General features: G+C 48.2%; 2 pseudogenes; one reads left to right on the top strand and one right to left on the bottom strand.

Annotated features, from left to right (window-relative positions):
* Positions 1-37,248: 37,248 nt before the first annotated feature.
* On the bottom strand, positions 37,249-37,923 carry LOC144165131 (uncharacterized; annotated as a pseudogene).
* Positions 37,924-64,163: 26,240 nt separating this feature from the next.
* On the top strand, positions 64,164-65,848 carry LOC144143597 (uncharacterized; annotated as a pseudogene).
* The last annotated feature ends 6,241 nt before the right edge of the window (positions 65,849-72,089 follow it).

Below are 72,089 nucleotides of genomic sequence, written 5' to 3'. Positions count from 1 at the left end.
TGTCATCTGTGTATAAGCATCATCATACCCCGCGCGGTTCCGTCTTTCCGTGGCCTGTGCTCGGCAGCCTAATTAAAAGTGGTCCTTCTGCATCTTGGAACTCTGTCTCTCAATATATATATATACGTAGATATATATATAATAAGGAAATGAGGGGCTCGTTGAGGAAATACAGAAATATAGGTCGGCAGTATACAATGCGAAAGGAGGCATAGGGGTGTCGTTAGGCTCTTTTTTTTACACCGGTTAATGAAGTTAACATTTTTTTTAAATATACAGAAGAAAGAAAGAAGGAAAAACACGGGCCCAGAGTGGGGACCGAGCCCACGCCTTTCGATTAGATCTCGAATGCCTTACCAATTCGGCTATCTGGGCGACTGTGTTCTCCTTCAATTTCTGGGCTATTTATATTTACTAGAAGTGTATCTGACGCTTGAGGGTGGTAGCCAGCGCCACTCTAACTACACGGGGAGAAGGGGACCTTCTTTTCAACACGCGGGGCGTGACTCGAACGTCTACAGCCTGTCATGAGCGGGTAACTGGCGGGAGGCCCTCTTATGCTACCTAGGCATCAAGGCTGCCAGAACCGAGACCCTCGCAAGGCTTTCGCAGTATAATATAGTAAGGAAATGAGGGGCTCGTTGAGGAAATACAGAAATATAGGTCGGCAGTCTACAACGCCAAAGGAGGCATAGGGGTGTAATTAGGCTCTTTTTTTACACCGGTTAATGAAGTTAATATTTTTTTAGACATACGGAAGAAAGAAAAAAGGAAAAACACGCGCCCACAGTGGGGGCCGAACCCACGCCTTTCGATTAGATCTCGAATGCCTTTTAGATCTCGAAAAAGATGTTAACTTCATTAACCGGTGTAAAAAAAAGAGTCTAACCACACCCCTATGCCTCCTTTGCCGTTGTAGACTGCCGACCTATCTTTCTGTATTTCCTCAAGGAGCCCCTCATTTCCTTACTATATTATTCTGCGAAAGCCTAGCGAGGGTCTCGGTTCTGGCAGCCTTGATGCCTAGGTAGCATAAGAGGCCCTCCCGCCAGTTACCCGCTCATGACAGGCTGTAGACGTTCGAGTCACGCCCCGGGTGTTGAAAAGACGGTCCCCTTCTCCCCGTGTAGTCAGAGTGGCGCTGGCTACCACCCTGAAGCGTCAGATGCACTTCTAGTAAATATAAATAGCCCAGAAAGTGAAGGAGGACACAGTCGCCCAGATAGCCGAATTGGTAAGGCATTCGAGATCTAATCGAAAGGCGTGGGTTCGGTCCCCACTCTGGGCGCGTGTTTTTCCTCCTTTCTTTCTTCCGTATATTTAAAAAAAATGTGAACTTCAATAACCGGTGTAAAAAAAAGAGCCTAACTAGACCAATATGCCTCCTTTGGCGCTGTAGACTGCCGCCCTATCTTTATATATATATTTATATATATATGTATATATATGTATGTATATTTAAGGGTGCTTCACCTAACTTTAGCCAGAGTTTAAAAATATCTCCACGCACTCTAAAACCACGCAACCAAATGCATGTTGCTACCTTTTCTATGTAGTTTCTCACGCTATTTTTTGCGTTGCATAATTAGGTCATTAGTCAATTTTAATTAGCCAACTTTCGAACCAACGAAGCTAGGCAAAAAATCTAAATTAGGAAGCTGCTGAGCGGTATTCAAAACGTGAGAATAAACACTTTGTTTTATTATTTTCATGAGGTATTAGTGTTTTTCTCCGTATTAAAGATGCCCGCGAAAAACCAAATAATACCACGTGACATGCCGGCTCGCGCGTCTTGATAACAGTGCTTCCAAACGTTGCGCTCACAAACTACCATAGGCAAGCCGCCGATCAAAAGGCGACAGGCGACCTGAGGAAAAAGAACGCAAGATTTGTGTGGGGAGCTGTTCAACAAGACGCTTTTATAGCTCTCAAACAGCAACTCACCCGTTGCCCAGTGCTAAGCCATTTCAATGAAGACTGGGTCACAGAAGTCCATACCGATGCTAGCCAGGTTGGACTTGGGGCTGTGCTTATACAGCGCGATCCAACCTAAAAAGAGCACGTCGTCGCGTATGCTAGCCGTAAACTCTCGGATACTGAGTGGTATTACCATTCCAATGAGCTAGAGTTCATAGCCGTCGTCTGGAGCGTCGATGACAAATTTTGACATTACTTGTTTGGCCGGGAGTTCAAGGTGGTCACAGACAACGCTGCCATGACGTGGATGTTCGCCGAACGCCATCTGAAGCACAAGTTCGCCCGCTGGGTCACTACGCTCCAAGAGTACACGTAACATGTACGCCATCACCCCTGCGCATTGAACGAGATGGCCGATGCACTCTCTCGGCACCCCACTGGTGACCTCTCACCATCCCGTCGTGGTGACAGTTGGATTTTATTTACAAGGAGATGTGACTAGAGCACAGCGAGATGACCCACACCTCGCCACGGTAATTGATTCTATCCCCAAATCCTCAAGAAATCACAACTTTGCCCTTCGCTATGTAACACTGTACCGCCATGTGTGGCTCAAGTATCGCACCGGAGAACACCTGGTCATCGTAGTCCCAGCGGCCTTAATGTCGGAGATTTCACGCCTTCCACGACTCTCCTTAGGGAGGGCACATTGGGCTGCGCGCAACTCTACGGAAGGTACAAGAGCGCTTTTGGTGGCCGAAGATGCAATGTCAAATTCGCGCATATGTCGCCAGCTGCGAAGTATGCCAAAAATACGAGAGCATTCATGGGAGGCAGCCCGTCTTTCTCAGCCCCATCCCGCCTCCAGACACGGTTTTTCAGACGATCGGCATTGATCACGTGGGGCCTCTACCCACCATGGCCGTGGACAACCTGTCTAAGACGTCGAGGTAGCGGCCGTGCCTTCGCTGGCTGCCAGTCACGTCATCGACTTCCTGAAAGTAAAATTTGAATGGAGCCATGGAATGCCTAAAAAGCTCATATACGACCATGCCACCACGTTCCGCAGTCTCCAGCTACGCTCTTTCCTTCGCCAGACGGGAGTAGAGCACCACTGCTCGTCACCCTACCGCCCACAGGCTAACGGTCTTACGGAGAGAACCAACCAGACTATGCAATCAAGACTGGCACCGTGTGTGAAGACCAACAAGGCCGGAGAAGCCGACAGCAGTCCGCCGACTATTCGGTCAACATATCCGTCAAATGATCGATGGGAACAACATCCTACGAAATCGTTTATGGGCAACTGCCGAAGCTGACCGTCATGGACGGCTTAGATACACCCGTGAACGTCGGACAAGCCGTCGATAGGCAGGAGGCGTGCAGCAATATATGGAGGAAGGCTAGGAACAGCATTAGAGCCGCACAGAAGGTGCAGAAGGCGCACTACGACCGTCGGCATCAACGCGCACCGCAGTACGCTGTTGGTGACGAGGTGTGGGTTAAGCGAGAAATGCAGACAGCAGGCCAGAAGCTACTACAAAAGTTTGAGGGACCATTCCTTATTTCGAAACGATTCGGAGAGAACACCCGGCAAGTCGCTACTGTTCCAAGCAATTTAGGCATCAATAGGCGCAGTCTAAAGCATGCTTTCCACACTGGACAAACGGAGTAGAATCGTGGGCCTGAAAATTAATATTGTCACGTAGCCAAAGACGACACAGCTGTCTTGAAGAAAAAAAAAAAAGATTATTGGAGCGAACTTGTGCTCCCCTAACAACGCAAAGAATACACAGGCGGCGAAACAGCAGTCAACAAAGTGACGTGCGTAGACTGGTGTCGGCGATTAGAATGCCGGGGAATCTGCTCAACGGGAATTTCTCACTCGGCGCGAGGGTTTCTGGAATTGTCGAATTGTATCTAGAACACTGTAGATCAACAAAGATTATTTTAGGCTGTTCACGTTAGTTCGGAACGCTCTCCCTATCAGAAGAGATAACACATGCGGCACAGAAAGAAAGAACCGATCACGCGCCTCCCTTGGCACACAACAGAGCGATAACACAGACCAGCGCAGCCGGGCGGCAAAAACAAAACACAAATAAACAAACCCAATGCATGGTTCGCGGTATTCCCATCTCTAAGAGAGCATCGACCCAATGCTAACACAAGTGACAGTCCGAACTAATAAAAAAAATAGAAGTCCGTCATCGTGCGTAGAAAGATTTTAAGCGAGCCCCGTGGCCGACTTCGGGCCCCCTGCGTCGTCGTGATGTTCCGGAATCACCATCGGGGATCACCTCGTAGGTAAGGTGGCCAACACGTTGTAGAATCCGGTAGGGTCCGAGGTACCGTCGTAGAAGTTTCTCACTGAGCCCACGTCGTCGGATGGGAGTCCAAACCCACACACGATCCCCTGGGCGGCACTCGGCATCTCGGCGTCGGAGGTTGTAGCGTCTCGCATCCGTTAGGGCGAAACAGTCTGCTTATCTGAATGACATAGCCCGTGCGGCATAAAAATAAAGAATGGAACACGCGCTTCGCATGGGACACAGATAACAGAGCCGGGCGCGGCCGGGCATTAAAAACGAACAATAAATAAACAAACCCGTACATGGTTCGCGGCATTACCACCTCTAAGAGTGCATTGACTCGATGCTAAAATAAAACGACAGTCCGAACAAACAGCAACAACAAAACAACAAAAAAAGTCCGTCATCTTGCGAAGTACGGTTTGCGGCGAACCATATGGACGACTTCGGGTCGCGTGCGTCGTCGTGATGGGCCGGAATCACCATTGGGGATCACTTCGTAGGTTAATTGGCCAACACGTCGTAGAATCTGGTAGGGTCCAAAATACCGTCGCAGAAGCTTCTCACTGAGTCCGCGTCGTCGGATGGGAGTCCCAACCCACACACGATCCCCTGGTTGGTACTCGGCGTCTCGGCGTCGGAAGTTGTAGCGGCCGGCTTCCACCAGCTGCTGGTCCGTTATACGAACTCGAGCGAGCTGTCGGGCTTCCTCCGCACACTGAAGCTATCCTTGGACGTCGGCGTGGAGGTCGTCTTCTTCCACGTGGGGAAGCATGGTGTCAAGCATCGTAGTCGGCCGTCTTCCGTAGACAAGCTCGAACGGTGTCATCTCTGTGGTTTCCTGGATAGCCATGTTGTACGCAAACGTGACATACGGAAGGAATTCTTCCGAAGTGTTATGTTCAGCGTCGACGTACATAGACAGCATATCCGCGATTGTCTTGTTCAGGCGTTCCGTTAGTCCGTTCTTTTGGGTGTGGTACGCCGGAGTTCTTCGGTGATCCGTGTTGCTGTAGCGTAAGATTCCTTGCATAAGCTCCGCAGTGAAAGCCTTTCCGCGGTCCCTGATAAGGACTTCAGGGTCTCCATGTCGCATCACAATTTGGTTTATGAAGAACTTGGCGACTTCTTGTGCAGTCCCCCTCGGAAGAGTGGCGGTCTTTGCGTAGCGCGTCATGTAGTCTGTCGCTACGACAATCCACTTGTTCTGTGACCGTGACGTAGGGAACGAGCCTAGAAGGTCCATTCCGATCTGTTGAAATGGCCTCGACGGGACGGCGATCGGTTGCAGTATTCCGGCGGGTCTTGTCGGCGGCGTTTTTCGTCGCTGGCAGTCAAGGCAACTCCGAACATAATGGGTGACGTCGGATGTAAGTCGGGGCCAGAAGTACTTCGCCTTGATTTTTCCAATAGTGTGAGCTGTTCCGAGATGTCCGGAAGACGGGTCGTCGTGGCAGGCTTCCAAAATTTCGTCACGAAGGTCTGCGTGGATCAAAAGTAGATAATTCATTCTCGTTCCGGGGCTGAAATTCTTCTTCATGAGGACGGAGTTTTTGAGGGTGAATGCTGGTAAGTTCCTCTTGAACGCCTTAGGCAGGGCGACATTGCGTCCTACGAGGTAGTCGATCATGACGCGCAGGTCGGGGTGGGCACGCTGCTTGGCGGCTAGGTCACTCTCTGTCACGACTCCGAAGAACGCGCTGTCTTCATCGGTGTCTTGTGGTGGTGGGTCGACGGGGCGCGGGACAGACAGTCGGCGTCGGAGTGTTTCCTGCCAGATTTGTCGACTATTGTAACGTCGAACTCTTGCAGGCACTAGCTCCACCGCCCAAGACGGCCATAGGGGTCCTTCAAATTGGCGAGCGAACACAGCGCGTGGTGGTCTGTCACAACCTTGAACCGTCTGCCATACACGTATGGGCGAAATTTCGAAATGGCCCATATGATAGCCAGGCACTCTTTTTCGGAGGCAGAGTAGTTTTTTTCCTCCTTCGATAGACCCCGGCTTGCATAGGCGATTACATTTTCGCAACCGCTTTGCTTTTGGACGAGGAAGGCACCCAAAGGCAACCTCAATCGCCACAATCACCAATGCGAGCGCATTTCGAACGGCCGCCGAATGCTACTTTCGTTCCCATTAAACTTTTTTTTCTCTTCTTGTTGTTTACACGCGTGCATTGTATATTTATGGAACATGTATTCGGTCTCCCTATCTTTTATACTGATTTCTTTTTGGTAGATGGGTTTATTTTTTCGTGTGTTCGTATGTTCGTTTTGTATTTTCTTCTGCTTGTGTTTTGGTCTCATACGCTGATGTTATTTGATAACTGGTTTTTTTTAAATTGCATTCCATTAGTTCATATGCTCGCTTTGTATTTAATTCATTGTTTGAGCCTGTATATTGCTATTACTTTTGTATAATTTGTGGAAACATATGTAAACCGCATTTATAATAAGTCTAACATGACTAATCTCCCCGTGTACAATTGTTTTGTAAACTTAACCACTCCCTTCTGTAACGCCCTCTGGGCATTGAAGGTATTGAAATAAATAAATAAATAAAAACCTATATCGCTGGCGTCCGTGTGCATTTCCATTTTGGCGTTTTCGTCGAAATGAGCGAGCACGGGCGGGTTTTGCAGGCATTGTTACAGCTCGCAGAATGCTTTTTCTTAGGCGTTTTCCCATGCCGAAAGGGGTGCTATCTTTTGTCAGGCGCGTGAGTGGCTCTGCAATGCGTGCGAAGCTTGTCACGAGAAATCTTCGCACGCAAATTTTGTCTTTCGGTCTTGGGAAGTTCGCTATGGCTGATGTCTTCACCGGGTCAGGCAGGACTCCCGCGCAGTTGACGACGTGTCCCAAAAACTTGAGTTCCTCGTAAGCGAAGCGGCACTTTTCTTGCTTCAGCGTTAAATCCAACGAGCGAATAGCCTCGAGTACAGACTCCAACCTTGCAAGGTGTTCATCGAAAGTCCGGGCGAATACCACAACGTCGTCAAGGTATACGAGGCAGATGAGCCACTTCAGGCCAGCTAGGACAGTGTCCATGACCCTTCGAAACGTTGCCATCGCCGTGCACAGCCCAAACGGCATCACCTTGAACTCGTATAGGCCGTCCGGGGTTACAAATGCAGTCTTCTCTCGGTCTTTCTCGTCCACATCAATTTGCCAGCAGCCGGTCTTCAGATCCATCAATGAGAAGTACTTCGCGTGGCAGAGGCGGTCGAGGGCGTCGTCGATTCGTGGCAGGGGGTACACGTTTTTTTTTGGTGATTTTGTTCAGTCTCCGGTAGTCAACGCAGAACCTTAAAGTGCCGTCTTTTTTCTTCACGAGTACGACCGACGCAGCACACGGACTTTTAGATGGCTGCATCATGTCGCTGAGCATGTCGTCTACTTGAGTCCGGATGGCTTCGCGCTCGTGTGGAGATATGCGGTACGGTGACTGTCGGGTAGGTCGGGCTTCATCTTCGGTTATTATATGGTGCTTCGCCAGAGGTGTCTGACGTAACTTTGAGTTCCACGAAAAACACTCGCTATAGCGATAAAGCAAAGCCAATAACTGGTTCCTTTCTTCTTGCGGGAGCGCTGGATTCATGTCGAACTGATGCGGGAGCTTGAAGGTATCTTCGGGTGCGCGTTCAAAGTCGGCGACTGCGATCACGTCACTTGCTTGTTGCGTTTCATCGAGGAACGCAATTGCAGCGCCCTTGTTTAAATGCTGGTTCACCTCGGTGAAATTGGTGACCAAAACGTGGGATCTGCGTTGCTTAAACCGCACAATGCCTCTTGTCGCAGCCCCTTCACAGTAGACAGTGATCATTAAGCTTGCGCGGGGTGGTAGGGTGACATGATCATCGGCGATCCTTACAGCTGCACGGTGTTCGGGGTTCGGTTCCGGCGTCATGGAGTGATCGGAGGAAAAAGTTTTCGACTTGGTCTGTCTTCGTTGTCCGTCAAAAAGTCCATTCCGAGAATTACGTCACGGGAGCAGTTATGCAAGAGAACGAAAGCGTCAGGGTACGTCGTGCCGTCTACGGTGACGAGGGATGTGCAGGTTCACTTCGCATCACGAGGTGGCCTCCTGATATGCGTATGTGCGGACCGTCTCATCTGGTCATAACTTTCTTCAGCTTAGACGGAAATGGTCCGCTCATTACTGAGTAGTCGGCTCCCGTGTCTACGAGGGCGACTACATCAAAGCCGTCGACGGACACCTTGACGTCGGACTCCACCTTCCTCGAGTTCCGGGTGCGTCGGGGTGTCGCATCTCGGCTTGTGTGTATTGACGGTCGGGCGCTGTGCGTCGTCGTCGTCTTCTCAGCGGCAGGCTCGGTCACGTCGGGTACGCGTCGCGCTGTGTAGCTATCGTCGTGTTCGGGAGTCTCGTGAGAGTTAGGTCGGGTCGTCGGGATGACGGCATGTCGTGAATCACTGTCTTGGCACGTCCTTGCGTCGTTGGAGGGTTTCTGGTTTTTCGCCGTAGAGCAACTTCACCTCCAGAAGTTGCTGCTTTTAGTTTCCCCCGCGTGGGCTGGGGACCTTCCAAGAGCGAAGTCAGCATTGCTACGGTGGTTCGGCGATTGGTACGGGTAGGGCGACGTCGACCGGTTGAAACGGGCTGGGCCACGGCTTGTTTGAGAGAGATACTCGTCGATCTCACGTGGTCGTTAGCAAGGGAGAGGGCGAGGTGCGTCGACGGAGAATTCTCGCAAACCTAGCCTCTTGTAAGGGCAGTGGTGGTAGATGTGGTCGGCTTCTCCACAGTGGTAACACAGCGGGCGATTATCGGGCGTTCGCCACACCTCGGTCTCCCTTGGCGCCTGGTTTCGGGATACAGGGGGTCGGGCGGGCGACATTGGGGGGGCGGTACGGCGGGGCCTCTTGACGACGTGTTGGAACAGGGAGGGGTCGACGAACAGCCGTGGAGTAGGTCATAGCCTTCGGACGGGGTGCTTCGGACGGCATAGAAGTTCCCAAAGCCTGCTGTACTTCTTCCCGGATCACGTCAGTCAGGGAAGCGACTTGAGGTTGCGGCGTCGTCGTCGGCAAACGTTTCCGCAGCTCCTCCCTCACCACTGCACAGATGGTGTCGCGTAGTGATTCAGAGTTATTAGTGCCGGCACCAATCGTCTCCGAAACCAGCGCATTGATTGGGCGGTCGTACTGCCTCGTTCGGATTTCGAGCGTCTTCTCCATCGTGGCGGCCTCAGACGCGAATTCGGACACGGTCTTGGTGGGGGGATTGCCAACAAGGCACGCGAAGAGCTCTTGCTTCAAACCTCGCATCAGAAAACGTAGTTTCTTTTCCTCCGTCATTTCTGGGTCCGCACGCCGAAAAAGTCGCTTGATCTCCTCGACGAAGATCATGGCCCCTTCGTTGGGGTGCTGCGTTCGAGTTTCCAGCAAAAGCGCTGCGCGTTCTTTTCTGACCACGGTAGTAAAGGTCTTCAGGAACTCGCTTTTGAAGTGAGCCCAGTTGGTCAACGAGCTCTCGTGGTTCTCGAACCAAGTGCAAGCTGAATCTTCCAAGTAAAAGAAAACATGCCGGAACGTTTCTGCGTCGTCCCACCTGTTGAAGATCCGGACGCGCTCCAGTTTCTAAAACCATTCTTCTGGATCTTCTGTGGGACTTCCTCGAAAGGATGGCGGTTCCCGTGGCTGGTGCAGGACGATTGTTGATGTTGCTTCTTTCACCATGGTGGTGGTTGCAGTGGTCGTTCTTTTGGGCCCGTCTGGCAGGAGAACAAACTCGGGTGGGAGACCTTGCAGTCGGCTGGCTTGCAGGCAGCAGGAGGCCTTGCAGGCGGCTGCCTCTAGTTGGACGCGCTTGGTGGCTTCCAGAGGTTGTTGGTAGCATAAAGGGTGCGTACCCCGCCCCTCTACCAGATGTCACGTAGCCAAAGACGACACAGCTGTCTTGACTAAAAAACAAGTTTATTGGAGCGAATTGGCGCTCCCCTAACACCAAGAATACACAGGCGGTGAAACAGCCGTCAACAAAGTGACGTGCCTAGACTGCTGTCAACGATTAGAACTCAGACTTCCGGACTCGGACTTCACCCTTGTTTTTTTTTTCTTAATCCACCGAGCCACTCATTTCCCCTTTCTGATTCGCTACGTGCATAGCGCGAGCCTCTGTTCTGGCAGCCTTGGTGCCGAAGGTAGTTTAATAGGGTTCAACGCTGGTCGGCCACTCTCGACATGTCGCACACACTCGAGTCATGGCCCGGGGGTTAAAAAGAAGGTCCCCTTCACCCCGAGTAGTCCGAGTGGCGCTGGCTACACCCCCAAGTGCAGGAAACAAAAATACCTTAACATAAATACCGGAGAAAATGGTGGGGAAACAGCCCTGCCGGTAGCGTAGTGGTCATCCCACCAGACCGGTATTCTGGAGGTCGTGGCTTCCGATCCACCCGGCGGGCATTTTTTCACCACTTTCTTTCTGAAAGGGAAGGGGAGAATGCGGTCGGTGATAGAAACAGATGAAGAATTTTTTGAATTTCGGTTCGATGCTGCGTCAGTTCCTGTGACGCCTGCCAACGACGGAGAAATTTGGGCCTAGATTTTTTAGAGATGAAAGCCATAGATGTTTATGTTTGAAGCACGCGCGTTTCGAGGTGCAAAAAACCGGATGTATAAACAATTAAGAAAACGAGCCGGGGAGCGTGCGCCGAGAAAGGAAAACACCAGTGCCGGTCTGAGGACAGTTGCTGTAAGACATGGTTTTAGGCAAATGCCTTTCGTTTTCGTTGCGCTCCTATCGCCGCCTTTCGATTAAGGAGAGGTTAAGAATGGCTTTAATGGTATTTTTATACGGCCTATAAGTGGCTTTTCTAGCGTTCGTGCCTAGATGTCTATAAATGCCTATAAATTCGTATTTTCAAGATCGGCGCTTATGTGAACACCACTTAGCCTCAAGTTTCGCTTTAAAGCGCAGTTTGAGACCGACCGTCATGTTACCGGGTAGCGTTGACTATGGGGAAATCTCCCGGAAAACAACCGCAAGCAGCTGTGTGAAGGAACCCAGTTGCAAAAGGCCCAATGAAAAATGTGAAAATGGCGGTAGTTCTAATCTTCTTTCCATGAATTTTCACTGTGGTTCCTTCCTTCAAATTCCTTCAATTATGTGCAGTCCCATCCTCGTTTATAGAAGCATACTCAATGACATTCCACTTTCCATGCGACGGTTGAGCATAGAACACACTTTCTTTAGCAGATCATTCTTATATTGAAGAAGTAACCTCGAATCATCACTGCGCAGCCGGATTTCCTCCTGCCTTAAAAATGTCACTGCCGACGGGCTCTAAAATATGCTCTTCCATCAAAAATCTGTTCGGCTGCTAAACACATTTTGAAAAATGTTCTTCGAGTTTGTACAGGCTTGCGCTTAGCAGGGATGAGACGTATTGCCTAAATAATTCGAATAAAATCGTTGTGCATGAGAAAATTGCTGAAAAGTTGCTTAACGATCCTCATGTACTACAATGTCGATTTCTTTATAAGTCATCGTCGCTCTTGTATTTATTGTTTATCGGTTTCAAGTTCAGAGCTCTTTAGGGGCTCGCTTGTCATCGTAGCTCACTCGCTGGCCCAAGTAGAGCCACACAGCGTTCCATCGTAGCGGCTGTAGTCGCTGCGTAACCCAGAGGCTTCGAAAACCACGCGGTTTAAATAGCTATAACCGTTCGAACCTCGTGAACCTCTGGCGCTTCTCATACATCTCCACCTTGTTTAGCGCAAAAAAAACTGCAGGTAAATTTGAGGCAAGATATAGGTAATTAACCGGCACCGCTCGTTGGATTGGTTTTTACGAAAGTTAGAGGGAAAAAACCCGCCCGCATCTTCCCACGGGGGGAACTCGAGTAAATGCGTCGCAGAGTGGTGGGGGTATCGCGTGAATGTTGCGTAATTGGGTGTGGTTTGGGAATGCTTAATTGTTATTATTTCGTCTTTATTATTCTTATTTATTGAATGAAGGAGAAGCGAAGGCGAGGAGTGTAAAGTTAAAGTCTGTCTTTATTGCTTGGTGCCGTCAAGCAAAGCGTCAAGTCAAGCGAAAGCCAAGCAAAGACGCCCTTGACTGAATTCCGAACGCGCGCTCCGCCGCCTATATACACACCGCCCGCGTTCGAGGGAGAGGAGTACGGGGGAGAGACGCGCATGCGCACACTTCCGTACACAAGTGCGCGAACTTTCCACGCACCCACCACGCCGTTATCACGTGTACACGCCCTGCCGCCGTTACTGTTGAGCGCGACGCAGCGCACGGGTAGCTACGACGCATGCGCGCACAGACGTGCTCCCTCCGCACCGCCGCAGCTGTTGTTGAGAGCGACAGAGCGCACGGGGTACACGCGCTCCTCCCGCACCGCCGCACCTGTTGTTGAGAGCGAGGAGGGTACGGGGGAGAGACGCGCACCTGCGCCTCTACGCGACGCGCATGCGCAGTGAGAGTGTGGACGGCGCCGACAACATCGACGAGTGAAATCGCGAGCCTAAGAAATGCTCCTCATTTAAAAGTGGCAGTGCAACGCAGGCCCGTGCGAGAGGAAAATCAAGCACAAAAAGAACGGAACCCCCGCTGGCGCAGTTTCAGGCAGGGGCGCGCGAGCACTACGAAGACGGGAAATTTGATTTGCATTGGTTGGTAGCAGGGAGCGAATGACGGCGCTAAAGCCCATTATGGCGGATCACTGCTCTGAAGTTCCGACAGCTTTCGCATTGAGTGGAACGGCTTTGATTTTTTTGTTGTGTTGTTATTAAATTGTGTAGTGCTCTTGTTAATCAGTATTTTTATCCCTCAAGTATTTTTTTCATGTCCGTTTCTCTATATGCGACGCTCGAGCAAGCGACAGTGGCCATTGAACGTGAATGTAAGAAGTGAGCTTGTTTAAGCCAGTGGATCAAAATTAGTTCAGTTGTTTAATGGAACAATTGAACGGCTATGTTAAACTCTAGGCGCATGTGTGCCAACATAAATAATAACATTTTTTGATCTCCATGTCGTAGCTGCAGGTGGCGCACGTCTTCGTTTGAAATGATTTGCACTTATCCAAAAATTTATCGTGCCCACATTTGCGATGTTAGATGCCAAAACGTTGTCTTGTTCGCCTCTTTTTGGCGACCAAAAGGTCCTCTTTCAATGCCCATAACTCCGCCCTCTAGTTTCAAGGAAGGGTGACGTGCCGAAAAAGAGGAGGGTAAGTCGCCCTGAGAGGCATCGACGGGAGCGGACGGGGGCTCCTGTAGGGCCGGGTCGACAAGCTCTGTGGGTTGCTAATCAAGTTACCCCTGTTAACGACCGTTTAAGGGAACACCAGCCGAATATGCGTAATAAAACTGGATCCCACCTTCCGCACCATTGCATGGCTTGTGAAAGCAAGCCATGCGAGCCAGATTTGACTCAGACAAAGGTGCTGAGCAAAAGCAGAGGAGAGGTGGCAAGGGAATTAATCGAGGCCTTTTTCATCCGAAAGCATGGTGACCAGTGTGCAGGTGAACCATCCATATCATTGTATGGAAATGAATATGAATTTCTAAACCGTTATATCATGTGATAAAGGTGGTGACATGTGTGCGCATGTGCTGGTGTGGGTATATTAGCATGCTCCATTTTTTTTCAATAAACTAGTCGCGAGTCTGCGCCCATCCTGTGCTTTCTTTTCCTTGTCCCGTCCGAATGTGCAGTTTTAAGTATGAATATGAACCAACTAGCCCAACAACATGCTTTGCTGACCCCTGTGCCCCCTGCAGAGAGGCCATGCAAGTGCTCTCTTCCTCTAATGACGTTGTAACTGGTGCTGTCGCAACACTCAACAGAACGTTCAACAGCAGATGAACAGAAGGACGGACTAAGGTTGCGCCTTTACATACTTGTAAAGTTCAGAGCCTCACCCTTAATCTTTTAGGTGCGGAGCACCTTATGACCTCGCAATGTCCGTTCGTTGGCGCCCGTGCGGCCACCGTTATAAACCGAATATGTGTATGTCAAACCACCTAAAAGGTGGCAAAGCGCGGCAAAAAAGCAAAAAACATAACTATCAACTCTAATTCGCGGGAAAAGGGCGAAAGAGAGAGAGAGGAGAGAGAGAGAGACGCACAGCACTGTAAATCGAACCATCTGTGGAAAAAAATTTTCACAAAAGGTTAACAAGGACAAAATAAAAGGTTCACAAAAGGTTAGAGAGAGAGAGAGAGAGAGATTCACAAAAGTTATAGATAGATAGATAGATAGATAGAGAGAGAGAGAGAGAGAGAGAGAGAGAGAGAGAGAGAGAGAGAGAGAGAGAGAGAGAGAGAGAGAGAGAGAGAGAGAGAGTTCAGCAGTTTCGCGTGGGTCCTGGAGCATGCGCGAGGAGCATTGGATTGGATTGGAATAGAATATGCTGTACACACGCGTTGTCACTCATTTACATGCGCGAGTGGGTGGGCGAGTGGGTGATTTACGGTAAGAACGATCCTAGTGCTTCGCCCACTCGTCATGATTCCCTTCGTGGAGATGCGCGAATTTTTTGTTTTATGTTTCCGCACAAGAGCCGACAGAAGCTTTGTACTTGTAGCGGGTGGTGAATGTTTTCACTTACGCAGTGAAGAAGCGGAGCTCTTTGTGGATGACCTTCTTTCCAACTGTAGAAAAAAAAACCGAGGCCCCAAGGAAAGAGGAAAGGGCGTGTGGGGTGTAGGCAGCAGAAAAAGCCGGCACATAGCGGAAATGTGTGGTTACGGCGAGTCTTCTGCGTCGAGCCTCCTCGTTGTGCCCTTCTTGACGTGATTTAACCCAGCCAGCGTCGTGAGCACTCTGGTTACGGGATGCTGCTAGGCTGCATATAGGATGTGCCTTAGGACTGCGGCCGCATTTTGGCACGACACCAGGACAGCAAAAAACAAGAGTAAGGGAACGGCAATTACCGCAAACCGCGTTTCTTCTCGCGCGTGGCGGAAATTTTGGTAGTTCCGGAAAGACTTCATGAGATGAGGGCGAAAAAGAAAAGCTTGGCGAAATGAAAGGAGCCTCAGAGCTGCGGCGTGCGAAGCCACAAAGTGAAACCCTGTCTGGTTGCTTCTTAAAGGAGCCATGAAGAGAAAACACAAGTTTGGTTCATTCGAAAGATTGCCTCGTTAGAACCATAACGACACCACTTATAACGCAAACTTCGCTCAAATAAGCTACATAATTAGGAAAAACGGGAATGGTCATGCGACCCACCAGCTCATTTCCCGCAACAGAACCTATGCCGTCACATGGGCTAAGCTCTGCGATTGGCGGAGGCTGGCAGAAGCAAACGCATGTTAGGCAGGGCTTACAGTTTGCATAGCGAGCTAAATGCCCGTGAAACATACTGCACATTCTTTTTATGACAAAGAACGGTGGAGTAAACGGTTGAAGGTCAGAACGAACTCGCAAGCGTGTGCGCCAATGCGTACGAAACTAGCGCGCCGGCCGAGATCGACATCTCGCCGTCGCGCAGACGAATTTTCGGGTTCGAGGCTCTTCGGGGCCAACGAACCGTTCCAGCACGCACAGCCGCGATTTTGCTTCGTATCGTAATCCCTTCGCAGGAGGTTGTCCGTCATATCGCCAACCAGCAAAGGTAAAAATAGAAACGAGGGGAGTAAGGAACAGCAAGAAGCGACGAGATAGTGCCAGTCGTCGCGTAAGTTTCGAATGGTGTTGGCTTGCTGCTGTCGTTACGAGCTCGTTTCCAGTTTACAACCACTGAAAACTTCAGTTTGTTCAGTTACGGCAGGGACCCTTACGTTAGCTCACTCCTGGGACCTGCTGGCGCTCGTCGCCGACTTCGTCAAATCGCTCTGACCTTGGGGAAAAAAATGCCGTAAACACCGCGCATTGACGCTCGTATCTTTCTGGTCGAAGCAGAGAGCTCGCGCGAACGGCTTTCCATACACGACACCGGCCAACTGGCATAAGTGATACTGCTACTGAAATTGAACTATTATTAACCGTAATCAAAACACGGCACATACGTACCAGTCTATATTCGTCCGTCGCGACGGGGCTGACGAGGCAGCGGTGCCGACGGCTGGGCGTTCGTCTGTTGGCTATCGCGGAATGGTCGCTTTCCCGTCCACCGCGTATCCCACAACTCTTGCCGCTCGTGCACTTAGAAGCATTGAGCGTTTTTGTGGTGTGAGGTTGTTAAATGCAAGCCCGAGCTCCTCGGCGAGAGTTTTGTTCTCCGGATCAGGCGATTCCATGACTAGGGCTGCGGGTGCACTAGGTTTTTCTAGTATTTCTAAAATGGCCGCCGTCTCGATCGACTCCCGCGTGTGGGTGCTATATGGAGTCGACATACTAAGTATCTGTTTCATGGATCGGGTCTATGACGCCATTGTACACGTCACGGAATGTTCAATTTTAGCGGGAGATTTAAAATTTTGGCTTAAATTGCCTTATTTCTCAGTGAATAATGCATCATTTGCTTCCGGGAAAGCGCTTGGGGTACTATGAAACACCTAATCTTTCGAATAAAACAAACTTTTGTTTTCTCTTCATGGCTCCTTTAATGTCAATACAATATGGAAACGGCCCTGCAAGCGGCGTGTGGCGTGCTTTTTATTTCAGGATTGTCACAAACTCGAGCGTACGACGTCTAAACGTACCGTATAAATTTTTCATTTATTGTACAGCGCCTAAATTCTTACACTCGTCCGATTCATTCAGTTCGGTTCCATTCGCCCCTAGACAATATGGAGCTTTCTCGAACGAAGAGACGGTAACACGATCACTCGCCGGCTCGCCGGCGAGAAAACAACAAAAATAAAACATCCGCCGCTCCGGTTTCGTCGAAGCTTCCAGTACTTTCGAGGAGGTGCGCGTGGCCTTGCCAGTTCTAAAGAGCGTCGATCATTCTAGAATGGAGAAGAGGGAAGTTATTCGCTCACGGCGGCGGGCGCGTTGTGTGTTGTGCTCTCCTTCTCCGCGCCGGCGCGCGTATAAAAAGAGAAGCCGCACCTAAACCCACCAGCTACGTTTGGACGTCGTGATTGACAACGGCACCTGCCAGTTTGTACATCACACCATCGGCGACCCGCGCCCTGGAGGACTCCAACGTGCTCCCGGGCCTCGAATGACCGTGATCGTCTCGGACGGCCTGGCCTACAGCGAAGCCACGCTTCCCAGGTAGCCGACTCGCCTCCGACAGCGGTGCATCGTCCGGCCCGGTCGGTGAATATGCTGGGACTCTGTCTCTCATATGCATCGAACTGTTCGTTTCTTTTTTAGTTAACTGCTCCGATTCGTAATATTCATTTGTTAACGTACGCTCCTGTTTGTATCATCTTGTCTAATTGGACTGTTTCTTGTATTCGAATTCCATCTAAGTTGTCAGAAATTATCGATCCGTTACCTTGTGCTTGTATTTGTGATTTGCCTGTGTAAATATAAGTCTGTGTTGTTTTCCGTTCAAGGCTCTTGCTCATTCTTGCCGCTCTAGTCGGCGAAAGCCGCACATCAGACGGCCACCCCCTTTGTCACCTGTGCCCTGTAGATTCGGTGGGGTTTGTTGGCTCTCTGGAGTCGACTCCCCATATCTTCTGACAGTGCACCCTAAATTTAAAGGAAACGGGTGACAAGGATATAACCGCATTTTCGCCTTTGCTGGTTAGTTTATCGAATCGCAACGATTAGTGAATGAACGGGTCAAGCACATCGACCGTCGGCGCCGCTCTTGCCGAGTAGAACGACGAAGGCAGCAAGCTCTACGTGCGCCTTCAATTCCTAAGTTGCGGCTAAACTAATTCAGATGAGATCAGATCAGAAATAGCTTTGTTGTTGCCATGAGCGCGACCGTTTTCAGGCTAAACTAATTTAAAATTAATATAAACGTAAAAATGATTGATTGAGTGATTGATAAATTGATTGATTGATTGTTGGGTTTGATGCACCGACGCAACGCAGGCGATGAGCGCACCGTAGTGAAGGGTTCCGGATTAATTTGGACCACCTGGGGATCTTTAACGTGCGCCGAAATCTCGTACACACGGGCGTTTTTGCTTTTCGCCTCCATGAGAAATGCGATAAACCGAAAAAGCATGATAGCCAAGGATTTATCGAGGGAGATTCGCAGTCAACTTAGGGAAACTACTTTCTCTTTTTTTCTTTTCTATGGTCGTCGGAGACGAAGCAGGTGCAGACGGCGGAAGTAGAATTTATTACGATATTAGATATATTTCGCCCTCAGTGGATACACAAATGACAAAAAAATCAAGCATAATGTTGCTTCGCCATATCCATGGCCGAAGACCGAAACATTGCGCATACCCACCCGAGTGAACGGCGAAAACGCCAAGCTCCGTCCCTTTCCAGGTTTATCTGGTGGGTCGTCAGTCCTAGGCCCATGCCGTCATCACAAATGGGCCAAAAGTGGCTCACTCGCGAGATTTCCCCAAAAATAGGATGGTTGCTACTTGCTGTGATTGCGGATTTCTTTCCTCAATCGCCTGCTCCTGGTTTGCTGACAGGAAGGTTGACTTTTCCATTTCATGCCTCATGCCTTTTACGACTTCATCGCACAATTAGCAAGGGTATGCCTGGCGAAAGTGCTCACAAAGTGAGGGAAAAGGACAGCAGTCAACGCGAAAGGTTTCTTATCATCTCTTTTCCGTTTTGTTATGTCTCAGAGTTGTCTACGAAAATCCACATCCCCAAACATGGCACCTTTGCTCCTCGTGGGGCTCCAACATCGTCGCGTCAATTTGGACCCCTTGCATGCGAGAAAATTGGATCGGGGAACATTCCATTTTGAAGTTTTCATGTCACAAAATCCAAACGGCAAACTACCGCCAGTGTAAAGAGGGCACTGCATGTTATACGGCCACTGAGAGTTTTTTTTTTGTTTGGTCAGTGTCGATGCCCCCGAAGGAATTCGATTGCTACCTGCGTTCTTACGATGTAGGCTATATAAAACACTGACCCGCCAGAAAACTCGGGTCGACTTCCGTAATCCTACACGCATCGCAAAGGCTGCTTTTGAGGTTATCCATGCATAAAAAATTGCGTGTCTTCTGGGTACTTGTAACGGGGTGTTCCATAGCACCATAAATCTTCAGACACGTCCAAAAAACGGACTGGCCAAACTGATGTTCTAGAGGCGGGACTTCTTCCATACTTCTTTTACCGACTTTTTATTTAATAAAACCGGTTTTCTCCGCAGAATCAGGCCACTTAGGGTTTATGCGTGAGAGCATCAGTCTGCATAGAATGGCAACTTTTTTCCTTTTATGACTCTGAAAGTTGGAAATTAGAAGCACGCACAACTGGAAATAAATATTAAATATCCAAAGATTCTTCAAACTTTCAAAAAGAACAAGTTAATATGGGCGCAGTAGAAATTTGTTGCTGTGAATGCTACTGATCTGGCTCAGACCTAGCGCGCACTACTTGACCTATACGGATGAATATTTAACAGTGAGATTACAAAACGAATGCCGAATGTCTACGGTTACAGGATTGGCACAAAGAGCAATCTATCCGAAAGTATGAGTTATTGCCTTTAATGCCGCCGCTAACAAGTTATACGACAGACATGACATTACATTAGAGAGTTTTAGCTGACCGTTTCTGACGGTCCGCTCCACTCCGATAGTAAGCGGGAGCGCCATTGCGCACGCGTGGCGCGGTAGGACCCTAGCGCCGATACCGGATCGGTGCCCCGCTCCGCTAACCGGGCACTCTTAGGGCACCGTCGCGGCAGCTTACGCTAAGCGCGGAATCCCAACATGGCTGCGGCCCGCGAGGCGAGCGCGCTACACCAAATTCCGTTTCGTCAGTCGGAACACGAGCAACGAAATCGCTAAAGCGCTTCCCAATAGGCAAAGGTGGCACACACATCAACGAAGTTCAGAATTTTGGAACGGAAGCGAAAAACGCCGAACAACACAGCGCGGAGCTGCTTCTATGCAGCGCCAAGAAAGACAGCCATGACTTGGCTATACGAAAAGTAATAAAGGTTAAATGAGGCAAAAAACACGGTATTTTGATTTATTTGAGCGACAAAATACAAATTCTTCTGTCTAAGGCGTTGCGCTGGTGAGCACGAGGTCGCGGGTTCGATTCCCGGCAGCGGCGGCCGCTTTTCTGATGGAGGCGAAAAGCAAAAAACGCCCGTGTGTACGAGATTTCAGCGCACGTTAAAGATCCCCAGGTGGTCAAAATTAATCCGGAGCCCTCCACTACGGCGCGCCTCATCGCCTGCGTTGCGTCGGCGCGCTAAACCCTACAATCAATCAATCAATCAATCAATCAAATCCTTCTGTTTCCTTTGGATGAAGGTTTGGTTTACACACGCGCAGGAAAAGACCAGTCGCGCGAATCATTCCTTGTCGAGGGAGATACGTTATCGCTTAGCTAAAAGCCTTTCTGCTGCTGACATTCTTTCTGCTGCTGACAAAAGCCTTTCTGCTGCTGGTTGTGCTAAGCGGGCCGTCGGGAGCATAGCGGAGCGTCAAACACGGTCTGCTAAAACTCTCTATTTGTCACGTAGCGTCCCTACGTTATTCAGAGGTTGGGGTGTTTCCTTACTCGCGTCATTCCTTGTTGCGATAAACATAGCTAGCATGACGTAAGCACCGCACTTTCTGATTGATTGATTGTGGGGTTTAACGCGCCGACGCAACGCAGGCGATGAGGCGCGCCGTAGTGGAGGGCTCCGGGTTAATTTTGACCACCTGGGGATCTTTAACGTGCGCCGAAATCTCGTACACATGGGCGGCACCGCACTTTCGTTGTGATCGTTAGCACTTATGTTCAAAATGAAGGCTGTAAATGTGGTGGTTCTTCTCGCTTCAACGCGTGGGCACCGATGAAAAAAAATAGCAGTGGCTTAGCTCGGGTATGTCAGGATATACGTAGCGTGAGCTAAGGTTCAGCTGGTTATTCTTAGCTTTCCTGGTCGTCTAGGATTAGCTTGAATATCATGCTTACTTCAATGACACACACACGGTATACGCATTGTGTGACACATGTATATTTATCAAGCGGTTCCTGCGCAGCGTCACCAATCGCCCCAGAGCGAAGCTGGTGCCACAGGCGCACGCCAGTGTTGCTGCGACGCACGAGCCATCGATTGCACACCCGACCACCCTCCCACGATCATCAAGTGGACCGGGCCGCCACGTGCCGAACGGAGGTCGGCGAAGACGCTGGGCGCGTGGGGTGTGTCAGAGACGCCGGGCAGCGAGCTACGTTCTGTGCGCCGTGTGACGTCACTGCTCCTCGCGCATGCGCAGCACGGCTCTCCAGAAGCCACGTCAAACTACTCAATCCGGGCAGTGTAGCTCACGCTATAAGAAGCCATGTAATTCACATTACCAGGACCTAAACGAAGAAGTGTAAATCAGCCGAGTATTCCTTACATACGTTTCGATTTTCCCGTTTTCTCCAAACAGCGGCGTTCACTAATTAAAGTATGTAAAACATTCTGAGTAGTTCGCAACAAATCTGGGCCGTTGACCGTGGCGCTTCTGCCGAGACGACAAAACAAGACAAATATGAGAAATCGCTTCGCCTGCATCGGTGGATCAGCGGCTGAGGCGGCTGAACAAGAGTTCGTGGCTTCGATCGCCGGCTGGGGCGGTGTTTGGGGCAAAAGGAAAATAGAAAAGCGTCCCTGTGCCCGATGGTTTGACGCACGTTCAATATCCTTAGGTGGCCTGCAATATTTTGCAGCCATTTGTTACGGCTGGCAAAGTAGCTCAGCTGTATACCGTTGGAGAGAAAAAAAAACACAAATTTAAAGATGTGTTGCGCCCGCATGATGTGCCACGAGAATAGCTGCTGCACTCACGTGATTTGGTATGTTGCTCGTTGCTCGTTGGCATGAACAGCCACGGTGGGGGTAATGATCATAATAAAGAAAAAAAGCAAGGAATTTAAAATGATCGCGTTCCTGTAATATTATTTAAAAATCCTAAGCCATTCCACAGTGTAAAGTTAGATGACCAGCGAAGCTTTTAAGAACACGGCATACAGGTGATACAGAATTCTGTGCGAGGAACTTTTATTTCCCTTGGACGTTGAATGTGGCCGTTCCTAAGAAAGACCCATACATACGCGCACACACCATTATTTTTGTTCTACTGTGGTCCTCTTGATAACTAATATACCCAAAATGCATATCCAAGTGTTTAGACGTAAAAGCTTGAAGTCTAAATCATGTTCGGCGATGGTGTTGAAAATATTGACTTAAAATCAAGATTCATGGCCAAGTGATGACAAGATAAGCTTCAGCTTCAAATCATATTCTGAACGGCGTGCGACTTTGCTAATCACAGCGTACTAATAGCGACGTTCGGTTTCCAACGCGTCGTGTTGTAGAATGCCTCTCACTTCAAAGACACGTGGGACCGCAAGAGTTTTCGCTCGCGGGCATAAGAAATACATGAAACGCAGGCCACATAAACTTCACCTAAAATGAAAAGTGCTGAGTTGTACTGAACAAAGTAAGCAGTTATCGCTATTCAAATCTATCTTCTTAAATTACGTTGATTTTCGTTCACCGAGGCTTTGAATCTACTGCCTGGCAGCTCTCATTGACAACGCGACGCTGCGACTCATTCATTAAAATCCCGCTAGTGTATTCCTTGCGACCCTCATATGGTAGCCGTGTGAACAGGTGGAAATATCAATGTTCTGTGATGTGCGACAAACATCGAAGTATGTGAAACAATGTTAACATATATGCGTCCCTGTCGTAACGAAATTTGGCGATGCCTACAAGGAACCAAGTTGCCGCTTTACAACCTACATTGAATTCTGCTGTAACGTTGTGCAGTTTTGTTGCCACGTGCTGTGTCTTTTTTTTATTGCGCCATTTTGCCACAGGGCATAGGTAACAGGAAAAGAATGTGTTTTTTTTTCTGTCGTGCCACGAGATGTGTCAATTTGCACCGTTTCCAGCTCGCTGGTTGTCTGCCGCATATTCACTCGATTCGATACGTTGTCTGCCTCGTCCCAGCCTATCCTTTTGTCAATGGGCGGCCGTTTGGAATGAGATTTATCAACTGCTTCGGCGACACTATGCCCCGAAATGTGTCCAGGGTCTCACTGCAAGCTTGGCGGAAACTGTGGAGGGGCTGTTCGCTTTCATATTTCGCAAGGAAAGGTATTTTTAATGAGAAGAGGACCGCTGCAGAAGTCTCCTGAAAAGATGTATCATTATATGTACTTCAAATTCTGTGTAACGTGCTCGCAACGAAGTGCCCCCTTCCTACAGTCCTTAAAATGTTGTAATGTTTACAAAGTTTCCAACAGGTGAACTTGCTGATTTTGGACGACTGCTGCCAGTGCGCTTCTTTAATTTCGTAATTGCGGGAACGGGTATACTGTTACTCGTGGCCAGCAAAGTAGGCTTCATAATTTCATACCTGCAAACATTTATTGCACGTTAGTTCTCTTTTAAACATGACCTTCTAAGCAGGCTAACTCAGTGGGTAGGAGGCTTACCGTGGGCGTGCTGACGCAATCTTCCCCAAAGTCTCTAATTCTGTAGGCTTCAATGATTTCTCTCTCTGTTTGATCTTTAGTTCATGCAAGGAATTGGGGACGCACCCGCAGGTTTAAAATGCATAGCCAGATGCCCCTCCTGCGCCCCCCCCCCCCCCCCCTGATTTATTTTTAACAGAAAGATTGTGCTCCCGCGCTCTCTCATTAAAACAACGCCTAGTTTGACATTTTGCAGGTCAAAGGAATTTTGTAGACTACGTTTGAAACGCATTTCGTGTAGCGTTTTTCGTGTCCTTTTTCACACTCTTTTTTTTCTTTTAGACATTAACGGGCACAGTTTTGCTAATTTACACGGGGCTGAAAAAACAATTTTTACATTGTTCCGGCCGGCTGCTTTTTAATGTTGTGCTGTGGATGTAAGGCATGACGTGCGGATTGTTACTTTTATCTTTTTTCTGTTCTTTTGTGGTAGATGCTCGCCTGGTTTTTTTGAAAAAGTGATTCACAGACACTACTGATGAAGAATGAAGGGTAACCTGCTAACTGAAGGCGTGACACTTGGGCTTCGAAGCTTTCAGACTGTGCTGGCATGACTTAGAAACAGCAGTGCAACAACAATTCAAAACAATGCCCCTTTTGACCAGCTTTGAGTGTGCATCCACAGAATGTCGCACAACATTAAAAAGTAGCCAGCCGGTACAATGTAAAAATTGGTTTTGTCAACTCCGTGTAAATGAGCAAAACTGTGCCCTTTAATGTCTAAAAGAAAAAAGAGTGTGTGAAAAAAGACACAAAAAACGCTACACGAAATGCGTTTTAAACGTAGTCTACAAATATCCTTTGACCTGCAAAAGGTCAAACTGGGCGCTGTTTTAATGAGAGAGCGCGGGGGCACAATCTTTCTGTTAAAAATCAATCGGGGGGGGGGGGGGGGGGAATCTGGCTATGCATTCTAAAACCTGCGGGTGCGTCCCCAATTCCTTGCACGAGCTAAAGATCAAACAGAGAGAGAAATCATTGAAGCCTACAGAATTAGAGACTTTGGGGAAGACTGCGTCAGCACGCCCTCGGTAAGCCTCCTACCCATTGAGTTGGCCTTCTTAGAAGGTCATGTTTAAAAGATTTCGATATTTGTAGTCACTTTTAGGCTTTGTTAACGGTTGCAACGCGCACTCTGTGTTGGCCACCACTTCCTTCTCCCATCCCACCCATGTTACTATTCTATTTTAAGCGTTTTCATGCCTTTTGGCTCAGATTTTATGCTTTTATTCTTTTATTCGTGGTTTTAGGGTTGACACATGCTAAAAAGCTTGTTTAGGCTCGAAGTTTGATTCGTTTCAGGTTCCCATAAGTCCCTGAAACGCGCTGTGTGGTTCTTAACTTCGATTCTTATACACGTGTTATCATGTTATCATTTTATTCTTAGTGGTTTTATGTCCTTTTGGCTCTGATTTTATTCGTTCATGTTTGATTTCAAGTGCGACACGTGTAGTTTGCGGAAGACGTACAAAGTCTAAGTAGTATCTGGTGTCTGGTGCATACGGTTTTGTTACCCCGTTTTATCGAATTGTCTTGCTTTGTTTGTTGTATTTGACGTGTTATTCTTGTTACGCGTTATCGGGTGGTGCAACTGGTGATAGGAAAGAGGGTAACACCGGTGGGAGGTATATACAGTCGAACACGGATATATCGAACTCCAAGGGGATCGCGAAATAGTTCGATATATCAAAAATTCGATATAAAAATATGGGCTCTGAGACCTCACCTATGGCGGACGATCACTTACCGACCGTCGCATTCAAGACTGACAACTAATTCCGCACTCACGACGCAACACGACGCTTTATTTCTGTGAAAAAAAAAATCGCTGATCTTGGCCTGCTTCTTCGTCCTGGAAATGAAATTAAAGACGCTGGTCTCGATCTTCTCGAGGCTGCACAACTAGAAAATTCCAGCAGTACGCTGCGCCTTCGCACACTATTCACAACACGCACGCAAAAGAAGAACAGCGCACACGTACCACAAGAACTTTGAAGGTAACAATTCCAAGGCTCTCTGAACGGACTCCAACAAAGCGCTCGCGATGGTCATCTCCGAGAGAAACAGTGATCCCCGAAAGGTGCGGGACAACTCGCCAAACAGCAGCAACAGCAGCAAAATGCAAAAGAAGGAGGATGCCGTCAGCGCCTTCGTTCCCTCTTCCCTTTCCCGAGACGACATCGGGGAAAGACAGACCCAGAGAGAGAGAGAAAAAAAAACTCTTTTTCGGCAAGCCGGGAACGTACGCAGCCTAAAAAAAAAAAAAAAAAGGACGTGCGCAGTCGGGGCATCTCTACCTCGCACTGTCACATTTTCTGAGCGTTCGGGCTTGTGTGCCTAGAGAGATTTAGCATACCGGGCTCCGTCCGCTAACGCTACGGCGCCCGGTAGCGGGGCCCGACTGGGCAAGCGCAAATTCGTTCCGGTAGGGGGGATTAGTTCCGCGAGCCAGTCTTCGCCATGCCCGCGCATTCCTCCACATCCTCCTCAACCTCAATCTGGGGTGCAGCGACCGCCGAAGAGCACCTTCCAGCTCGCGCGGCGTTCGATATACCCAATCTCGGGAAAAATACAGTTCGATATAAACGTACGAATTCCTATACTTTTACACAGAATTTTCAAGGGGATAATTTACGAGTTCGATATAGACAATAATTCGATATACCCGTGTTCGATATATCCGTGTTCGACTGTATGTGTGTTGCTATTTCATGCAAAATAAAGTTGGGAGTGGCGCTCGTCTCGTCCTCTCGTCTCCTCGTCCTCGTCTTTTGCGCTGCTAACTTATTCCTTCGTACCTGTTACTCATTATGGGACCATGGGCTGGGGAAATGTTCCTGGTAAATGGGACACGGAAACATGAGAAGGGAGCCATTTGTACTGCCGTTGGAGGCTATACAAGGGCGAACGGTGTGTGACGGAGGCAATACAATTCCGAAAGAGGTAGACAAATCATTTTTTTTACACTTAACTGAATTATGTATGCTAAGCGAGGGGGCATGCAATCGGGTGAACAAAAGTTACTTTTTATTCGGGCCCCACTTGCGAATACCGAAACATTAAGTGGATTAATGAGCGAAAGAACCGATATCCGCAAAACGCGAGCCCTAAATTCGTATTTTCTCCGACAGCGCAAGCCCTAACCATAAAAGAAAAACGCGCAGCTAAGGCAAGCGCAGATCGCTGTAGCGGTTAGAAAAGGGCGGCTTGAGCCTGCGCGGCACGTGCCCGCAGCAGTCGCCAGTCACCTCGTGTGGCGCACCGCCACAGCGAGCTTGCGTGAATTATTTTAGGCAAACGTTTAAGTAGGGAACAGCGCAACACGACAAGCGCAAGAAGCAGCAAGTGACAACTCCCCTCTTTGTGCCCAAGCCATTGCAAGCTTTAAGCGAATGTTTTGGCGCTTCCGTCACTTGTGGCGGCGTGACTGCAGCGCGTGGGCGCTCACCTTTCCCCTAGCTGTATAGCAAAGGTTGCCTGCCGCCAAAAAGCTAGTTCTCGCTCACAGCCTCGAAGGAATCGGTTTGCATGCGATGCGTGATGCCATTTGTCTTGACACAGGTCAACATTCTTCTTTGCATTAAGCGCCGTTACAACATTCTTCTAGGCTAAATCTATTGTGCAGAATTCAGTGGTGAGTGATCGGCGCTGGTTAGGCCTCTTTCACGGGCTGCTGCATGGAATCCTTTTCAGAGAAGAACACGGCTCAATTGAATCGTTTCCCGGCCGCGGCGGCCGCTTTTCCGATGGAGGCGAAAAACAAAAATGCCCCCGTGTACTTGCGATTGCGGCGGACGTCAAAGATGCCCAGGTGGTCAAAATGAATCCGGAGCCCTCCACTACAGCGTGTCTCATCGCCTGCGTTGCGTCGGCGCGTTAAGCCCTACAATGAATCAATCAACCAATAAATGAACACAAGACGTGCAATCACCATCCGCCCATAGGCATTTCTCCGGCTGCATGTTGTAACGCGGGTAGAGTACTGCAGTGATAAAACGGGCATTTTAGGAAGCAAAAGACCGGGACACGATGAAGCGAAACCCTAGCGAAGCGAGAAGCGTGCGTTGAACCCAGCGTGACAGGCCCCACATGAGCCAACGGGCGGTGACTCGGCGCCAGCGCTGCATCGTGAGCAACGGCAAATTCAGGGTAGCCGCAGTCGTGAGCATTCCCGCTACGGCCAGCGTAGCTGCGCGCAGTGAGCGTGTGTCTCCGGCGGCTTGGCTGCCGCCAGCGCAGATAACGTTTCTTCTCGATTTGCTGCTTTCTTTAAAAAACCTTTGCGGCATGAGGCGACCACCCGTGGATGTAGCAAAGCCTGGAATCGCCCTGTGCTTCGTATCGTGCGGAAATTGTTCCCTTCTGCGCCCAGAGAAGGAATCAGCGCTCACAAAACGTCAGTTGAGCGCGCCAGGATCGGCAGAATGGGGCGGAAGTTGTAACTTTCCAACGTGTCTGGACACTAGCAAACCACTTTGGTGGGATAAGATGGTTTTCACTGCTAGTGATGTGATTCACCCGCCGCGGTGGCTCAGTGGGCGTTATGCTGCTGAGCCCGGGGACGCGTGTTTGATTCCAGGCCGTGGCGGCCGCTTTTCCGATGGAGGCGGAAAGCGAAAACGCCCCCCGTGTATTTTAGAAGCAATAGTAGAAACACCAAAATGCGAATTGTCGGATAAATGCCAATGACGCTCCTATGACACGCCGGCGTCACTACTGTATACAAATATATTTGTGGTAGAACATTTTTCTAACGGCAGTAAAAGCACTACTATGTCTAAGTACGAAGGCCACAAGCCCATTCTTTGAATATTTGCAAGACTCCATGTATTACTACCTAGTGAAAAGCACCTAGCTTCGTTAAAGTCGGCTTTACTGCTACGTACAGCTTCATAGGTAAAAAGACATCATTTAGAAGCATTTTAGGTGGTCTCAAATGGTAATACTTATTTGTTTATTTACAGATACCGCAAAGATTCCAATGGGTGGGGTTTTACATGATGCGTATGGCCTTTCAATATCAGCATTTTCTTGCGCGGCGGAAGTGTGATAGATTTGGCGTTACAGACGGGCAGACAAGTGTCCTCTTTGAGCTCCTATAGAAATGCGGATACATTTAAATGTGTTTAACAGGAGGCACAGGGACCGAACGTCAGAGGTAATGACACGGGGCAGTCACGGGGCCGGGCTGATGTGCTCTTGAAATTCCAGATAGGCCGCACTTAAAGGTGCAACTCTGGTGGACCGATTCTTGTGGGTCGAATGCGGGCTACACAAAGGGGAGAAATACGGCTTGGCCAGGGGAAATCACCCTAATGAAACATGCATGCCCCGGAATAGCTCCGCCTGGGGCTCATAACGGAGTGCAGAATTGAGCTCCAGCGAATCTTCCTAGTAGCGTTTGCATCTACTAAATTTAGCCCCGGTTGGATACTATGATTTTTTTAAGATCACGCCTGCCAGCACACGTAGCCTGAACGTTTGCCATCGGCACTTGGCTTTCTCCAAAGAGTGTCCGTCAGTGCTGCTTATCCCGGATAGTAACGGGATTACCACACCATAGGCCGCTTGCCTTCACACTAACGTTTGAGGCGCTGCTTATCCTCAGGGTTCGTGCCCCTCCGAGGCATGGGTGACGTCCTGAACGGCGATGTCTTCAATTGCGGTTAAACAAACAGCCTATCTTCGTTGGCACAAAGAAGATGGATCGCCTCAAGGCGATAATGTTGAAATTCTGGTGAAACATGTGCAAGATGTTTGCCATCTTGCCGGATGCTTATTTTCATCACGTGGCTGAGCATGCTGCACTCAAATCCCTTTCAGTGGCAGCCCCAGCATCGAAGCATTGAAGAAAAGAAGAAGGCACCTGACTTTGCCAGTAGAGGCCACAAACTCCGTCACAAGAGAAACCTTCAGTTACCAGGGAAGGAAGCGCCCAACCTCATCAAAACCTTTGCGCACTATTACCGGGGAGCGTTGGTTTCGCCAACTACAGCTTTTTGTATGCTGCAGAGGATACGTGAAGCTCGTTAGTGCTCCTCACGCACAGCCTCACGCCATATTTGCTTTCGCAGTCTTGGTTGGCACCGAGACAACGGAGACGTCAATGTGACGGCGCTCATACCGATACTGGTGTTTGTTGACGGAGGGGAAACACGCACGGCACCTAGACACTCTGCCTGGCCTCGCAGGTGCCGCCTGAAAGCGACGAAATTCTCCCGTCTCTGCCGCAGAGACTGCGCCGCCCTCGGGGTGACAAGAGGCGAGGACGGATCCATTGGAATTGCGCAAACACGCTACACGCCACACGTCCTCTTCTCACGTGCCCCTTGCGGTGATTAAAAGGTGATGCTCAGCCATGCAACTTGCTGCAAACCTGCAAACATTTCCTAGTAAGAGCGCGTGGAGTCCGACTGATTAAAGGCAAAGAACGTGGAGCAAGGGCCATTATTGTCCTGAAAGTAACGGAAATACAGCTAATCTAGCCGTCATCATCTGCATCATCGTCATCATAAGCCTAGTGGTACCCGCCGTAGCCTTCTCACCAAAGGCTCTCAAAAGGCTCTCGCGGCTGTCGCACCGCTCTCCAAGGGCTCCCTATCGATGGTCGCTTGAAAGAACTCTGCTCTTTTCCTGAAATCAGTTTCTAATTGCTAGGGGTCTTGCCAGTTCAGCCTGGCTGGCGGATGAAGCCCCACCAGTCAGATGACATTGCCTTCCTTAAAAAACTCGGCAGTCTTTGTTGTCGTGTGAATCAACTTGCAAGCATGACTGAAAAACGCAGGCACCGAGCAGCGCCGCACTGATGATCAGCAGCGCCAACGGTCCCATTCATTCCGTCCCCTTATACGGTGTATAATATCTTGCGCGTTATGCGTCCTTCTGATACGATAGTGCGGCGAGGGTACGCCCCAATCCTTGTTTCACTCGGTATATAAACACTTCTACAATAAAGATGCGGCCTTCTTCCCATCGCACCCCTGCGTCATGCCTCGTTCGATCGCGCTAGCGATACATGGTGACAGAAGTGGCTAGTCAAACCCACGACTTCACCGTAGGACTACGACTACGGGAACAGCGATGGACTTCCTCAAGCCACCGGACCCGCTGCGCATGTCAGGAGACGCAGGCAAGAACTGGAAGCTGTTCATTCCGAGGTCTGAATTTTTCGCGACCGCATCCGATCCACGTGAAAAACCTCGATCGGCGAAGACGAAGGCAGCTTTACTCCTGAGTGTCGCCGGCGAAGAAGCGCTCCAAGTTTTCAACACCTTCACGTTCGCCGACAGCGAGAGCAGAGAGGACTACGCAACGGTTGTGGCGAAGGTCGAGGAATGCTGCGCCACCCAGTACAGCGAAGTACACGAGCGCTACGTCTTTCGGAGCATGAGTCAAGTCCCAGGTGAGCCCCTGGAACACTTCCTGCGAGATTTGAAAAAACAGGCTCGTGAGTGCAACTTTGCTTCACTAACAGATTCCATGATCCGGGATGAACTCGTTTTTGGAATAGCCGATGATAAAGCCCGGGAAAAGCTGCTCAGTGACAACAATTTGACCTTAGATAAGGCAGAACAAGTTTGCAAGGTAGCGGAGGCAACAGCGGCTCACCGAGGCGTATGGGACAGCCAGCAAAATAAGGGAAATGCTGTGGGGAATTCAAAGCAGAGCCAAGGCGAAAATCGACAAGGCAACCGTAACGGGCAAGGCCCAAAATAACAAATATAGGCGTGTACCTCAAGGTTCTATTCTCGGCCCTCTTCTTTTCATAATTTACATAAAGGACCTACCGAACTGCCTTAATACTTCAGATTGCATACTTTATGAAGATGCCACAATTGTTAACACTGATAAATGCCTCCAATCGCTTACAGAAAAACTAAACAATGGCCTGGCAAGCTTGGCAGCTTGGTGCTCTCATAATAAATTACAGATTAATCCTAGTAAAACCAGGTTCTTTGTTTTTCACTCACACCAACGTGCAATAAATTATATCCCACGAATATTTCTGAATCCATTTGCAATTAAAGCAGAAGAAGAGGCTGTTTTTTTAGGGGTTCAGTTGAACCGTCACTTGAAATTTCACTCTCACGTTTCTCATCTGAGAAGGAAGATAGCGTACGGCATACGTGTTTTGATTAGGGCCCGTGATGTATTATCTCACCTTACATTACTTTCGTTATACTACGCTTTTGTTCATTCCCATAGTAATTACTGTATTTAATCTTTGGGCAACACCTACAGCACCCACATTTACTTCCCTTTAAACTATGCAAAACCAATGTATTAGAATACTTACCCACAGTCCTTGCCGCAGTGACGCCAAAGCACTCCTTCTTGAGAACAACATTCTAAATATTGAAAACAGTTTCAAGTACAAGCTAGGTAACTTATTGTTTAAACAAATCAACAATCAGCTTCCTGTGTTTATAATCCCCGAATCCAACCTATTAAATATTAACTTCACAAGGTTTGCACGTAATCACAATTTCATTTTACCTCTAGTTCTTTCCAACTACGGCAAACAAACCGCTCTTTTCACCGGTATCCGGCTATGGACCACCATACCACCGGAAATAAAAATTCCCCAATCAATTGGAAAATTCAAAAAAGAACTTAAAACATTCCTCACGTCCATGCCACAATCACCATAATTTTAAATAGTTTTTACTTTTCTTCGAGTTCTTTACCTTTCTACTTTCTGTCCCTCTCTTTTTCATGGCAACCTTTCCACAACCTTCTGCCGATGAATCACCTCATTGGTGGTTGTTGTATATCGCTGCGAATAAATGTGGTTTCTTTTTGCGCTATCAGTTTTGCTATTTTCCAACTTGCGTCACTCTCACAATTAGGAATGTTGAATTACTCTTGTTTTTTTGCTGAATAATTTTTTTTGCTTTTTTTCTGTTCTGTTGTGTGTGTCGATCTCACAATTAGGAATGTTGAATTACCCCTGTGTTTTTTTCCTGTATAATTCTTGATTTTTTGCTTTTTTTTGCTGTTCTGTTGTGGAATATCTTGCGTTGCCTGCGATGTATTTTATTTGTTTTTTGCTACTACTGTTGCTGATTCAAATATATTTTTATGTTCACTAATATAGGAAATCCCGTTTCAGTCCCTGACTATGGGACCTCCTTGAGTATACAAAAAGTTTGTAATCTATCCATTGCCTAATAAAATCCTTTTTTTGAATGTGATTCTCATTCTGATTCTGAAATGCCAGAAGTGCGTGCGCACGCACGCTATAGGAAACTGTCCTGAATACGGACGGACATGCCGAAGATGCCAATGAAAAAAAAATTACACCATCTGCCCACGTGGGAAACCTGAGGGGATGCAAAGCCGTGGAGTAGTAGCGTGTTAATTGGTAGTTAGAGTAAAGACACGTGTAGTAGCGTATTAAATGTCTTCTTTATTTATCGAGCAGTGGGGAACGTTTTGCGGCTTCTCGTTCTCGAAGCGAGGAATCCGCTGTTCGACGCTGGCGTTTCGAAGCGTTGTCACGTTGCCGAACGCCATCTGGATCAGCTACTCGCCGCTGGGGTTTCAAAGGGGCTTCTCGTTCTCGAAGCGAGGAATGCGCTCCTCGACACTGCCGTTTACGTTCGGCGTCGCGAGCTCTCCTCTGTGCAGCCTTGTCTTCGGAGGTGCTCGCGGTTCTGACAGTGTGCTGGCTGGCGCTAGTTGGAGGTGTGCCAGCCAGTTCGCTGACGGAATCGTTGGCGTCCATTTGCAGTCATCGGAAGGCGCAGTACCGAAGAAGCAACTGAGCGGAGCGCGGACGGGTTTATTTGCAGAGTAGATGGAGTGGAGGGGAGGAGCAGCGCGCATGCGCGTGATTGGACAGCTGGTGTGCAGAGGGGAGAGGAGGAGCAGCGCGCGCTAGCGCGCAGGTGCTGTGGAGAGGAGGAGGGGAGAGAGAGCGGTGTTATCACAGCTGTTGTGGATAGGAGGAGAGGTGCGGACGCCGGATGACGGAGGGTCGACTAAGAGATGCTTTGCATCTAAAAACCGCTTCGCCATATGTTGCAGAAACGCATCGCAAGTTGACGAGGTAGGAAGACATGAAGATGACTTCGAAGTGATCGACGTGTCGATAAGAAGAGTGACAAGTCAACGTGATTGGGTCGTTAAGGCACAAGTACAAAACATCCAAGTCACGCTGAAGATTGACACAGGATCACAGGCAAATTGACTGCCCTTAGGAGTCTTCAGCAGGATGCATCCGAGGCCAGCACTGAAGCCCAGCTGCGCAGTGCTTCGCTCATACGGTGGCGGTGTAATCAAACATGCAGGGATGACGCGAATGGAGATGACTCTGGATGACCACACCGCTGCACTCGGCTTTTTCGTGGTGCACCAGGGTCAGGCAATCTTAGGCTTGCAGGCGAGCGAGCAACTTGGATTGATGCCGCACGTACACGCCGTGTCTCGTACAAGCTCTGAAGAAATCGTCGATGAATTTCGCCACTTGTTCGCCGGTACGGGTTGTGTCAGACGCGTCTACAAGATGGTCCTCAACAATGGAACGGTGCCGGTGGTCCAACCAACTCGGCGCGCACCCCTGACTCTCCAGAAGCCCCTCAAAGAAGAACTCGAGCGCAGGTAATGGGGCCACATCATCGCAAAAGTCGACGAACCGACGAACTGGCTGAGCCTACTTGTCGACTTGCCCGGAAAAAAGACGGGAAGCTGTGCATTTGCATAGACCCAAGAAAAATAAATCAATGCCTGAAACGAGAACACTACGAGATGCCTAGGCGAGATGACATAGAAGCTGAGTTGCCTGGCACGACGCTGTTCTCTCGACTAGGTACAAACTAAGGGTTCCATCAAATACCGCTCGATGAAGAAACTTCTAAAATTTGCACGTTCTCCACGCTCTTCGGCCAGTACAGCTTTTTGAGATTACCGTTTGGTATATCATCGGCATCTCAGGTTTTTCAGAAAATCTAAGCAGAAATTTTTGATGACCCGCCGTGGTGACTCAGTGGCTAAGGCGTTGTGCTGCTGAGCACGAGGTCGCGGGTTCGATTCCCGGCCGCGGCGGCCGCTTTTCTGATGGAGGCGAAAAGCAAAAACGCCCGTGTGTACGAGATTTCGGCGCACGTTAAAGATCCACAGGTGGTCAAAATTAATCCGGAGCCCTTCACTACGGCGCGCCTCATTGCCTGCGTTGCGTCGGTGCGTTAAACCCCCACAATCAATCAATCAGAAATTTTTGATGGCCTTCCGGGTGTCGGGGTGTACGTTGATGTTCTTATCTGGAGCACAACTCGGCAAGAGCATGACGCGCGCCTGAGCTCGGCACTACGAGTAGCCCAAAAAGCTGGCTTAACGTTTAACCCAGTCAAATGCACTATCGGCGTACAGGAGATAGACTATCTCGGTGACGTCATCAGCAAGGACGGCATCAGCCCGAGCCCCTCCTTGATAAAATGCATGCTCCAGACGCCGGCGCCGGAGGACAAATCGGCTGTCCAAAGAATGCTAGGAGTCGCCAGCTATTTCGGCAAATACCTCCCATCACTAGCCGAAAGCCTGCTGAAGCGAGATACAATCTTTGAATGGAGTGCAAACCACGCGCTCGAGTGGGAGAAACTTTGCGCTGACCTCAGCAGGCAGCCTGTACTTTCAGTGTTCGACGCCACGAAAGCCACGAAAGTATCGTGCGATGCATCGCAGAACGGTATCGGAGCGGCACTGCTTCAGTGCAACAATGACACACGGAACCCGGTCGCCTATGCCTCCCGTGTGCTAACTCAAGCAGAGCAGCGTTATTCGCAAATTGAGAAGGAAGCGATGGCTTGCGCTTACGGCTGCGAACGCTTTCACCACTTCGTGTATGGCCGAAAGGTTATCATAGAGACCGACCATCACCCTTTGCTCGCTATCGCCCAGAAACCCATTGGTGATATGCCGCCCCGCCTGCAACGACTTTAAGTGTGAATACACTTTATAAGCGACCCCAAACCATCCACCGCCGGCGGCGGCGTCGGCGTCCGCAGTGCTCCTCTATAAAGAAACAGCATCCGGCGCCAGGTTTCGATCCGCGGACTTTGCGGCCGCAGCGCGACACTCTACTGATCAAGCCACGGACGCGACGGTGATATCAGTGTTGACGCGCCTTATATCTTTAACGCATTCAAACTACGTCGTCAGCGGCGTGCGTTGGCGACTCAGCGGCGTTATAGCGGCTTGATAACTGCGTGGTGTACACGTGATACTACAAACCCGATGGAAGAGATGGAAGAGAAGGCGGCGAGGCGGTGGGCTGCGGGGGCCGAGCGCAAGCGCCGCAAGCGGGCCGACAACCGTGCATTCGCACTTTCACATTCTCCCCCTCGGGGAAATGCGGGGGAATTTTTTTTTCCTGCGATTGATGCGCATGACACAGAAATGCGATTCGTTCCAGGAAAGCAGCTTCTACTGGCTGACATGCTGTCACGGGCGCCCACCTCAAGTTATGCCAGTGATGTCGGGAGCGATGATGTGGAAGTGCACGCCAAAAGTGTCGTTTCATCTCTTGTCAGTGATGACACATGGAAACAACTGGAAAGGAAAGTTTGACATCCACCTAAAGGCAGCCATACGGCTACAAAGGAAAGCCGTACAGCTTTCTCGGAAACTTCGCAGTTGAAGAAAAATTCGTCCTGGTGCAGGATTCGTACCCGGGACCACTGCTTAACCGGAGCAGTCGCTCTACCAACTGAGCTAACCAGGACTCACTAACCAGAACTTTCCTTGTTAGCTCAGTTGTTAGAGCGACTGCTCCGGTTAAGCAGTGGTCCCGGGTTCGAATACTGGACCAGGACGAATTTTTCTTCAACTGCAAAGTTTCCGAGAAAGCTGTTAGCTTTCCTTTGTAGCCGTATGGCTGCATTTAGGTGGATGTCAAACTTTCCTTTACAGAATCTTACTGCACCTTGGGGATTTCCCCTAAATCTGGTCGATGGAAACAACTAGCAGCAAAAACGAGTCGGGACTCGTATCTTAAGGTGCTGCACAGTTTAGAACACGGGCTACGCATAGAGGGACAGCTGAGGCCATTTTCTACAGAGCTGACGCAGGTGAAAGGTGTCCTTTTGAAAGGATGTAAAGGGGTAATTCCCAAGAGTTTGAGGAAGGACACCTTAGAAAGAATTCACCAAGGACACATGGGCATCAACAAATGCAAAGAAATGGCAAGGCGACTTGTATTTTGGCCTGGCATTAACGGCGACATTGATGCATTCGTGCAGAAATGTGCAGTGTGCAAGAAGTACGCGTATACGCAGCCGCAAGAACCTTTAATGATGCGCCCGGTGCCCAAGATGCCGTGGCAAAAAGTTGGCATTGATATCTTTGAGTACAGTGGACGGTCGTACCTCAGCGTATACGACGCGCTGTCAAATTTTCCGGAAGTGGAGCAGTTGCGTGACACATCGGCGAGCTCTGTCACTCAGGCAATCCGCGCCATATTTCTAGGTACGGCATACCACACTAAGTGCTGAGCGATAATGGCCCACAATTTTCGTGTCATGAGTTCAGGTCCTTTTCAAGGGTATACGACTTTAGACACATCACATCCAGTCCAGGATATCCGCAATCGAATGGTTTGGCTGAGAAAGGCGTCCAGGTTATCAAGAGAATCCTGAAGAAAAAACGCATGAAGCAAAGCAAGATTTCTGGCGCGGTCTTCTTGCTTACAGGACAACGCCACTAGAGTGCGGCATGGCCCCAGCGGAGATATTGCAAGGCAGAAGACTGCGTAACACCCTGCCGGACATGGAGACCCGACCGCACCACTTCATCGTGAAGCGCTCCCAGACCAACCGCCCTGGAAGACTGCTGGCGCCGCTCGAAACAAGGGCCACGGCTCGTCTGCGTTCCAAAGGAGCCTGGGCGAAGAAAGCTGAAGTCCTGAGTCCTTCTGGGCATCCAAGGTCCTACAACGTCACGACAGAAGAAGGGTGGCAGCTGCGACGGAATCGTCGACATTTGCTGCTAACCAGCGAGGACTTCAGCCCAGACCTTCCCGAAAGCGGTGAGAACGAAGCGCCGTCTGCTACGGCGCATGATCTTTCAGTCGCGTTGCCGGGGTTCATGCCGGCGGCCCGGATCCCGGGAACAACAGCTTCACAAGTTCCAAGAAGATCGCAGCGACAACGCAAAGCGCCGAGACGGCTTGCTTACAACGAGAACTTTGTTCAGATGTCGTGAATGAGTGCTTAATATTTTGTGAGCATTTCATTTGTGTTCACGTGTCAATTGTTTTATACACCAAGGAGGACGTATCATATCTTGTGCAGTATGCGCCTCGTGTCAAACCCGCCCCCTTTTAATACGATAGCGCGGCGAGGGTACGTACTCTTTCTTGTCTCGCTCGGTATATAAACACTGCTACAATAAAGATGCGGCCTTCTTCGCATCGCACCCCTGCGTCATGATGCCTCGTTCGATCGCGCTAGCGATACATACGGCAAAAAAGTGTTGCAGCATGTAGCCAGTGACTCAGCAGAGGAACAACGCTCAAAAATGCACAAAGGGATGCAGGAGTAGGAACCGTAGGGTTTAACGGGGGCAAGAAGTCCGGTCGACATCTTGGATTTTTATCAAAGTTTTATATATAGCTCCTTGTGCACAATGAAAACGTATGTAAAGTTATTTTGAGGAAAAAAGTTTTCCTTTCCTAAAAAAAAAAAAAAATTCCCAAGTCCGGGTCGGGTCACTGGCGCGTTGAGCGGCTGGCGGAAAATCTGAAACTTCTACCACTGTAAAACGAAAACATCTGCAGCTATTGGCCTATTTATTTATACGAAAAGAGGTAGCATACTCTTAAATGATTTAAGGTACTCGTGTTTGGCTTGCAAAGTGAATTAATTGTAACAAAAATCCCCAAATTGGAAACTTTTTTGAAAATTTCCCAAATGTGGGGCCTTTTTTTTCTCTGAATTTAAACAAGCTAGGTAGTTCAAGTATTTTTGTGTCATTCTTCCATCCTTTGATAATCGTAGTGCCAATTTTAATTTAAGTGGTCAGGACGGTTCAATTTGAAAACAAAAAGCACTGTACTGCAGCTGGGTAACGCATTTTGGCATACGTTGAAAGCCAATGAAACAAAAAGGCCATCTTCGATTTTTTCAAACTATAGCAAATAAAGCCGAGGTTGATATCGATCACCTACATAAAAAACATGCTGCACTGTTTTTCTTGTTTTGCAGCTACAAAGCGCCCAAAATGGCCTTATTAGCATTATTGCGGTGACATAAGAAGCTTATGACCGCAATGTAGGGCGAGAAACGGCCGTTAAAAAGAGATGGTTGGTTGGTTGGTTGAACTGTATTTGAGGCCACAGAGGGGTCACCAACAAGGCGGCCGATGGGGCGGTCCCCTATTCTCGGGTCCCGTATGCTTCCAGCACCTCCAGGCCCCGAGCCACGGGGGCTATGTGGGTCGACACGGTAGGGCTGGACCGCAAGATCTCCCATCGCTTTACAAAGAGAAAATCATTAAAGAAACAATTCAGTGAGCATGGTTTGTTGAAAGTAGGCGTGAACAAAGCACCCGGCGGCATTTTAATAAGTTGTAGAAAAGCCCCCCAAGTTCAAGCTAGCGCACTCGGTCTTCCAGATGCATCTCTTCCTGCACTCCTCACTGTTTTTGTGAGCTCGCTGAGTAGGCCCACTCTCGACTGGCTTGGGGCCACTCGCAGAGTTGGTAAGATGAGATCCGGACCTTTCGAGAGCTACAGGCTATGCTCGAGCTGAGTCTAACTTGCAGCGTCCGGTGAAGCGTTCCGGCGGAAATAAATAAATGCTGAAGGATGGCGGCTGAATTTCCCGCTTAGTTTCAGTAATATATGATCTCGGGCTTTCCAGCAAAACTAAAAGTAGCAAACAAAAAATTTACACCATCTTCCCGCGAGGGGAATCATGGGGTAGATGCGACGCATCGGGGGTTTCCGTTGCGTTTCCGTTATGTTAACGATGTCAGCGTGTGGATTGCTGTTGTTGTGCATCCTATTTACGCAGCATGTTCACCCCCGATGCGTCGCATCTACCCCATGGTTCCCCTCGCATGAAGGTGGTGTAAATTTTTAACCGAGCGCAAGCTGCGCGCTAACGCACAGTTGGCACGGCGACGGGAGCGAGCGCAGCCGAGCGCAAGCTGCGCGCTGACCGCGCTGACGCACAGATGGCGCTGCGGTGAGAGTGGCGGAGCGCGCAGCTGCGGCGGCAAGGAGAATGGGGGAGGGATGCGGACTACGCCGCGACAACGACGCGGGAAAAGGCGAGTTAAAGAGATGCGTTACATCTAAGACATAATCATGACCTTAGCCGCCGTGTGCGATAACACGATGCGGCTTTAAAAAACCGCCCCAGCTGGGAACAGTTTCTTCCTGGTCCATGCACGGGGGACTTAATGGCGCAACGGCTGTAGTGGGCAGCGCCTGCTTTGTGCCGGTCATTTAAGAGGGCATCGGAAGGAACTTCCGTGGCGCGATAGATCTGGGCACTGGAACAGAATACCCCGTTCAACCGACTAACCAGCACGCACATCCTGGCCTGTATTTAAGGTCACTAGACGGCCGCTACCCTGGGGTTCTTAGCATCTAAAACGCTCTGCTTGCCTCTAACCTCCTACTGACCTCAATATAGTTCATCTCACAACCTAGCTGCAGCACTGTGGAGGCTACATTGTTATCAATAGTGCGCCCACTGAGGGCGCCTAATCCGCCGTGAAGGGGGTCCTGAAAGGACACTCCCTTCTCCCCTCTCGGCAAGTGGCACCCCACGGCCCCGGCGCCTTTTGTCGCTTCCTTCGCGGTGAGTTAGGCGCCCTGAGCGGGACAACAATGTAGCCTCCACAGTGCTGCAGCTAGGTTGTGAGATGAACTATAGATCATCCTCACTGCCCTCCTGCTTCATGCTCAAACGAACGACAGTGACGAAGACGTACGGCCTCGTCGGTGCTAAGTGCTGTGCAGTGGCATATGGTGCCACAGAGATCCTCTGAAACCAGTTCATGTGGACACGAAAAGCCCAGGTCTCGAATTCCGCGGTTGACACGCGACCAGTCGACATATACGCACGACCAAGCGTGGGCTGGGAAGCCGGAGCTTCAACATGAGATTTTGGTGAAATGTGCTATAGTCTATACACGCCCAATTTCAACAAATCATATTCACCGCACTGTTTCTTTAATTTTCTCTTTGTAACGGGCATTGTTTGCCTTACATTCCGGTCATAAGCTTCTTACAAGCCACTTGTGTATGTTCCCGCGATACTGCTAACAAAGCCATATTTGGCGCTTTGCAGCTGCATGTTTTTGATGTACGTGCTAGATAGAAACCTTGGCTTTCATTTGCGAAAGTTTGAAGACATCTAAAATGGCCTCTTTTAATACAGTGAACTCCCGTTCAGACGAACTCGAAGGGACCGTGATGGCTTGTTCATCTTACGAAAAGTTCGTTTCATCAAAAGTCCCCCCTTCCACCACCTAAAAAAAATCGGCGACATGCCCAGGTGCGTGCAAATACCTTGCTTCAAGGCGATGAATGACGTAGACCCACAACTGAGGAAAAAAAAACTTCCGCCTCCCCTCGCGGGAACCCCTGTGTAGATGCGACGCATAGGGGGTTCACGTTGCAGCGTTGGACAGCGGAGGAACGGCGCTGGAACGATGGAGCGGAGCGGCGCAGGCACCGCGTTTTATAGCGCGCATAACGGTGAGGGGACGCGCCGGCGCCAGTGCGTCTGCCGCGGCTATGACGCAACACAATCCAATCCAATCCAATCCAATCCAATCCAATCCAATCCAAGCCAAGCCAAGCCAAGCCAAGCCAAGCCAATCCATTCGAATCTAATCCAATGCCCCTCGCGAGAGAGTGTTCGCTATCGGAGAGGAGAGGGGTTGAGCGGAGGAGAGCGCAGCTCGCACGGCGAGAAGAATGGGGGAGGGGCGGACGCCGACGACGACGACGCCCGATGCAGGGACAAGGCGAGTGAATGAGATGCAGTCGCATCTAAAATCATTTATCTGAGTGCGCAACTTCATAGAACACTGTCTTCAAGTGCTCCTGTCTGGTCTTATCCAGTCCAAGCAGCGATGAGCGTGCACCCGCTACCCCAAGCGAAAACGCAGCAGAGACAGAGAGGGACCTGCTCGCTTTCGCGGCGGTGACGTGGTCGGACTCGCGGCGCTAACCGGCGCGAACTCCCGTGCTCCCGCTGAGAAACGCCATTGGTCACGAGAGCAGCTACGTTCACGAAAAGGAAGTCTCCGTCGTAGCTTTTTTTACGTTTTGCGCCTCCCTCCTCCAGAGCAGAATTCCCTTAAAACTCACCCTCACTCTTTTTTTCTTTGCTTTGCCGTTGGCTGCTCGGGTTGAAGGGTGGGAGAAGTGCTAGCTTTATTCGCGCGTCTTTTTTTCTCGCTCCCTCCCTTCCTCCGCGGCGCGAATTGGCTTCGCGCTGTGATTTTCCTTGTACTTTTCTCTCCCTCTGGTCGCGTGAATGCCCCGCCGCACCTCACCAAGACTACCATGTTCGCCATCCAGAATCACCAGCAGTGGTGGTCACCCCGAAAGTTGGTCGCCTTAACCGAAGAGTACCAGCAAGGCTGTTCGTGTTAACAATTTTTTTTTTGCATTGGGTCTATGGAAAAACAAACAAACGTTCCCACATTGTTCGGATTAGGCGAGAATTCGTCTTAACCGAGTTTTTCCCAATGTGAGTTCACGGTATACGAAAGTACGTTCCCTAGCTGCAGTACCGTGTTTTTTTTTCTTCAAAATAGAGCGTCTTGATTAAATAAACTCAAATTGGCACAAAGATTGAACAATAGTAGAAGCATAACACTAAAACCATTGAAATACCTAGCTTTTCTAGATGAAAAAAAAAGGCCCCACATTTTTGCAATTTAAACAAAAATCCAATTTGGAAATTTTTACTAAAAGATATTCGCTCTGCAAGCCAAAGCGTTAAACCGTTGAACGTTAAACCATGTAAAGCCTTTACATAAGAAGAGCTGGGGAGATAGCTCGAGTAGTTTTTGTTTTACAGTGGTAGAAGTTTCAAATTTTCCGCGAGCCGATCAAGCGCCCGTCACACGAGCCGGATTTGGGAATTTTTTTGAGGAAGGGAAAATTTTGTTACCACAAAATGACCTCACATACGTTTTCCCGAGTGCACAAGGAGCTATAAATAATATTGTCGTCAAAATTACGGATGTCGACCCGACACCCGTCCCTCGTGAAAGCACACCCTGTTGTCTCATGCAGATCACTTGCCAGAAGAGATTGCGGGCACGTAGCCTGTGGACAGTGCTACAGAGTTTGCAGCCTGCAGGACTCGGCCCACCGCGTGCAGTTTTAATTCGACGAAATTGTACGTTCGTAAAGAATTCAATCCAAAGCATAGAATTCAATTTTTAAGATCAGTTTAGAACGTATTCGCGTCGTATTGATAAGGCCGGTAAACCTTCTCTCGAAGAACTGCCCATAGGCATCTTAGTTTCATAACATGACAACTGGGAGAAAAGCCAGTATATAGTGGTACATTTAGTCGCTGAGCACAATAGCCTACTGGGCTGCTGTGTCGACGTAAAAGAGAAACTTCTTCACCCCGCCCAATGTACATTGCACCTTCAACTCACAAATGCTGAAGGTGCAATGGACGGTTAGGGCGCGCTGCTGTTCCAGAATTTTGCAGGCTTCGCTGTTGGCGTTTTCAGAGCAACCAAAATTTTGTTTATCCTCCTCATTCTTGCCTTAGGCACAAAACTGCTGTCAAACAAGGGCCAATATTTTCGCTCATGCCTGGCCCCCATCCTCGGCGCTACTGATCTTGCTGCCCCTGACTGCGCTTCAGCGGCTTATCTCGAACGTCCTGGGAGCCCATCGTTTCTTACTGCTCCATTACTGTTTACCTCAAAATGTTGCTACACACGTGTGTATTTTTTAATCAGCTTTTAATAAGCAAAACGTAATTTCTTGTGTCCGCAGTTAAAAATACCGAGAATTGCCGAACGCCCGCACGTGAGCGCGGGCCTCGCGGCCACCTTTGGGCAGTAAACAAAACCAAGCAAATTCGTAGTGCTGATGCGTGCGTGCCTCGCGACTACAGCTCAGCGTTCCCTACGCACGTTTGTCAAGCCAAGTATACCCACTAAGAGAGATTGACCAAGATTGCCCCCCCCCCCCCCCCCCTCAAAAAAAGCTGCAGCGTTCTCCGCAATCGTGTCAACACTTGCTCTGAACGAGAAAGCCTCCAGCGTTCATCGTAATCTGCAACACTTGCTCGTAACGAGAAAGGGACGCGTACGTCCCTCCAAGGTGATTACCAATCATTATCATTTCCAAAAAATGAAGGAAGCTGATACTTATCGCAACAACAACGGAGTAAAGGTCGTCGGGGCAGCGAAGACGAAGCCAATCAGCTGCAATCGTGGACTTGAACCACCGTGACGGTCGTGATGGTTTCGCACAGCTTCGCTATCTTCATGTCTTACGCGTTAGTGTGAGCTTCCTTCATTTTTAAATGCGCCCAAAAGCGTGTGTGAGCCGCTTGAACTATTGAGATTTAAGTCCAGACAAAAAACCAAGTCAAACACCACCACTTGTTGGTCCAAAGATATGTGCGAGAAACCATTGTTTCATGTCATTCGGCTCATTTGAAACTTGTAAAAAGAGCAATTGTAGCGCTGTGCTTTTTTCAAACGCATAAAAATCTCGTGCTCCTTCTCGGCACGACAGTTTCAACCCCCGCGTCGCCCTGCTCAAGTGTCCGTCAATGGGAAGAGGCCATCGCTGCACGGTGGTTACTCAACAAGCTAGGTGGAAAGACCGTACCAGAGTCCTCCAACAGCATTCAAGAACTCTGCCCGTACACACATGCATTTTCCCACAGAAGGCTCGATCATGTCGGTTTTTCCGCCCCTAACCGACATGGCAGTCGTTGTTGTAACTAGGCCCGTGAGCGCAACATAAATTGCGCGCAGAAGCAGGCGCGGTAGGCCAACTGCGCCAACGGCCGCCTTCCTTAAAATACCTTTGTCTGCGGTCCTGTGTAGTTCTTCGGCCACCTCTGTTTTTCGCTACTAAAATGCAGCCACCTTCCAATTGACTAATTTCTGGCTAGATATTAATAATCACTATTTCCCAAGTGTTGATTCAGAATGCATTACCAGTTTTTTAATTTAGCGTCTGAAACTTCTATTGCGATCATAAGTTGCTTATATGAGAATCTGACATGGCAATAACGCGAGTCACTGCGCTGCCCCACTTATCCCTTCTATCCCGCCGCTGTTCAGATGACGCACTGCCAACACGTCCAAGCCGTTTCGACGTTGTGTTTTCCTATCTCTAATTTACTTATAATGAACCACAATACGAAACACAACCCCGGATTGTTACCAAGATAATTAAATAATGATGAATATCATACAACCATAGCGACTTGTTATTTATTTAGCCAACATATCAGCAGTCTGGCCATCGAGTGAAAATTCACGACCCGGTTTACATAGTTAATGCTGGTTTTTTTAACCCCAACTTACACGGAGAACCTCACACCCATCACACAAGAGCCATACATTCTCTCACGCCCCCATTTTTTCCCATTAGCCCCACTTAATACTGAAGCACCGCCGCCCGTATCGAGAGCCGCACGTAACCAATGAATATCTGCACACTCCATAACAATGGGGAAGCCATTACACGATAATATAGCATCATGTACCGACCAGAAAGCTTTCGCGAAAAGGTAAATACGATCAATCCCCACCTACTCACTCTTATGTTTAACGATCACAAAACAACATTGAAAGTGTTTCATCTATGTCATAGCGCTGCCTTTTCTTTTTTGTGTGAATCGCGTATACTTGGATCTGAGCTTGCATCACACCAATATTTATGGTTCTTTTGTTTTTCTCTATTAATTTTCATTGTTTCTTGCTGCTTGTACGCAATATGCACCTTGATAAAGCTCCACTTATACAAATCCCTCGGGCACGGGGTAATGACTGAACTGAAACAAAGCTACGCAAGAATGAGGCCTTTAGCTGGTGCTAGTCTCCCTTTCGCGCTCTCCCTTTCTTCCCGTGACCATAATTTCCCAGCTGGTGAGGTTAAAAATCTTTCATGCCGTCCCATCATTCCGCGGTAATTTTGCAAAACTTTGACTTCAGGAAACAGTCCCCAACCATGTTGCTCCAGAAATATGTCCTAAACGGGAAAATTTTGTCCACTCGGTCTCTCATCAGAACCAGCCAAGGCTGTCACTGGCTTTGCTCGAAAGTGCGCCAGTAGCTCGAATGCAGCGTCACTAATTATGCCCCAGTGATAACTATACACGACCTTACGCCACCATTACGTTGTCGTTGGTGGCGCAACCCGTTACCCACAAATTACTAGGGTCCAGCAGGGACCCACTATTGACCTGCCCATTGATCCCCCGTCGCCCACGGCTGGGTTACGTTGCAAAAGGGACAGGAAGGGGACGAGGGGAGGAGTTAGCTGATAAGAAGAAGAGGTAGAGAAGGGATGGGAAGAGGGGAGTGAAGGGCATCAAAGTGAGAATCGGATGGAGGAAGGAAGGAGGTCCGAGCGAGAGGGGGAAATTGAAGGAGTATGGCACGCTGGGGGAAAGGTCTGTCGATACTTGCAGCGAGGCAAGCCGAGTAATCTGAATCAAAGAAACCAGCTTGCGCATTGGATGACAGCTGCCAAAAGACGATTCGAGCTACGCGCTTCACTCGGTCGGACTTTTCCGTGCCGCTTGGGAAATACGGGCAACGTTCCGCAGAACGGAATGAAAGACGGGAGCGGAGCGCCTACGTACCACGGAGAGTATGCACACACTACGTCATTGCACGCTCGCGCACGGTGATTCGTACCAGGACGAGGGAACGGTGCAAATGTGCTTGTCGCAAGGCTAGCACAGCAGAAATGTCTGCTACGCGCTCTCCTTTACCTGTCATCGGGCATTTACAATTAGATGAGAAGAAATAAAATACTAAAGTAAAAAAAATACCACCAAATAATCCTAAATGCTTTTCGTGGAAAGGAGAAATGTTTTCGTGTCTGCCCTGGTAATCAATTTGCAGGAATAGTCGCCAGTTCATTTGGGATGAGTGGTGTAGGGCTACAGTAATATACACCCGAATTTTTACGGGCGCCGCAACCCCGTGCACACGCAAGTTTCTCGGTTTCATTTCAATTCAGTTAAATTTATTTCAATTCAGTTTTATTTTTACCCGTGGTTCCTGAGAGCGCCTTCTGGGCGAAAAGTGCGCAGCTTGAAGGGGCCCCACAAGACAGCAATGTAGGAGGCGTGCATGACGACCACATGCAGGAGCAACGGAACTACGCACCCGAACCTTACTGAACGAGCTTCGAAAGCAGGATGCCGTACACGCATAATGTAAAGAAAACTTTCTAAAAACAAATTTAGGATATAAGCACTACTGGCTGCTAATAAAAAGAAAAAGAAACACATCACGCGAAAATGTATCCGTAAAAAAACATGATACGGAAGCTAAAAACGCAAGCAACATCAACTTACAGGTTCACGCAATTTTGTCCAGTTTCTTTGAATGCCGAGCTGACTGATTGATTCATTGATGCTTTCTGGGCTTTGACGCGCGGAAGCTGCACCTGCACTTATTGGGGGACCCCGGATTATTTTTGACAACCTTGGAATCCTAAACGTCCGCCGAAATCTCGATAAACGGGTGTTTATCGAGCGTTTATTGTTTACCGGAACAAAAGCTTGAAAAAATCGAAAGGCAACGGATTCCTTGAGGCCTCGCTTCTTGGTGGCAACTCGCCTGATCATGTGTATGATTTTATTGATGCTGTGTTTGACGCACTGCAAGGATACGTCACTCTTGGTGTTGGCCTGGAGATGTAGGCCCAGGATCTTTATGCTGGGGCTTGGAGTGATGGCCTGGCCATCAAGGAGTATTTGAATGTGTTCCTTGATGTGTCGTTTGGCGTGAGGGCGGACGACAAGGAGCTGTGATTTTTTACGTGAACACTGGAGGCCACAGGCTTCAGCACGTTGGCGTACTTGAAGTGAGATGCCATGCATTGGTATGAGCTTCCATTAATTTTTGTAACTCTTAGCACATGCGCAAGGCGCGCACAGGGCTGCTAGGGGGGCCGTGGGCGGCCCGCACAGCGGTTCGACAGGTCACGTGACGCTTTCACGTGGCATTGAGCGGCAGTGCAGGGGGTAAACCCGTGGATTTACTTGGTTAGTACACCACCTGTCTTCCCCGTCTTCGCGTGGGCTCTTAGCTAAATCGGTAAGACAACGGGCTCTCGCTTTGTTAGTCTGTTAGTTACAGGTTGGATTCCCGGCGGTAGCAGTAAATTATTTTATTTGTTCGCTGGAGTTTCCTGTTGACACCAAGGGTCGCGAAAGAACCCTTGGGGGGTAGAGGTAAAAAGCTTTGTTTTAAAACTTGACAACCGAGAGAAACTTAAAAACACGCTTGATGGAAAACATGCGCTCGTCTCCTAAAAAGTATGATGGGTGAAACGGGATGTGTTGTCTGTATAGTTGTGGGAAGTGTTTGCGTCGTGTGATGTCGAGTGCCTTGCATTGAATGAGTATATGAACTACGCATAGGGCTTCTCCGCACCTGCTGCACTAGGGCCTTGAAGATCCTGTGAGCAGATACGAGTGCGTTGCATGGGTGTGCCCCACCCATAGCCTAGCCAAGGCGACTTCCGTGTGTCTATTACGTGAGTCAGTTTTGTACCGTCCCAAGTGTGGTTTTACTACGTGTATTTTGTTATCTGTCTGTACATTCCATTGTTTTGAATGATGGATGGATTGCAGGATTTAACGCGCCGACCCGCCACAATGCAGGCGATGAGGCATGCGGTAGTAGAGGGCTACGGATTAATTTTGAGCACCTGGGGATCTTTCACGTGCGCCGAAATCTCGCACACACGGGCGGTTTTGCTTTTCGCCTCCATTAGGAAAGCGGCCGCCGCGGCCGGGAATCAAACCCGCGACCTGGTGCTCAGCAGCGCAACGCCTTAGCCACAGAGCTAACGCGGCGGGTTTCATTTCATTGTGCTTGCCGTTTGCTACGAAGGTGTTGTCGAATTTGTGGCGCTTTTCTGAAGCTCAAAGAGCCGTTCAGAGTGTGTTTTGTTGCACAAGCCCCAGACCACGTGACAATACGTCAGGTGAGAATTCGCAAAGGAGAAGTGTAGTCATTTCTTTGCGTGTACTGGTAGAAGGGTCCCAAGACTATATATGAGGCGTACAGATTGGGAGATTTTCATGCGGGCAGTAGTAACGTGTTCGACCCAGCTTGAAATGGGTCGAACTAGCTTGAACTCCCACCTGAAATCCCAGCTTGAATTCGGACCTGAAATGAACACCGAGGAATTTACAAGAGCTCACTGAAATCAATTTGGTGTCTCTAATATGCAGTGTTGCATCGAAGTGTAGACGTATTTTTAGGACGAACAATTTTGTTTTGTTTACATTAAGTATATCCGGTTAATATCAAGCCGGGTCTGCAAGTTACCTAGCCAGGCATTGAATACTCGCTGAATACACGATCGGGGCCGGAGAAAAACACGGTAGTATGGTCTGCGTACAGGACTATGTTCGGAGTTAATGGAATCTTTACAATGTCGTTTGTTTACAAAAAGTAGCGCTCAGAGAATTGACTCTTGACCATACCTGATGTTACTTATCCCGGATCGGTTGCCAATAAGGTGGGCATGCTTTCTTTTCTCAGATAAGATTTGAAGTTGAAGTTCTTTATTCCCGGAATTCCACATAACTGGTTCTTTTAGTGGTAGCAGCGCTGATTCTCTAGGCCTTCCGGCATGAAATCCTAACTGGGAATAAGTTAGAATCTGATTTATAGGTGAAATGTTGAAAAGCCAGGTCCAAATAATTTCTTGAATTCCTTTTGAAAAAAAAAGGAATGACCGAGTTTGGTTGGTAGTTTGCCACAAAATTCTTGCCTCCATTCTTGTTCAATACAGACACCCCAGATTTCTTCGCCGCAGAGGCGTACACACGACGCAAACATTAAACTAAAAAATACATGTAAGAAAGTATTGGAGCAATGAAATTACAACATGTTTTATTGGCTTACCCAGTAAATTGTCAACTTCAAGCGTCTCGGTCTAATTTAGACTAAAAAAAAAGTTCGAACGATTTCAAATTCATTAGCGGGATCAAAAATGACGGTCAACAGGCCCAGAGCATGACAAGCCTACTGTAGTTGAGGTATTATCAGCATATGCAACTTTGAAAAAATCCGGATAGAAATAATGTGCCAACGATCTTCAAGTCAGTAGCTTGTTGTTATGTTATATCTTCTGTGTTCAGATTTTCATCTCTGCGGCAAGAACGGCATTTAAAATTTTCCAGGCCTCATGTGTGCGGTGTTAAGCAAGGTTAGAAAACAGTCCTTGGAACGCAACCCTTGGCAGTTAGAAAACAGTCCTCACATGGCCTATGGCATACGACGTCCGATTGCTTGAAACCTGCATATTATGACGCCTATGGTTCGGCCACTTTGTCAGAGATTTCAGCTTTCACGGCGCAAATTCCAAACGCAGCTCCGAACTCTGTGGCACATTTAAACCCCTTATAAAGCAGAGAGGTAAATGAAATCTTGATGCGATAGCAATGAAACGGTCGTAGAGCAGAAAAGCCGGCGTACGACGTCTACAACAGCGAAATGGCTCCTACAATTGTGGATCGCGGCGAGTAAGTATCAGCTGAAAACCAAATAAAAGCGAGCTATCGGACTGAAAACAGAATGAGAAAAACCAAAGTCTAGATCGGAATCGGAGCCTGGCACGCCGTAATACGAGTTTAGAATGTATCCCCGGTGTGAGTTAACCTGCATGGCTAGAGCGAACCTGGTGAATTAGTTGCGCTCTACGAGTTAGAAAGCGCGGACAATCAGTACACGCAACTCTAGGTACAATGTGTTTGACGTTGGTTGTCATATCCCTAGCGTCAACCCGATTAAGCGGACAACCCGGCAACCCGACAACCCGACGGTGACAACCCGATTAAGCGGAATATAGGCATGTGAACGTACCCACACAGGTAGATTGGCAGTGACGACCACAGCTACCGTTAAAAACGCACGGCCGTTTAACCAATTTCCCATTGGCTACGATGTCCACATTCCCACACACGATTGTCCCATACGCACTCAAGAAGACTGGCCAACGCAGACGATTACACTTGCGTCAAAAGCGCATGCCTGATTCACACATTCTAATTTGGCACCCACATCAACTTTCTAGGTTCCCACATGGGACTGCCCAGTGAGCATGACAGCAACCGTCAGAGGCTTGCGCCAAATGTCTTCATTCCAATTGGTTGCAATGTCAACACTCAGCGGAGCTCAATGCATGCGGCGTTGTGTTGGACTCTAACACTTTCCCAGTCACCACAGATGCGAAGCGTCCAAGTTTCGTCGGACTGTTTCACCCCAGTTGCATTGGGAACTAGAGTTGCATGCGTTTTCCGCAAGCACACGGTATATTTCCAACCAGGGCTGCATTAAACTTCAGGAAAGCAGAGAGAAAATCACAGCTATATAACTACACGTAAAGTGAGTTAACACCAGATTCCATCTGAGATTCCATCTGCAATTTTAAAAAGTTTGCAGATGTCAACAGCGGCAGAGGGTCTTGTCCTTATTAGGACAAATTTTGTGAAATATATTCCTAGGGTATAGCTGCATCTGTGGCGATTTCGAAATTACGAAGTTCATGCTTGAGAAAAAAAAGATGCCAAAAAAGTAAAAAAAGCCCGCATTGAATAAAAAAAGTAGCTCGCTCACATGCCTTGCTCGTTCAAATGAAAGTAAATGAAGGGAAATATTTTGGTCTCGCAGGATGAAACTCAAACAATCTGGTTTTTGATGAAAAAATGCGAACCCATATACTCTCAAATATGTAAAGGTAACTCACCTTGTGTGATTGTCAATCAAGTCAATCAATTTATTTCCCAATAATACATCTGGACGGGTCCACAAGGTAAAAACCGACTTAAACGCTTGACTGGGTCCATAAACACTTACATGGCAGTGGCAGTGCGACACTAGGAAATTTCACACAAACTCTAACATTTCAAATCAAAGATCAGGATAGCAACCTGCCTTTTATACAATGTAACAAAAAGGAAGTAACTCTTTCAGTACATAATTTCGCCAATATGCAATTTCGCAAATACAAACAAAATGCAAGTATCCAATTTCATAAGGTTTTGAAGTACATAAACAATAAAATGTATAAAATGTATAAATTGCACTAAAATACATAAAGAGAATCTATAAATGGGACTGGGAAGGGAATGTATAAAAGGGGAAGAAGTAACTAAGGAAAAATTGGGTATCAGCAAAACCATTTGCGCTGCAAGTGGTAACATTAATTTACGTTTTTCAATCCAAAATCGGTTGTTTTCAGTTTACTCTTTACTGGAAAAAAACAATTTCACCTCCCCTAAAGGAAAATTCGCTAGAAAAACGTATCTATTTGGAATTAATGGCACGTTGTGCTCTAGTGATTGCAACTTGTAGCTATTACGAAATTTTCACTAGTGCCAGTTGTCTGTGTTACGGATATTTATAGGAAGAGTTCTGGCCTGGAGTGATGCCGAATGTGTCAGAAAGTTTTTTGTTGGCAACGAAGAAAAGTAGAAGCAGGGGAGAATTCGGAAGTCGTACATGTAATTTGCCTTGATTATGGTGTAACGTGGGAAGAGACTCTTAGTGGAAGAAGAATAACCCAGGTTTCCAAAATGGCGAACGGTTATATTTTGTAAGATGAGTATTTTATTGGTGTTTTGTTTAGTTGTAGTTGTCCACACTAAGCTGCAGTAATTTATATACGAGGCAAATACGGCAGTGTAAATGTTCAGTTTACATTTTTTTCTGGAAAGAACAGTCGTGTGCGCGCTATCACGCCAGCTAAAGAACAGAGTTTCTTACAGGTGGTATCAACAAATCCGGCATGAGAGAGTAACGCCGAGGATCTTGGGATCATTTACTAATTCTAAAGCGTGATTGGCATACTTTAGCGTTCAGCTGTTCTGTTTTTAGCTCGCAATAGAATTGCTTTTGTTTTCGTCGGATTAACCTTAAGCCGATTTGAACTTTACCAATGTAATAACATATCCACAACAGCGTTAGATTTGAGCATTAGACTATTTTCGTGAGGACCAGAAAGAAGTATAGTACTGTCATCAGCATATATTACAAATGTTGCATTTAGGTCAATGTGGGTAATGTCATTAGAATATAAATCCAAAAAGCAGGGGACCTAGCACGCTGCCTTGAAGAACGCCATTTCGGTAGAAAGGTAGACTATTTACTAGAAATATGCACTGATTGCACTCTGTTTTCTAGATCCGATTTAATCAGTGTTAAGAGCTTCCCACGAATTCTCGAGTGCGATCATTTTTCAGCTAAAATACTATGGTTTAGACAGTCGAAGGCCTTACTAAAATCAATAAAAAGGGCCAAAGTAAACTTATTGTTTTCTAAATTTGTCAATATGTTCTCTTCAAAGGAGCCTTGAAGACAAAATACAAGTTCGGTTTATTAGAAAGACTGCTTAGTACCGGTAACACTGATACCAATATCATTGCAATTTTCGAACAAATAACGGAGATATTAAAGAAAACGTGTGAAGCAGTCGCGACCCCCTAGCCAATTTCACGCAACTTTTCTATGACGTCACGGAACCTTGTTTGCGTGATTGGCGGCCGCCTAACTGACCTGTCCCGACGACACATGACTGGACGTCTGTAATGGCGCCTCTAGTTCCATTTGACCGCATCACTTGAATGATAACGTGCAGTTAACGCACTGAAAATTATGTTTTATTGTTGGCCCGTATGACGTCATTCTTGCGCATAACACGTCACTATGGCGCAAAATTTGAAAGTTTTAACATACTTCTCGCTTTTTTCCGTTAAAAAAACATCTTTTGTGGCTGTAATGGACCTGAGTGGGATACTAAATCCTAGTTCTTTCAAATTAAACGAAGTTGTATTTTCTCTTCACGGCTCCTTTAATAGTTAGCAAGGCTGTTTCACTAGACCTTCTATTGCGAAAACCAAATTGTGCATTCGTAATGATATTTTTTGCTTGAAGATAACTAGAGTAGGATTGTCAATTTTGCTTGTGTAAAGTGAGCCGGCCGGTGGGAGGAACTCTTTTACGCGGTGGTCATCGAGCGCCCACCATGCGCACGTCTAGAAAATGTCGCTGTTCACTTGGCGCTATTGAACAGATGTTACACACATTTTCCACCACCGTACGCCACACGTCCTCATCTCGGCAAAATGTTCCTGAATTCGGTCTCAAAGTTTAATAAATGTCTTACCTATTCAATACTACAGCTCATAGAGTAAATAGGTACTGATATCTCATTGTCCCTTCGAAATTATCCCCAATAAATTGTTTCGGTAGGCATTTCGCGCGAGAAGCTCCGGAAAACAGAACTGCAATACTTCGTCACAAGTAAACAACTTTGGTGAAATAAACATGATTGTTAGGCAAACAATTGCCAGCAAACGTTGAAATAACATGTTTTGCTCACATCGGCTATGTAGATGTATCAAAATGTGCAGTAAACGTTGCCCAGGTCTTTTTTTTTAATTTAAGACTGATGGCATGAAGCAAGAACTAAAGTTGACCTAATTCGTGTCCTTACCCCAGCAATAACCAAGAAAATGGGCCTTTACCAACATGAAACGCTGGTTCAATTAATTGAATTTGCCTTTTGACGCCATTATCCTGGACCAGGACTAATTTTTCTTCAACTGCGAAGTTTATGAGAAAGCTGTATAGCGTTCCTTTGTAGCCGTATGGCTGCATTTAGGTGGATGTCAAACTTTCCTCCACATTGACACCATTCTGTACAGGACATACCGTTGTAGTCTGTGACTATGGAAGCACCTTCTTTGTCCATGTGTCATTTTCAGCTCCGGGTCTCATTTTCACGAGCCAATATTTTTGATTTATTTATTCGTTGGTTGAGTGCGTCATTGATTGATTGGATAATGAAAACGATCGAGAAAATAGTCTGGCGCTCATCAAATGTGCTTCGCATAAAAGTGATATGGATACTCGTGGCAGCTGCGATTGGAGTTAGGCAACAGAATACCAATTTTATGTCAGGGAAGCTCCTATAAGGCACACGCACGAAGGCAAAAGGGAAATAACGCACAGCCCATGTGGTTAGGTACTACAGCTAAAATGGACCCCATGTGATCACCGAGTCGAGCAGATGAAATTGCTCCGACGGTCTCTATGGACAGCGCAGACGTGACGCAGAGGTTGCGGGACGCAGAAATTGGGCCTCATTGCCAGCAGTCCTTTCAGGAGCGTGTGGTCGGCTGGATGTTATAGCGCGCCTGCGTTTTCCGCACGTGTGAGCACCCTCCCTTCACACACACACACGCAAGGACTTGGTGGGATGCGCCTTTTCTCGTAACAGCAGGTGACTGGCAAGCTTCGTCGAATCCATGGCGTACCACAGGGCGCCAACTTCACGTACGCCCTCGCTTCAAACGTGCATATTATGACGCCGATCGTGCGGCGGCCAGCTCGTCGTCTTGCACTTACCAATCAAGGTCTGTCACGGATACATCCTTTTAAGAATTACGCGACGAAACCTTATCGTCTCATGCTTGTATATATTAGATGTCGTATTTATTACTTTCCTCTAACCGGAGCTTTTATTGCTTTGTGTTTTTTATTGACCACTGTCTTTGCGGAGGATTTCCTTCTTCTTCTACCGCCCTCGTGTAATGCTCCGTCAGGGGCTGAAGGGTAAATAAATAACGATGAATGAAGGCAAACTCATCATCCCATTCCTACACGTCGTGTGCTGCGCATGCGTACGCTGCACTAAATCAAATTTCATCCTCGTTGTCTCCTTCCCAAGTCATTGAGACTAAGGGTGTGACGGAGCGGAGAAATTCCCCCACCTGAATGTACAGCTCGTGGGCCTAATGGCCCATCCAGTCTTGCCTAGCCCCCTCCAGGTGACCAAGGGATTTTTGTGGAGTGGATATCTTCTAGCTCACACGAAAGTCAGGGTTTTATAAGCCGCGGTAACCACAAGAAAGTTCTGAATAAATTCACGGAAATAATTGTAATTTGGCCCAAACCTTTCGCAAATCTGAAAGCCGGCGTCGTGCAGGCTCTAACCGTGACACCACCGTACGCATGCAAACAGCTGCGACGGTTCCATTGCGCGATTTAAAAACCACTTAAAGGAATAGGAAGACTGCATTTTATCCATGTTTTTGCTTGGGCAAGTTTTTAAATGCCTCTTTTCCTCTAACGTACAGTTAAAAGTATGTTTCCGCGTGGCTCACTGTCACTATTCCCAGAATTCTTTTTGGGGGCATCATAGGTACGCAGGCTCACTCACGAGTGCACTGACACACACACCCCACTCACCATTCACTAGTGAGTGGTGAGTGAACCTCGCAATCGCTTTGGACTGACGAGTGCGAGTGAGTGCGAGCCTAACTCACCACTCGCGTGTGCCAGAGCTACTCGCTGGGAACCCCGCTAAGTGACACTCGCGAGTGCGAGTGTCACTCACCGTGAGCCCCGCTCACCACTCGCATGAGCCCCACTCGCAACTCACGACTGCTGAGCCCCGCACACCACTCACGAGTGCAATCGCGCGATTTGCAGGGTTTACCGTGGTGAGCGCCACTATTTCGCTGGATTTCGCGCCACCATTTGTAATCGCTGTTGGCTATTCTTCGCAGGATCCGCTCGCTGTGATGGTTGTTAATTGGGTAAATACTTTTAGCTTCGGAAATATGTTGTCACTGAACTCCTGCTATGAGATATTGTAGAATTAACTCTCTGGTGGCGTGTTGATTTAGGAATATTGATTGATTGATTGATTGATTGATTGATTGATTGATTGATTGATTGATTGATTTATTGATTGATTGATTGATTGATTGATTGATTGATTATGGGGTTTAACGTGCCGTGAGGGGCGCCAAGGTGGAGGGCTGAGGAATAATTTCACCACCCGGGGATCCTTAACGTGCGCCGAAATATCAAACACATGGGTGTTTTAGCTTTTCGTCTCCACTAGAAAAATGGCCGCCGCGGCCAGGTATTGAACCTGCTTCCCTGGGCTCAGAGGATTTAGGAATATGATTTGGGTGGATTTCTGACGCCGTAATGCACTGATACTGTTCCGTTTCATGACTCATGGAGCGTCTCTTCCGCACACTCGCGTGTGAGAGGCGACGATGAATGAGGAACGCGAGTGCGAGTCGTGACGGTGAGGGGTGAGCGTGAGTGAGTACGAGTTGTAAATGTGAGCGCCTGTGATTGCGCGTGTTCAGAAGCAGTCGTCGGCTTGAACACGAGTGAATACGAATGGCGACGGCGAGAGGTGAGTGCGAGCCCAAGTGGGTGCGAGTGGTGCGGGCGACTTCTGAGGGTGAGTGCGATTGAGTACGTGAGGAAAAGTATATTTTTCTGCGTGAGTGTGAGTGAGCGGCGTCCAGTTTTGCGGATGTATGGGGAGCATTATTAAGGCTGGTAGATCTAAAAAAATTGGTTTCAACGTTCTCGGTCCTTGTCCGAAAAAGTGCATCGCTTAGAGGCGTCTTAAGTGGTGCCGTTTCATTTGAGATATAGAGTCTATAGGCCACAAAAATTGTTGTCCGTCCGTTGAAAATATATAGTCCGAAGAAAAATGCCAGAAAAATGGCAGAATTTTTGCATTGATGTCTTAAGGGAACGGGCACCCTAAGCAACGATTTTTTTCCGCGTTCGCTAACCTGGGGTATATCCACGGCCAAGTTCTTGCAGTGCGCCGTGCGAGAGCGTCGACAGCAGTTTTAGTATACGGACCCGAACACGGAGTTTGCCTTGAGACACTAGCGCCATTTTTTGCGGCAGCGTCGGAAAGCGGAAGTTGTGGGCGGGTGATTGATAATCTCACCTATTGCTGGCGGCGCGTTTTCTTTGCGCGTGCACGGAAATCCGGGATGCGGTGGCTGTCGTGCGACGTTTTCTGAGACAGGCGTACCGCTGAATCGACGCTTTATTGGCTCGCGCGGTGACAAACACTTCGTATTTATATTTTCCCTTCGTCTGTCGCCGCGACAAAACGGGCTTCGGCTGAGGGCAGAAAAAAATCACAGTAAAAAGGAGACGGCGAAAACCCGGTCACTCGCTCTCATCCTTTCCTCTCAACATCTAACACCACCTAACACCCTACCCTTGCATCTGTGAAATGAGCCTCGGTTCTTGCCTGTTTTTAGAGCCGAAGGGTGCGTCCATGTTGGCGGAGAGGGGAGACGATGTTCGACCTACCAGCACTACGACTGTTGCCGACAGAGCTCTGTGGGCTCGGCCGTTAGAGAAGAGGGGAGAAAGTTTTTTTACGAGGCTGCGTTTAGCTGAGGTTCATTCAGTGTCTGCCGCGTGTGCTGGCAGTTGTCTCGAGGCCATGCCGCGAACACGCACCTCCTAGGGCAGCTCCGCCTGTCTCAAACAACCGTAAAGAATTCGGTTCGGGAGAAGGTGATTAGGCCCTCGTTGGGATTCAGTTCTCCACAGGGCGCTGCCGCTTCCTGTGTTTCAAAGTAGCCGTCTGGTGGCAGCATATTCTGAGCTCGTCACTGCTTGCATTTTTGGGATTCTTACTGGAATTTTCCGGTTGCTCAAAGCTAAAATGGGATGCTTTTGTGTAGCTTTACAATTTTGGCTGTGTATGCAAGCTTTATCCTTTTACTCCTGAGGGTCGACGTTGTGTTTAATGTTCTTTTCGCATGTATACAAATGCTTTATATTGGAGATTTGGTTGAGTTGTTCTTTTTACTCGTGCACTGTGTGTATGAAACGTCGTGCAGCGTGCGGTCAAGATTTAGTGGCCGTCCAATGCTGAACAAATTTGTCATGAGACCGCGGTTACACTTATTCGCTCTCCAAGCCGCAACAAGGTACGTCTGTTTTTGTGTGCATTGCTGATGCCACAATAAAAGCAATAAAAAGTGTTTGTACGTGCCGTACCATTGCACAAGGAGCGTTTTTAAAGAAAAGCTTCTTACCTCTACCTCCAAAGGGTTTTTTCGCGACCGTTGGTGTCAACAGAAAACTCCAGCGAAGAAATCAAAGAATTTTTTGGCACCGCCAACAATCGAACCTGGAACTAATAGAGTAACAAAGCCATAGCCAATTGTCTTACCGATTTAGCTACGAGCCCACGCGGAGATGGAAAAGACAAGTGGTGCACTCACCAAGCACATCTATGGGTGCATTCTCGCACTTTCTGCATTCTCGCTGAATGCCACGCGATAGCGATTAACGGAAGCTCACACCAAGCCATGTCATCTCACTTCTAGTACGCCACTGTGCTGAAGCGTGGAGCTTCTAGTGTTCACGCAAAAAACATCAGCTCTTTGTCGTCCGCCCTCACGCCAAACGACACCTCAAGGAACATATTCAAATACACCGTGATGGCCTGGCCATCACTCCAAGCCCCAGCATCATGATCCCGGGCCTACATCCTCAGGACAACACAAAAAGTGACGTATCCTTGCAGCGCCTCAAACACAACATCATCAAAATCATACACATCATCAGGCGAGTTTCCACCAAGAAGCGAGGCCTCAAGGAATCCGACATATTTCGATTTTTTCAAGCTTTTGTCCTCTCTAGAATCACTTACGTGAACCCCCTGTCTTCTTCTCGGCAAGGAGGACATAAGGGTGCTTTATATAATGATTAGAAAGGCGGTTGAGCAAGCCATTCGTCTTCCCATGAGTGCGTCCACAGAGAGGCTGCTTAGCATGGGGCTCTACCACACGGTGTAAGAGCTGATAGAGGGCCATCTTTGTATCCATCAGAACTGCGGTGGGTTGCCAGATTTACTTCACCAGATTTTCTGGGCAGCACAGAATGTCACTCCGCTTGATGTGCTACTGGACTTTTGGCGACAAGAACTAAATATGCTCCCTTTGCTTAGAAATATGAACCCCCCACATGACGAGGGTCGCCGACAAGCACGGGCTCAAGAGCTCAACACCACCCTTGGTGGGGATCATGCAGTTATCTACACAGACGCCTCCCAACATCGAGGGCAGCATTACACCATCATCGTGGCTACCTCCAGAACCAACCTCCTTGCTTGTGCCTCGCTCAAGACCGAAGACATGACGGCAGCAGAAGAGGCAGCCATCGCCTTGGCTATCACTCAACCAGGGGCTCGAAAGGTAGACTTTCTCTCTGTCCCCCCAAATGGTTTCATTCAGCTCATCTGGACACCCGCACACGCTTCCATGGAGGGCAACGAATGCGCCCACCAAGCCTGCACTTTTACCCGCCGTGCTATGGAGGTGCACGAAGACAGTCACCCGCTTGTCTCGTTCAGGGACATAACCCATCATTATCACCTTTTGAGACAGACCCTACCTTCGCCTTACCCTGACCTTTCCACAGAAGAACAAACTACTCCACGGCTCATACAATCCGACTCCTTCCCACAGCCGACGCGTCTTCACTTAATGCACCCGAATCGCCACGACGCTGAATATGAATTTTGCTCAGAAGTAGGGACACTCTGCCACATATTAGGGGTGTGCGACTCTTCCTGAGCAGCCTCCTCTCTTTCCGTCAACTACCGAAGGTGGTCGCTTAGTGATAAACGCATGCCACTGGCTGCGTTTTCAATGCAAGCGCTGCCCTTTCCCCTGTGGGTCGGGGCTATCTCGACCACTGCCTTCTCCTTACGCCGAGATCTAGCGAAATAGGCACATTGTTAACAGCGGAGATCTGTGTAGACCACCAGCCGCTCTCGCTGGCCGTCTGCCTAGCCGAAAAAATCTTCCACTCCCCTTTTTCCCGAACGCTCTCTAGCAGCACTCAATCTGATGTAGGTATCTTAAAAAGAAATGATGCTGAAATTGGCCATTAAGACAACGCAAAGACGACGCTATAAGACGACGCCCAGTTTCATTTACTGGGTATAATTAGATCGCAGGAAGTTTCCAGCGTTACGCAATTACCGTCTGCTATCACTACACGACCGTCTTCGGAGGGAGTATGATTACAGACAGCGGATGCAACTCTTGTTTTATTGAAACTATCCCAAAACAAGCTGCCCAACAATTAGCCGCTAAAATGAGTCTGAAGTTATGGCGATTTTCGCATACTTTACATGATTACTTACCGGAACCCGCCGCGGTGGCTCAGTGGCCATGGCATTGGGCTGCTGAGCAAGGGGACGGGGGTTCGTATCCTGGCTGCGGCGGCTGGTTTTCTGATGGAGGTGAAAAGTGAAAACGCCCGTGTGTACGAGATTTCGGCGCACGTTAAAGATCCCCAGGTGGTCAGAATTATTCCGGAGCCCTCCACTACGGCGCGCCTCATCGCCCGCGTTGCGTCGGCGCGTTAAACCCTACGATCAATCAGTTCGCAGTGGAGTTGTACATATTGTGCAACTCCTGTCTGCTCTCAATACCACAAACTGTCGTGATTGGAACCCCGTGCCAGACTCATTAGTAATTATTACTCGCTGTAAATGCTTTCGGGGAGCACTGAAAAATTTTATGTGTTGATTTGCTCAACCAACTTTTTTTTGGTGCCTGTTCATATTATTGTTCCCTTGTGCTAGTGTAGTTTTATGCCGATTTCTTATGTAACACCATGTTTTCAGTGTGGTGGCAACTATGGCATTGTTGTTTCGGTACTTATTTGCTTCTTTCTTTCTTGTATTCTTTCAAAATATGCGAGAACTGTGGTTTGTATGCGGTTCTTCCCGTGTAGTATGCATGTACTAAATTTTGTTTAATTGCAATGAGAGTGATTACATTTATTCTGGTTTCCGCAAAAGCACTCCCCTGTATAATGTTGTATGCCAGAAGGTACAATAAACAAATAAATAAATACATAAATAAACAAAGTGGTTTCTACAAGAGAGAAACCAACATGCCCATCCCCTCGAATGAAGCTCTAGCCACAGCTTCGCCGCTCGCCGTTCTTCACGGAGCGGAAGGGCTGTTTCGTAGCGTGCGTTGGAATCCATTGCCGAAGTGAAATTCTAGCGTTCTGCGCATAGGCAGTCGTTCCCTAACCTCTAGCATGTGCTTACGTCTAGCCCTGGCGCAAGGCCTATTGCAATGTCTCATCGCGGGGGAAAACTTCGCACTATATATGGCGGAAAACGTTATGCTAATAGTCTAGTTTTGTTGACAAGCTTGCAACAGCAGGTCTTGTTCATGGCAGTAGTTTAGGAAGGGTGCCAACTCGCTTAAGGAACGTATTTGAGGTAGACAAGATGGTATGCAGGACTACTAGAGGCTGCAGACGAGTAAAAATAAGAAGCAGTCGTATTGCTGGCACGTTAGTAGCTGCCGAAGTCGCTGTAGTATTTTGGTGAAAGGAACGAAAGCAAGTCCCCGGTTTGTACTGTCGGCTGCAGTGCACGGAAGAAAGCCCTGTTTCTGCTTGCCCGTGGCGGGGTTGGTGCGAGTACGTGGTTTTGTGGAAGTTGCTCGGAATAAAAAGGACGTTTCTTTTACTACGATCCCACGAAAAACCTTGCCGCAGCCGCCCACAAGAACACGAGAGGTGCCATGACGTAAGAACAGTGTGCAAAAACAGATGCGACCTCTTCTTCACACTCGCTATGCGTGGCCACAGTTTCCTCATGCCGAGCAAAATGGTCGACGGCTCACCGAAGACGCAGTGGGTAAGGACACGAAAAGGCCCATTTCGACCTCTTTGAAAGGCGTGGGAGACCAAGGAAGCGACTGTAGAAGCCCGCCCGGAGCGATGTAGGCCGTTCGCGGAGCTCGCAAAAGAAACCCGAAGCAATACCACGGGCTACACCGGTGGAAGGGACAGGCAAGAAGAAACGACCGCCGATGGGAACCGTAAGTGTCCTTCCTGCTGCGGCATCTTTCCGAGCTGCTTCTTTATCTGCGCGCTGAGTTAGCCGGGCGAGATGGGAACCCTCTTGGGGGCTGTCATGGTTAATGCTCAAATTGGTTCGGCTGTCGAGGGAAGTTGCTGATAGGTGATTGAGTATAGCACATAAGAAGACAATTTATGGCACGAGAATAAGTCTCTGCTCGTTCAAGAAGAACCCACTGAGCGTGATTGTCAAGGCTAGTGCAGTCGACCGCTGCCTCAAAGAGTACCGGGTCAGGCCAGTAGCGTGATAGAATCACCAGCTGTAGGCGACTCTCGCTCCAAACGTATAACCGCCGCTATGCGAGTTAAAGAGATGTGATGGGCTCTCAGGCGAAGGGCTCATTATATCTGGCGCCCTGTACATTGTCCAGAAACTGGAAAGAGCACTGAGTGTGGTCGCGTGCCACAACCTGAAATAGATGGCCGTAAAGGCATGTGCAAACATTTTTAGAGCGCAAATCACATCGCGGCATTAATGCTGCTTGGTTGTATTGTTCCTCCCTGCTTAGCTGAGAGATCGACTCACGTAGGAAACAATCCGCTCTTGATAATCGTTGTCGGGCTGCAGGAGAATAGCCCTCGTGCCAATCTCGCTCCAGTCTCTACGCAGGGGAAAGACCTGCATTCATCAGGAAGTTACAATGCTGCTCCGGAAGTACCGGTGCCCTTGACGGGCTGAAAATCACTCTTCCAGTCGCTTACCTAACGAGAAAATTGGCTCCAATTCACGATGCTACGGTGGTTGGAAGGCAAAGCTGTAAATGACACCTGGAATAATTAATTGGCCATGCGACTTCACTTGAATTCAAACACGTGGCTCTAGAAGCATGTGTTGGATCCTGCTTGCGGCGCTCTCGAGAGAGACGGTACTGTTCTTTTCGTCGAGCTGTGTATTCCCCCTCTTCTTCTGCAGTTTTCACTTTGCGTGGTCTCCCCATGGCAGCCTGCGATAAACTAAAGGCGTCGCTAGAGGGGTTCCGCTTTAGCCGTTACATGGGATCCGTGGGAGCGGCGTCCCGAACGCAGCAGCGTTGGCCATGGCCGGAATACAGCGGCGAACGCCGCCGCTGTAACGCGCCGTGCGTCGGAAGAAAGAAAACGGAGAGGAGTGTCTTTCGAAGGGTGCGCAAGAGGGCGGCACGCGCCGCTACACTACCTCCCCGTAACTCTTGTTTCATGGGTCGCCTCCAAAGCGCCCTTCCCCTGGCCAGCCACTCAATCAAAACCACCGTCTGTTTGTTATAAATGAATGGGCAGGATCGTTCGGAGAGTTGTGAGCCGTGATACTGTTTCCAAACAAACACATGCATTATATTGAAGCGGCAATCCAACGGTCAGGAACGGAAAGCGTGCGAAGACAATGTACATGACAAAGAGAGGCCTAACGAGACATGGGTCCTACTTCAGCCGGTTGCGGCTGGTACGATGGGTGAACAGTTCAGCAGGGACGGGCTGGTGGCTTCGGTGAGTCCATGGCCGGTGAGGGTCAGTTCGAAGAGTTGCTGAGCTCGGTCCACGGAGAAGCTCACACTGGCGTGATGTCCCACGGCGAGGAATGTGGTGGTGGCCGATGGCTAGCGGCGGGAGTAACCAGCATAGGCCTGCTTGGACACGAGGCCTCGCTGCCCGCGCTGTGGGCCACTGACACACCGCTCACTCACCGGGCGGACACGGCTTCCCCGTGCGGTGTAAAGGATGGTCGTCGGGCCCCTGCATACACCGGGACCCGCGGTGACTAGGGCAGCAGCGTCGGCGACGGTCTTCGGGCCTGCCCCACGAGGGCACCGTCTTGCTGCCGTATTGGCCGACCGCTTCCAAACTTCTTCTTCCTTCCCTTCATCTTCGGTGCCCCTTTTATCCATGCGCAAACGTTGCCCCGCCGGTTCGGCAGATTGGCCACTGCGCTGCCATCCGCTACTCTGTCTCCCCGTCTCCACGCGTTGGCGCAGCCCAGCCGCTAAGACGACGGGCTCTCGCTCAGCTTCTCCCCGGCGGTGCCGGTCGTTTCATTTGACCTGGTTGGGAGTCTCTTGTGGCGTGCGCCACGACAGAACCGTTGGCTGGTAGAGGATGGAAGCTTTGCTTGAAAATAGTTCCGTAGTGTAGCAGCTCGTTTTGAAGCGAGGGAGATTGTAGCAGTTTCGCACAAAATGCTGCAGTGAAGATGTCAGCCAAATAAAAGTTGCAGACTATTTTCTTCCGCGGTAGCTGCCATGGGAAGTGGACTACAGCAACAGTTCATTACTGGTCGTGCCGGATTCTGCCAGTGATGATTGATTACTTGTCCTGAGAGTGGGACGCTTGTAGTGACAGGACTTTCTTCGGGTCGAGCCTAAGGCCCACAGTGGTCGAAATGTGTAAAGTTCTCTTTACCACTCCTCCTTCCTAATTGTTTTTACCAGTTCAGGTGGCAAAGACATTTTCAATAGGAGCAATGCCTCACTACGCAATACACCGGCAAAGTTTTTATTTCAAGTTTTGAAGAACCATGCCGGTCATAAAATCAATCCTGAAATCCTGGCGGGCTCGCCATTTCTATTCCCTGCAGAGAAACGGTTGAGAGCATTGACGACGCGATACAATACTTGAGTTAGCAATACGACGAAATACTTAGAAAAACGGAGCACAATGAGCATGACGTCAAAGACCTTAAGCGTAGATTGGAAAAGGTAGAGATGCGGGACCGAGAAGTAGCTGAACTACAGGCAGAAGTAGATAATCTTGAGTGGAAGAGCCGCAGACTCAACCTAGAATTCCACGGTATAGAGGAAACGTAAGACGAAAACTTCCTAGAAGAGATCAATGCAATGGCAGCTAAACACCAGCTTCCGCTACTCGCAGAAAACTATGTGGTCGCCATTAATCAGCTTCCGCCCAAAAAAGATAAGACGCCGGTCGTTATCTGTCGTTTTGCGAAGCAAGCCGACCGAGACTTTTGGTGGAAAAACAGAAACTGCGCAGCCTAGATACGGACTTTTTCTTGACGAAAAACCTGACGAAAAGAACGCGTGCGCTGTTGTTTGATGTAAAGAACTGGGCTAAAGAAGCGAATTTCAAGTATGCATGGCACTCAAATGCGAACGTTCTAGTGCGCAAAGCTGATGGGGAGAAAGCCATACGCATCGCGAATGCTGCTGATCTGAACAAACTAAGTTAAAGACAGAGGAAATGATCGGCTCAACATGGCTAGCGTAGGAAACGATTCTTACGTGCTTCCGCAAGCGTTTTCGCGAAGTTTAGGAACTCGTTTAAATGTTTTCACTTAAGTACAATCGGTAAATAATAAACAGTCCGATTTTAGACTTTTTTTTGAACAGCTGAATCACGTATTCGACGTCATAATGTTAACTGAAACATGGTCGACAGATGAAGCCAGCGTGTTTCGCCTGTCTTCGTACAATACATTCTACCTTAATCGAAATTCCGGTCGTGGCGGGGGTGTATGTATTACAGTGAAAAAGATCTTTGACTGTGACATAATTCAAAACTTCACCACGTTTTGCAATGACTTCGAGTTTCTATGAGTTAAACTACAAAATGTGGTTCTTGCCGTTTGTTATAGACCACCAAACGGCGAAACGGCATCCTTTTTGGATTACCTGGACACGTTTTTTGCGTTCGCTAATACAAATCGCTTTGACGTTGCGTGTGGCGGTGACATGAACATAAATATGCCCAAACAGGAAGTTGTAGTACAAAAACTTGATATTTTGTTGAAGTCTTATTGCTTTTTTAATGTGATCACTGTTCCTACGAGAATCACACAAATGTCTTCGTCCTTGATTGATTTGTTCTTAACAAATATACCGACAGGAAACCTCAAGGGTGGTGTTATTACTGTGGATTTGAGTGATCATTTGCCAATATACATTTGTTGTAGGAACCATTTATGTGATTAAAACAAACCGAACACGTTTTTCACCCAGCGTAAACACGAACAAACTCTGAAAACGTTTTCGGAGAATATTTTAAGGGCTCCTTGGGGGAATGCACTTAATATAAAAGAGCCAAACAAGGCGTACAAAGCATTTCTGAACATTCTAAAGCCAATTTATACTGCTTCGTTTCCTTTGGTTAAAGCAAAGCAGAACAGAAAGGTTCGTAAACTCTGGATTAACGCTGAACTTGGGAAAAGAATACAAGAAAAAAATATGTTATTTAGCCGCTATCTTAAAACGAGAGACACTAAACTGTTTAAAGAATTCAAGGTTAAAAGGAATCGCCTAAATAAAAACCCGAAAAAGGCTAAGCAAGATTATTATAACAATATGTTTAGCTCAGTTTCTGGGTGTTCAGATATAATGTGGAAAAGGCTAAATTCTTTCTTAAATCGCAATGTGTCCTCGGGTTCAGTACACAGCATAAATCTTAACGGCGACGTTGCATCGGGAAAGCCCTTGGCCGACACTTTTAATAAATTCTTTGTAAATGTCGCAGAAACACGTGATGTGAGTAATAATCTTGAAAATGTCCCATTTATCGACAGTGCCATTTTTATAGATCCGACAAGTGAGAATTAAGTGAAATTACTAGTTTTGAATTTGAAAAATAGTACCGCACTTGATATTGACGGGATGCAAGTTCAACATATAAAACATGTTCTTATGTTCCTTCTTCCATGTATAACACATATATTTAATTTGTGCCTTCCGCGCTGTTTTTACCTCCAAAATGCAAGTTGCACGCGTTACCGTACTCTTCAAGAAAGGCGACAGGAATAACATGTCAAATTACCGGCCAGTGTCCATTCTGCCAGTCTTATCGAAGGCATTAGAAAAGCTAATCTTGAAACGGTTGAATAATTTTGAACAGAAGTTTCAGTTGCTTCATGATTCGCAGTATGGTTTCCGCAAAGGCCTTAGCACAGAATATGCTCTCATGGCACACAAAGAGTATATTTATCAGCAATTCGAACAGGGAAACGTTGTGTTGGGCTTGTTTGTAGATTTTACGAAGGCTTTTGACCACATTAACCACAAATTACTTATTCAAAAACTGGAATGGTACGGTATTCGTGGAACGACGGGGTCACTACTACAGTCTTATTAGCAACACCGTAATCAGATTGTTAGTGTGGATTGTCATAATTCAGATTTTTGTCAATCGTTACAGGAGTTCCACAAGGAAGCATTCTGGGGCCTTTCCTCTTCAATATTTACATTAATGATGTCGTGAACATTTCCTACAACGTTAGATTTATAATATATGCAGATGATACAAGTATATTGTTAACAGGAAAATCAGTGAACGAACTAATAACACATGCAAATCTACTGCTGGTTAGATTAGAAAAATGGACAAGAGAAAATGGTCTAAAAATAAATGTTGCAAAGACTAAGGCTATAGTATTTCATGCTAAAAATAAAATGGAAATTGTAAATCAAACCATTATTTTAAATTCCATCCCTGTCGAGATAGTCCCTTCTCTTAAAATATTAGGAGTAATATTTCAAGAAACATTATCACGGGATCATCACATACGCTTTTTAGCTGCGAAGGTCTCTCAGGTAGTCGGCCTTGTGTACCGAAACAAGCACTTGCTTCCTCGGAATATTTTGTTGTTAATTTACAATACCTTATTTTTAACAAGAATCAATTACTGCCATCTAGTTTGGGCTCTAACTTCTCAAGAAAACATAAACAAACTTCATAAGCTTCAAAAGAGGTTTTACGGGCGGTAGAGGACGTGCCAAGTACCTATCCTACGCGCTCCTTATTTGAAAAATATAAGTTAATGCCAGTAATAAAAATGTAGTATTTTATTTTGTCCAAGAAATATAAGCAAGATATCAAAAACTGTAACCCGTTTCTAAAGCAGTTGGCAGATTTAGTACTTAACCAGCCTAAGTATAATACCCGAAAAAATGAAGTGTGGATTGTTCGAACCTTTAGAACCACATACGGTCTTCAATCGCTGGGAAATAAACTTCCACGATTGCTAAATGAACTTTGGGATAAAGAAATTGACTTAGAAAAAGTCACCTATAAATAACTGCGAAATCATTTTCTCCTGGCGTCATGATCACTTGGCCTGTTACTTGCATTTTTCTTAAAAATGTATTTTTGTATCCTGTTTTTATTGACTTGTATTTTTGTATACTGCTCTGTGTTTTCTCGCGATACGTTTGTTGGTGTCTTGTTTGTTTTTTTCAGTGTTTTGGAAAATGAGTATGTATTTGTGGTGTTTGCCAAAGCGATAAATTAGGCATTTCCTTTCTTTATGATGCTGTTTTTGTGTTTGCAAGGCAAGTACGCCTGTCTTTCGCATTGCGAAATCGATTATTTGTTTCTAGCATTATACGCACCAATGCACTACACCTGTACAGTGTTTGTTGCTGCTTTTTTCTCGTAGACCTTCTCGTATGCTTCACGCGTATGTATCACGCGTATGGTTCTTTTTTAAAGGCAAATGCGCCTACATTTTTCGAATTTTCTGAAACTATATTTTGTTCAAGCATTACACGTTTTGTTTCATCACACATGTACAGTTATCATTCTTCTTGTAGTAGACCTGTTTATTTCACGCGTATGATCCGGAATATTTTTATGAAAGTGTGACGGCTGCTGCCATGAGTTCAGGGGGCCTGTGGTCTTGTCAAGCTGGCATCACGCCAGCTTTTTCTGCAGGTCTCCTGCATCATGTATCCTTGATGCGAAATAAAGTCATTATTATTATTATTATTATTATTATTATTATTATTATTATTATTATTATTATTATTATTTTGTCACGTGATAGTGGTTGGTGTCTCGCCCAGCTTAAAGGGATGGACGCCGGCGAGCCGCTTCCGGGTTTAGCAGAACACACAATTATTCTACACATTCAAAAACCCTAACGCAACCACACAAGAAATAAACAGCACAAAAACAATCTAAATAAACCACCTAATTGATTATGAACAAAAGACAATCGAAACAAAAAAACGTCACTCACACAGTCAAAATCAAGAACCCATTTACACTCACTACTAACTAATCATACTGTCACGAGCAATATCTATACAACAAATTGTCACTAGTTGTGTCCTATACAAAAGTGTCTCTACTAGAATGGCCTACCCCGGTCGTCGGCGCTGACCTGGCGCACACGTTTCGTGGCCGCGACGCGGTGGTAGCCGTAGTGGTCTCGTAGTGGTGACAGCGTCGCTGCACTCGGTCGTTATGGGCGGTGTTGGCACCGCACGCGCCGAAGTGGCTCCTCGCCCGCTACCCTCATGGTAGCCGCTGCAATTGGAGGTACCCAGAAGATCTCGAACGTAGAATTGCAGGGCCGTCAAAGTGAAAATCGACGGAGCGTGGACGCTGGCCAACAGGTACCCGACCATCGCCACTGGGGCCGGCAATACGCAGGTTGGTGGGGCTACTAGGACACCACAGCCGAAGCAAAGTCAGCGCGCTTCTGCCCAGGCATGGAAGGCATAGTCGGTTGCCCGGGTGTGTTTCCCTGGCTTGTTGCTCGAAGCTCACGTGCTCCTTCCCCCTCCTAACTCCTTGCCTCTCCTTCTCCTTGGGTTCCTCGCTTATATACAGTCTAGGCTCCATCGCGGCACACTCTTTATGGCTCTACCCCTCTGCACCTCCATATTTGGTCACATTGGCACTTGGCTCCTACGCGGCGTTCTCGGATTGGCTTCCCATTCGCTACAATATTTGGTCATGCTGCCGTGAAACTCCGTCACGGCGTTCGGGGATCGGCGCGTTTATGGAGCTTACTTCAAATTCCCGGCCTTTGTATATTAGATGCGAAGCATCTCATGCTCGTGGTTGTGTCCCTCCTTCCCTTGTTGTTGTCCGCCGTCCGCACTCTACGGCGCATACGCGTCTCTTCAGCCCCGTCAGCGTTTGGCCTGACGTCAGCGAAATAAAAGAAATCGGCGGCGCCCGGTGTCCAACCCATGACTCTCTCGCCGCAACGGGAGGTACGTGGCGCTCTTCCCACTGCGCTACAAACCGAGACGGGAGCACGTGCTACGAACGCGCCTTATGTCCTTCACTTATTCAAACTACGTCAAGAAGCTACTGATACAACGAAGGCACGCGAAGCCGAACGTCAACGGAAACGACGAACTGAAAATTTTAGAGGAGGATGTTGAATTTCCCGTGGGAAAGCTGTGGCGGGAAGCGCCACACGCTCAACCAGGAAGAGGACGAGGAGGGCGGGCAGCGGGGTAGGAGCGTGAGCACGCAATAAAGAAAGGCGAGAACCAGGAGGTGTTCGATCAGGTAACGCGGTGTTGGTCTCTTCGCTCGCTCTACATTTCTCTACATTTCTCGACATTTCTCTGTCTCTACATGAGGGTTCACACTACGTTCCCATTCGTGCTCCGATAAATGAAACAACATAGCGGGAACACAATGGAATCTACACGGAACTCCCATCACGCTTCGCATCCTCCTCATGGTTCCCCCTCTTGGGATTGCCCTTGACACATGACAGATGATGTGTGCAATGTTTGCTCTGAGCGAATTGATGGTGACACTCGGTTTCTGAGATGTTGCGATTGTTCTTGCAATTTCCACTTCGACCAGGGATGCTAAGGCGTGGAAGAATCCACTTTAGCTTCCAGGGGGGCTAGGATGACACAAGTGACACTGTAAGCTTTGTCGTACTGCTCCTTCGTCGCTGCATGATTCATTGAACGCGGCAGCACTGTCGTCTGACATTGCTGAGAAGCTGTCGATGCTTTAAACCATTAAAAATCAAGTTCAATCCATCTCATCACTCAAAATTAAGCTGGACGAGCTGCGAACGCTGAAGCCAGACGTATAAAAACTGACAGTCGTCGTCAATGGGTTTCAGTTGTCCTTGGATGAACTGTCCAAATATACGGCTCTTTTTGGTATCCGACGAGAAGGCGTGCGACACCGCTGTTAGTGCACTGACACTGCATGTTGCCTCACTTCAAGGCTACGCACCACCACAGGCTTCAATCATAATATGGCTGCAATGGGACCTGAATGATGCATAGCAATACAGCAGGTCGCCAAATCTTGAAATACACGGCCTCTCCGCTTCCCCTGGCGAGAACCTCGGCGTATTCCTGTCAGACTTGAGCCAACAACTCCATTCCTTCATTTCCGTCAAATCAGGTATCCGCTATCCATAGGCTTCCCAAGTGGAAGAGCTGGCCTGCGACAGTGCTAGTCAAGTTCACAACAAAGAAGTTCTTCACCGCTGGCTGGCTGCTAGCTCTAAACTACGTGCTTTGACCCACAGCAGGGACCACCCGCCCCTCTATTTCTCGGAGAATAGAGATCAAACAGAAGCTTTTCTTTGGTTCGCGTGCAGTGGCTAAAGAACACATCCAATTTTTCTTGGTGAAGAGCGGCCGCATCCACCTCAAGAGCTTTTTTTTCTATGCATCATTGGAGGTTTGAACTGCTGTTTTGTTTCCAGG

This window comes from Haemaphysalis longicornis, unplaced genomic scaffold, assembly GCF_048455015.1.
Source record: "Haemaphysalis longicornis isolate Haplotype H1 unplaced genomic scaffold, Haemaphysalis longicornis Haplotype H1 scaffold_1, whole genome shotgun sequence".
Lineage (NCBI taxonomy): Eukaryota > Metazoa > Arthropoda > Arachnida > Ixodida > Ixodidae > Haemaphysalis > Haemaphysalis longicornis.
This window is presented reverse-complemented; position numbering and strand designations above follow the sequence as displayed.